The 72,089-nt window shown below is 49.1% G+C and overlaps 1 long non-coding RNA gene across 1 annotated transcript; it reads left to right on the top strand.

The window, feature by feature from the left end:
- The first annotated feature begins 41,126 nt into the window (after positions 1 to 41,126).
- Positions 41,127 to 52,963, top strand: LOC129148136 (uncharacterized). Its single transcript, XR_008555319.1, has 3 exons — positions 41,127 to 41,146; positions 45,975 to 46,029; positions 52,672 to 52,963. It is a non-coding gene; the product is annotated as an uncharacterized LOC129148136 (long non-coding RNA).
- Positions 52,964 to 72,089: the final 19,126 nt, after the last annotated feature.

Here is a 72,089-nt window from a genome sequence, read left to right as displayed (position 1 = left end):
GCAGGGGAGCAGTTAGGCGTTGATCAGGCTGGCAGGGGAGTGATTAGGGGGTGATCAGGCTGGCAGGCAGAAGCAGGTTAGGGGCAATCAGGCAGGCAGGAAGGCGAGCAGTTGGGAGCCAGCAGTCCTGGATTGTGAGGGGGATGTCCGACTGCCCGTTTAGGCCTGATCCCATCAGGATCGGGCCTAAACGGGCAGTAAGACATCCCTCTAGGGGTCCCATATTGGAGAGGGTGCTGGCTGGGCTGAGGGACACCGCCCCCCCCCCCGCCCTCGTGCACGAATTTTGTGCACCGGGCCTCTCGTGAGAATTATAAGAAGGAGGAAGAGGAGCCCTATTTTTATTGGTGCTTATTACATGCCAGGCCCTGTTTAGATGCTTTAGATGCCATGTCTCTTGTGAATTTCAGAGAAAGCCATGAAGAGAACACTGAGGCTCAGAGAAGTCAAGAAACTTGGCCAAGGTCGCACTTTCCTCTTTCCATCCTTGACAAGTGGTCGGGCACTTTTCCCCAAGCACCTCCGACAAAAGGCTGTTGGATCAAGATGCCCCAGTTGGACAGGTCTTTGCTAAACATCCATCCCCAAGGGCCTGGGAGCTGGAGCCGGTGGGCAGAGATGCCCCAGTTCAATCCAGTTGAACGTCCATCCTGCCTTTGCAAGAACTTCAGGCTCAAGGGCAAAACACTGGCAAACTCCTGAAGCTGGGGCAAGGACAAAGAGAACTAATTAAGATTGAAAGCAAGGCAGGGGCCCCGAGCGCTGCCTCCTCTGACTTCAGAGACACCCGATAGCCCTACATCCCACTTCTGTCTTTGCAGACGTCCCCAATGGCACCTTCAAGGGCCCTGTGTGCATCCAGGACTTTGTCATCCAAGTTACAGAGGGAGCTTATTCGATATGAATGAGCATATGCACATAAATCCACATCATTTTCATGGGTATCGGGAAGGTACATTATTGTGGTAAACTGCTGGGCTGAGAAGATAGACTGTGGGCTCATCCAATCACCAAATGGCTCATTCATTCACCAAATGGCTCATTCACTCATCCTGAAGACACTTTCCAATTCCTTCCTTCTTTCATTCATTCTCAATAACAAGTCCCAATCCCCTGTCCCATTGGACTTTTTACAAACAAGTATGTATTTTTTTAAAGATAATGCTTTATTTCAGCAGTCTTCCTTGCTGGCTCTGTGGCTCCATTCTGACCAATGAGATTTAAATAGACATCTGCTAAAAGGGGTTCTGGGAAAGCATTTCCTGTTGTGATATAAAGGAGATGGGTGTGACTAGTTGAGGCCTTTTTGTCCCTTCATTCTCCTGAAAAATGGACGTAATGCCTGGAGGCACAGCAGCCATCTTGTGACCATGAGGCATTCACAGGAAGAGAATCAAGCTAAGAATACCACAGAGAGATACTGGAGCTGCAAAACTAATTCCAACACCCATCTCCCTCTGGACGCCTTCTTATGTAAGGAGAATAAACCATTGTTTGTCATGTAAAAGTTGAGTTTTCTCTTAATTAGAGCCAAGTATACTCCTAACTTAATGAGAAAGATCGGTACACCTTTTCCCATCTAGTGAGGTTGGATGAGAAAGAAAGTAAAGGAAGTAACAGCAGAAGCAGGTGCTGTGCACCTACAGTTCAATGGTGGCAGGTCCAGAGAAATGGGGGCAAGGACATTTCTTCCCAAATGCTGTTCCTAAGGTTCTCCTCACTTCCTTCTCCAACGACCCCGACTCTACCAGAGCTCCCGGAAGCTGAAGCCACACACTGTCCCTCCTCTCCTGCAGGTACAATTCCAGAATGCAGAGCACGTGCAATGGGAGAACTCCTCTATTAGTCTCCTAATAAGGAATTCTTTTTAGGTTGGCTCACACTTTTGATACATAAGCCCACTTAGCATCACTTCTCTTGCTACTGGGCCCAGTCATATTTTTCCCTTCTTTCTAACAAAATGCAAAAGCAGTTTCCCCCATCTAAACTGGCCATTTTCCCCCACCTATGCTGGCAAGTGAAGACAAGACTCCTTTCTGTCTGAACCCCTGGTCAGTCCCTCAGTACCAAGATGCAATGACCCTCCTTAAAATCACAGGAAAAATGATCACAGCAGCAGATTTGTCCCCACTAATGAGGAAGTAAAATGGTAATGACTATGTCTATTTCTAATAATAGTCACACAAACATTTATTGGGCACTGACTGTGTGGCCCCATTCACCAGAGCCCTCACACTCCTGATCTAAGCCCCTGACAGGCAGGGACTATGCTTCTCTTTGTACTGTGTACCCAGTGCCTGGCACACTCCAGGTACTCAATAATATAACCCAGTGAGCAAATCCGCATCACAAGCGAATGAAGTAAGTATGACGATCCATCCCATTTTACAGATGAGAAAACTGAGGCTTCACGAGGAAAAGGGACTTGCCTAATATCACCCAGCTGGCAAGTGGCAGGGTTGAGATTTAAACTCAGGCACTTCCAGGACCCAGAGCCATGTTTTAGTCTCTTTGGCTGCACGTGGACACTTTCAATGACATTTACGTAGGAAAAAGTCCAGGGACCATGACGTGAGTGAAGGGCTTATTTTCACTCTGCCGAAACGCAAAGGCTCATTGCCAACTCTTGGCTACTTTCCAGAAGAAGGCTGTCCCGAGCTGCACAGGGAGGGAACATACCTCTAGGAAACTGGGGTGCTGAAAAGCTCACTTTTTTCTGAGCATGCGTCGAAGGCAATTACTCAGATTATCAAACAGCCCTTCACAAGGGAGTCTAGGCAGCCTTCCTTTGAATAGAAGTTTCTATCCCTTTGGCTTATAAATCCATTCACTGATGCATTCATTCAACAAACACTGATCAAGCCCCTACTATGGGCCAGGGACTGACTGTCATCGCACCGAGGCCATAACTGTCGGTGAGATGGACAAATATCCTGCCTTTGTGGGCTTCATATCCTAAAGGGGGAAAGACTGATAAGGTGGTCGGCTGTGAAATGCCCCCTCCAAAGACACCCAAGTCTTCATCCCTAGAACCTGCAACATGGCCTTATTTGGGGAGAGGGGGCGGATCTCTGCAGATGTGATTAACACTAGAATGGGAAGATTTTCCTGGGTTTTCTAGGTAGGTTCTAAAGGCATCCTATATAATAAAAGGCTAATATGCAAATCAACCCAACTGTGGAATGACTGGTTGCTATGACACGTGCTGACCACCAGGGGGAAGACGCTCAATGCAGGAGCTGCCCCCTGGTGGTCAGTGCGCTCCCACAGCGGGAGTGCCGCTCAGCCAGAAGCCGGGCTCATGGCTGGGGAGCGCAGTGGCAGTGGCAGGAGCCTCTCCCGCCTTTGTGGCAACACTAAGGATGTCCGACTGCCGGCTTAGTGTCATCCCCAAGGGCTCCCGGACTGCGAGAGGAATTTCGTGCACTGGGCCTCTTGTCAATTATAAGAGAGAGGCTGAGGAGGCCCTGCTGACTCCTTGATTTGGACCCAATGATACCGATTCCCAATTTCTGGCTCCGGAACTGTGACAGAATAAATAGCTGCTGTTTTAAGCCACCAAGTTTGTGGTCATTTGTCCCAGCAGCCCTAGGACACTGATACAGGTCATTTTTAACATCTGCTAGATTAACAGAATGGTGGTAGGTGCTATGTAACTAGGATTCAATGCACACCCATCTTTTTTTGTTGTTAATCCTCACCCGCGGGTATTTTTTCCATTGATTTTGAGAGAGAGTGGAAAGGAAAGGGGAGAAAAATATCTATGTGAGAGAGACGCATCAATTGGTTGCTTCCTGCACTGGCCCCCATCAGGGACGGGAATCCGGCTTGCAATGGAGACACGTGCCTTTGACCAGAATGGAACCCACGACCCTTCAGTCCCAGGGCTGACACTCTAACCACAGAGCAAACCATCCAGGGCCACACACCCATCTTCCCAGAAGAATCCCCGCATCCAGCGTGGCCCGCCTCTAATGGGAAGTCCACCACAGCTCCTCAGCCCTCAGGAAAAGCTCGACTTCCTGGCTCCCACTTTCCTTCACTCCTCGTAAGCACAATGTCAAGGCCACAGGGCCTTCTGCCTGCATCCTGTTTAAGTAAGACGAGGGACTTCCCTCGCCAATTAGAGGCTTCCCCTTCTGCCCCCGCTTTCCCCACACCTGCCGCGGGAAGCACGTGTGGACCATTGGCCTCCGATGTGTCACCTCATTGTTCCCGACTTGGCAGCCGCTCTGCAGAAATGACCCCATTCGGAATGTTTGGGGGAGACTGAGCAAAAGATCTACACAGCCTCTCCTGGGGGAACATCAGGGCTATCATAGCTACCTTCCCAGGCAGCGATTTCGTGCCGATGTCTTACACCCTCACCGCACCCCATCTTCAGGGAGCTGAGACAGGGGCTCCCGGGTCCCGGCTCCTGACCCGACAACTCAGAGCCTGCATTTCACCAGGTAATGTGTACCCCGGAGAGAGGAAGGGCTTCCTCAAAGCTCCCCAAGAGACAAGGCCAGAGACTGGGGGATGGTGGGTGCTCATGGCGACTGGTAGTTCTGATTTGCCTGGCTGTGTGGGGCTCAGGGCAACACTGCCGAGGCCAGGGATGTCTCGGTTTTGCCCGCTGTCAATGTCTTAGGTCCCTGATGGTCTTTGCAGACTCCCCAGGACCCTCTTTCCACTTTTCCAGTACCTTCCCCTTATTTGGAGATCAAGGCAGGTCTGTCCATAACACTCAGGGTCTCTGGTGAGAATGCGCCTTACAGGAAAGGAACCCAGGCCCCCACCACTGTCCCCAGGGACAGGCATATAACCTAGGTGCTAGCCAATCAGTCTCCCAGCCCTGGTCCCGGCCACAGAGACTGGCTCTGAGGTGGCCTAATGATGTGACCGTCTACGCACGTCCTGGCTGGGAGAGCTGGGCAAGCAGCAGGCACCCTTCCCTGTGGGCTCGGGCTTCCTGGGGCATTCACACCACCTTCCCCAGGCCTCATGCTTTTAACCCTCAGAACAACCCTACAAGTGTGTGCCAATACTCTCCCCATATCAGAGAGGAAGCCACTGAGACAGAGGCTGAGGAAGCTGCCATAATCACCCAGCCCCGTGGTTGGCAAGCTGCGGCTCGCAAGCCACATGTGGCTCTTTGGCCCCTTGAGTGTGGCTCTTCCACAAAGTACCACGGCCTGGGCGGGTCTATTTTGAAGAAGTGGTGTTAGAAGAAGTTTAAAAAATTTGGCTCTCAAAAGAAATTTCAATCGTTGTACTGTTGATATTTGGCTCTGTTGACTAATGAGTTTGCTGACCACTGACCCAGCTCATAAGGGGTGGGCCTGGTATCCACGCCCGTGCTCTGAACCACTGCACCATCTTTGCAAATGGTGGACGCGCTGCCAAATCATTTGCTACGTGCATTGGGGAGATCAGGGAGGGGAGAATGAGAGCGGATGGGATACAACCTTGTCGCAACCCCAAACATGCCAATCCCCACCACCCCACCCCCAGCTGGGGCTCCGATTCTTCTGGCTCCCTCTTCAGTGCCAGCCAAGTCCCTCTGGGCGCCTAACTAGAAAGCCAGTAAGACTCTGCGAGAGAAAATGACTGCTTCCTAAAAACACCTGGTGGATTTCCCCAACATATCTTGTCGGCATTCAGAATGCCCGTGACAGCTTCTCCTGAAATATTTTCCAGGTGAGCTCTGCGGCCGCCCGGCCGCCCGGCGGGCCCCTGATTATCCTGTTCCCACACAGCGGGGACCGCCTGTTGACAGGGCTTTCACTCTTCCGAGGCCCGGCACTGACCTCTCCCCGCCTTCTGAGATCAAATGCAGGAGAAGGTGCTTGCAGAGGGCAAGTCCAACGGTGTTAAAAGCCGATTTCTCCCTCTCTTAGCAATGCAAGTTGGAAGGTGACGACCGAAGGGGGAAGCATTAAGGGCAATGTTCCTCCAGGTGACATTTCCACGTGGTGGGCCCGGAGCAGAGGGCGTTCCAACAGCAGGAAAAAGGCAGCAGGGGCTGCCTGCCCAGGCTCCAGGCCTGATGTGTGGGAGCACTGAATATGCTGCTAGGTCGGGCTTCAGACTGGAGCTTTGGAAAGAAAGGGTCGAGAATGTCGTTGCTGAAATGTTCCTCCCAGCACGGTGGGAAGGATCCGCCAGACCCGAGCAGAGACTCCCCGGGAAGCAGAGTGAGCCCAGCTGCCGGAACAGGGAAAATGCTGAAGGGCTTGGCAAGGAGAATCTTTGACTCTGCCCTGTGTCTGTCTACTGTACGTCGGTAAAGCAGGGTTTTCGCCCAGGGGAAAAGAGGACTTGGGAATCCTCATTTGAATGCCATTTTGGACTTATCTGTTATCAAAACTGTTGGTCATTCCTATTTCTATTCTCTTCTTCTTACTCTCATAGCACCTGGGTTTCATTTTGAGGGCCACCTCTGAGTGACTGGTGGTGACTATGTTAGGAGGAGTCTGGGCTGTGCATGGACTCAGTGAGGAGGAGTACTGGGATCGATTAGTGATGTCTGCCATGGGCAATGGTGAGTTAAGAACGCGTGGTATCTATTTGATAACCAGGACTTCAGTTAATCGGATGTGTTTCTTCTTTCAACCAATTTGTCTACCTTCTTTCTCATCTTCCTTAGACGTTAGAGTTCGAAACATATCCCTCTGTTCTTGATCCTTGTATGAGTTTCTCCCAACTGGCTTCTGACATCATTTTTATTTCTTCTGACAAATTATAAACATCTCGACCATGCTGTTTCTCTCATTTGAAAAGACTCTTAGCAGACGGCACCGTGCTAGGCACACAGCACTCACGTGATGGATCCATGGAGCCTATAAGGTGGGGCCTGGGGTCCCACCTGTCCACACAGAAGTCTGATTCTCCATGTTCTCACATCTTCCAGGAAGACTCCTACTCGAAGCTTTTCCTTTAACTATTCAGTCCCCTTTGCTCTTGCTCAGCCCACAGTGGCAATGCAATGGAGAGTCTATGCCCCCAGAGTCCCGTGGGCTTGGCTGGGGGCCACGTAACTGCCCTGCAGAGGCGCTTTTTCAGGGCCACATGACTACCCACCAGGAGCTGAAATGACACATTGTTTCCAAATTCTAACCCCAACTTGTGCCTGCTTCCTTCCTGGCCCCTCGTCACCTACAAGCTCAGCTCACTGTGCAAGCCCTCCCCCGCCCTCCAATGCCCTTTTCCACTAAAATGTGACTTGCAGAGGACCTCTGTCCAATGGAGGCATTGCTACAAGTATTGGCGAAAATAATGCCAAGACTTCCCAGACCTCTGGGCCTTCAGACCTAATTAACTTAAATACCCATGTTTCTAACTCAAGGACCCTACCTGTGAAATCGCAGACCCTCAGAGTCACCCCTACCCACTGTCTTCCCCAGTTACTGCTCAGTTTGCCCAGGCGGAGGCCTCATTTGCCAAGGTAACCCATGATCTTCTCTGTCCATGCCCTTTGTCCCTGGGGCCCTAAAGCAGGACTCACCGAAATCTCCATGACAAGAACTGCTTCGGATTTTGCCTCCATCCTCCCACAGTGGACTAGACAGGGAATACTCCCAGGCCAGAACTGGAGCGCAGGGGCCCTCCGGGTTACAGAGTTGTTACTTTACATCTACCCAAGCTGGTCTTCCTCTTTCCCCTCCCATCCCACATCCTGTCCATCTCTCCATTCTGACTTGGTCACATTCCCTGGGCGCTGGACCCCTCGGGTCTTCATGCCATCCTTTCAGCTTGTGGCTGGATTCTAGACCTAAAGATTTCATCCAGAATTTAGCAAGAGATCCCCACCGATGCCGATGGGATAGTGGGAGCCATTGTGCTTCCTTGTAAGAAGCAGGGGCTCGGCACCTTCAGCTGGGGAGTCGGAGGTCGTCTTCAGTTTCTTCCCACAGTTCCTCCTACTGTGCTGGGTACACCAAAGGCAGTGATACCTCAGCCCCAACTCAGCGAAGAAGCGCATGGAAGCATAAGAACATGAAACAGGAGATAAGAATGGGGCGTAGAGGGGAGGAATGGGAAAGAAATGTTTAAGAACATAGAAAACTCCATGTATCTGCCGCTTCAATTCCAGGCTTTAAATGTAAAGAACTGTGTGTTCCTGTATATTTTTTACAGATCTGGGGCCTACAACGTCGTAAACCAGCCCAGCAGACACCTAATTTCATGGCTACATCCCAACTTGGTTTTATTATACTAAATGCAGATAGGGGATGCCCTCAACAATGAAACTCCCAGGTAATCCCCAAAGTTTTCATTAAATTGCCTTGGCTTGGTCCTGCCTCCAAAACATATACTCTCTCTCTGACATGATCAGAAACTGCTACTGCAAACTGGCATTTCAGTGTGTTCTTTTCCCAGAGCAGGAAGGAGGGACCGATGTAAGAATTGATTACACCCCATCCCCACCTACCCCAGATCACACAGGGGAATCCTTGGCCTCGTGGTGTCTGCCTGGGCCATTTCTGCAGGTGGTGTGATTCATTACAAAGCCTGGTTGGGGCATAAACTGTACGCTCCTAAGAGTAGGTGTGTTAGTTACTCCTAAGCATAGGTGTAACAAACGAACACAAGTCTTGGTGGCTTGAGTCTACAAGTTGTCTAGCTGTGCTCAGGGCCAGGCACAGCTGCCTCACTCACCCATCAGTGGTCAGGGGGCAGGCTGGCTGGGTGATGGCTGACCTACAATGACCTGAGCTGGGACAGCTAAAACCCCTCTAACAGGTTAGCCTGGGGGTGTTGTCATGGAGGAGGCTAGCAGAAAAAATCACTTTTTCAAGACAGCCTTTGCATGGAGTTTATGACTATCCCACTGGCTTAAACAAGTCCCAGTGTGGAAGGACACACCAAGGGCTGTGGACACAGGAAGGTGTGCAAATCAAAGCCACTCCATAACTATATGCTAGCCAAACACAGAAGACAAAAGGGACAAGTCCAAAGTTATCTCATCGCCCTCTTGGTCAGGGGCAGCAAAACTTTTATTAAAGAACAAGATAGTAAACTTTCATGTAGGGCATACGGCTCTCACGACGACTCAACTCTGCCACTGGACCAGGAAAGCGGCCATGAACCAACCATACATACGTGAATGGGTGGGGCCGTGTGCCAATAAAACTTCATTTGCAAAATCAAGGCACTGGCCCAGGATCTTCGTCATCATTCGTGCAACTGACATTGGCCAAGGTCCTACTATGTGCCAAGCACAGTGGGTATACAGATAAGATGACCTGGCCCAGGGAGCTGTCAGCCTAACACGGAGACTGCCCATCGTCTGAGCGTGATGAGCATTTGTTGGGTGAACATTACTGGGAGGACAAGTAATAAGGCAATGCGGTGGGAGGAAGTGTTGCTGGGCTGCGGTGGGAAAACAGGAGGAGCACAGGGGATGGGCAGAAACCACGGCTTCCTCAAAGGGGTCAAGGTGGGAGCCTTTCTAGGAATTCTCCAGAGGCATCTGGGTAGAAGCGGGGCTTCCAGGCTGAGGGCACAGAGAGAGCAGAGGCAGGATGGTGACGCGAGTTGGCAGGTGTGGGGGTGAGGCTCAACCACAGGGCATTTCACTTTGGTTGTCTTTTAGCTTTATTAAAATTTTTATACTTTTTTCTTCTTCTCTTTTTTGGCCACTTTCATTTTACTTGGGGGGCTTGGTCTAGATACTCTTAAGCCTGAATCATTTCAAGGTCCAAATTTCCCCCAATTCTTATAAGACACCCAATACTTGCAGTATTATGACACTGTCTTTCTCATCCGACAAAATTCAAGGAAGCTGCGTGGTGTGCGGACAAGGAACCAGGTTAGGAACTGGCAGGACCGGGTCCGGTTCCGGGGGACCCTGCTTCTAGCTGCTCACTGTGCCGCCTTGACCAAGTCCCCTCCCCTCCCTATTCCGTTTCCCCAACTGTAAATGAGGAAATAAGCCTGCCTCAGCGGGTTGCTGTGAGGACTCAAAGAAATGTCCACAATGTGCTTTAAACACGTGGCTGCTTCCTTTAAGCTGAAAAATGCTAGCCATCCACCCTCCTCCTTCCTCTTCATTATTATTATTGATCAACAGTCATCTCCATTGACTTCTCTGTCTATACATCCCCCCCCCCCTTTCCCAAACCCTCCAGCCATTCGAGGTGAACCAAGAACTGGCTCCAGGAAGGCGCCCCCTTGTCCCCCGCCTTTTGCTGTGGGTGGTTGAGTCTCTCTTGCGTGCACAACAGGCGAAGAGGCCAAGAGAGAAACAACAGCCTTGAGCAGGCCGGAGACAGGCGGCCGCGGAGGCTGCTGAGTTTCTCGCCAACAAACAAAAGTTGCCTTTCATCCGATCCACTGCTCCGAAGAGGACTCACTTCCTCCCGCCCCGCGTTTATGAAAGCCGACAGCACAGGCGAGAAAACAGCCAGCTCCCTCTGCGCGTGATAAAACCATTACAATCAATTTGGGCAGCTCGCAGGCGCGCAGACAGACTCTGCGCCGACTGGATTCTGTTACCGGCGCGGGCGGGGGCGGCTGGGGAGGGGGTTGGGGCAGGTGGGGGCGGGAGGGGGCCTTCTGGGAGGCTGAGCACTTGGCCTTCCTCGGATGGGCCCCATTATGGCTGCAGGCTGGCGCCACTGCTGCGGGGGCTCGCTACCCAATGAAAGTGTCGTCCAACTGCTCTGGGGGCGGCAGGGGAGATGGGGGGGGGTGACCAGTGTTCGCTTAACTCCTGCGGTCTCGCAGACTAATTGCTCACGGTGGAAACACGCCTCAGAGTGCTTCGGCCCCGTCAATAATAGGGTATTAGATGCCTTCCACTCGGCGGGGCATTGATCGGCTTCCTCCCAGGCCTCCTCCTGGCTCCGCTCCCTGCCATTCCCCCACCGCGGCTGCTCCTGCATCTTCTTCTGATGACTCTTCTTCCTTTTTTTTTTTTTTTAAGTGTTTTCTAAGCGTGTGTTTAGCAAGAGTGGTGCCTAAGTGCTAATTGTTACACCACAGATTGATTGGCGACGAGATGGCTTGCCAAGTTCCTCCAGTCTCCTGAGGGGGCGGGGGAGCAGGGAGGGAGGAAGGATGGGAGGGGCCAGGCGGGGGGGGGGGGGGCGCCGGGGGGAGAGCGGGGGGAGGGAAAGGTGGGGGAGGACAGGGGAATCCTTGGTGCTTTTGACTTTCCTCTCAAGCTGTGTCTTTTCTGGGTTGGAAACTGCCTGTGGCTGGGGAGGAAAAGGGGCAACCTCTATAGGTATTTTATGACTATTTTCTGCCTTGAAAAATGGCAGCAATGTAGCCACAAGCGCTGACTCTGGACCAGGCTGATGGAGGGGCTGGGAGGACCAGTTGGAGGGCCATCCTGTAGTGCTGGGCTGGGAGGGCATTACTGGTTCATGAAACCCTCTCAGATCTACCACCTGGGGTCTAGGTTAGGGGTCCCTAGTATGTGCTCTGGAGCAGCGGTTGTCAACCGGTGGTCCGCGAGGTCCGCTGCTCTGGAGGACCCTGAACGTACCCCACTTCTCTTTATCAGAGTATCCTCTTTAATTGCCTGGTTCTATTTTTCCTCTCTAGAATAATACCTTTATTGTCCATTTGATACATGATGCATTAAAAATGTAAGAGAATGAGAACTGTTTCTACAAAGGGAAAGAATCACTGAGAAGGAAATATAAGACCCAAAACATAAAGCTTTGGAGCATGATTGTCCTTTATTAATATGCAATCACCTGGTTCTTTCATTAGCCCACGTGCCCTGGATGGTGGGAACCGTCGCTGGGCCAACCATGCCTGGGTCAGCAGCACTTCACACACAGCCTGCCAGGCCCTGCGGCTCCCAGCACTGCTCCTCCACCCAGACCCGTGGCCTTGGCTGTGTTTGCAGAACCAGGTTAGCCGAGAACCTCAAGATTCCCAACACACAGACAGTGGGCAGGACCCCTTTGTCGTCCAAAATGCCTCCAAAAGACAACCCTGAGTGCTTCCTTTTAAGGAGTAGAACCTTAGTCTTGGCAACTAATGCCCCCCAACATTCCCGCCTGACAGGTGAGCCTGCACATTCCTAGTGTGTGACTACTTCAAACGACACAGTAGGTGTCTCCTTCCCCAATTGTTCCCCAGTTTTGGAAACAGCGTTTCTAAACTCCATTTTCCAGGAGAAAGGGGAGGGGGGACAGACACACAAGTGGCGAGGTGCTCTTTGAAGTTAGACAGCACGATTCCACCTCTCACTGGTTTGGTGCCATTGGGCAGACAGGTAACCAACCACTCAGTGCCCAGTCTCCTTACCTGTAAAACAGCGATACTGACCAGGCCTCACCCATAGCGGGTTTTAAGAGCAAAATGCAAGGCCACCTGTTAAGTATAAATACTCTGAATGCAGTGGTTGTTCTAATCACTGCTCTGCCACCTTCTTTCTTTGTTCTGGGATATTCTGTGCCATCTATTCTTGCTATTCAACCTGTGCTCCATGGAGCAGCAGCCTGGACTCACCTGGGAGCTTCTTAGAAACACAGACCCTGGGGCCCTGCCCCACCCCACTAAGTCAGATCTGCATCTGCACAGGGTCCCCAGGAGGTGCAGGTGGGCCCTGAAATTTGAAAAGAGCTGGCTTATACCCCTCCTCTTGTCACTTGAGCACAAGAGATGCACAGCTCATGCCTGCACTTCTTGGTGAGGACAGCATGACATTTATCAGCTGCCCAGCATGGGGTGACCTCACTTCCTCGGCAGGGGACATGGCATGAGTCTTGTTGGAGTTTTACTCTTGGGCCAGTAAGAGTGCTATGATTTAATACTAAAAACAGGCCCAAAAGAGATCTTCACGCACCTCTATTCATGAAATAAGCATTGCTCCTATTACTGCTGCTAATAAGATAGGTGTAACCCTGCCAGTCCATTCCAGTCTCCACCTGGTGTTTGGTTTCTGCATGAGCTTGTTTGGGGACCTAGGTTCAAGTGCACGGGGTGTGTGATTCCCACAGTCTGAGTAAATAAACAATTGTGACTGGACAAATGAGTAATACTTTCTAGCTGCCTGTGCTGGGGCAAACCACTACACCTGTGTGTGCCTCAGTGCCTCACCTGAAATGGGGGAGAGGGGTATGGTGTCGATGTCAGGGAGTATGCAGTGTGCTGAGCTAAGGCAAGATCATGCATGGGAATGCAACCGGGACATAGCAGCCTCTCCACACAAGTCCCTTCTCTGGTTTTATCCTTCCTGCAGCTTCTGTGATGGGCCACACTGGAAGTACCGTATTTTCTGGCATATAAGAGGACTGGGCGTATAGGTTTTCCTGGGTTAAAAAGTCGTCTTATACGCCGGAAAATACGGTATTTGCCTCATTTTATAGACAAGGAAATGATGCTCAGAGAGGTTTGAGAGTTTCTCTCTCATGCATACACACATTCTTCTTAATGAGGGAAGCCAGGATAAAAGCCCACATTTTCTGCTTCCACATCATCCCCAAAAAGTACAGTAGTGAGACTCCAACCCGGTTCCCACCTAGAGCTGTGAAATTTTACAAATCTATCACAGCGATGTCAGCACCAGAGAGAATCCTGCAAGTCACTTTAGGACCTATAAACAAATTGTGGAAAAATCATCTCTGCCTGCCGAGGACTGTTGTTCACCTTATCCTTCAACCCTAGCTTGAGGCTTCTTACCAGGTTGGCTTAGGTCTCTGGTTTTCAAACTATTTCTTTAGTTTTACTGCTATTTGGTCATAGAATCTCCTATGGAGCCATGAATAATGGTAATGGTGATGATCATAGTGGTAGTGGTGGTGATGGTGATGATGATGGTGGTGGTGGTGACGGTGATGGTGATGACAGTAATAGTGATGATGATGACGACGATGATAGTGATGGTGATGATGGTGATGATGGTGATTATAATGGTGATGGTGATGATGGTGATGGTGATGGTGATGGTGATGATAATGGTGATGGTGATGGTGATATGATGGTGATGATGAAGATGGTAATGGTGATGATAATGCTAATGATGGTATGATGACGATAGCTAATATTTTTGAGTTAGGCACTCTACCTAACATTCTAGATGCTTTTTTTCCATTTGACTCTGAGTAAACTAATGACCCAGGTATTATTTCCACTTCCCATTTACAGGCGGGGAAACAGTCTCCAAGGAGGAAAGTCCCTTCCACAGGGTCATGTGATTAGCACCCAGCCAGGCCTGGACATGAAGTCAGATCTGTTTAACATATAAGTTGAAATGTTGACCTCTGATCATGTCCAGGGGAAGCCTCCGAAGAACCTCAGGGAATCCTCAGGCTCCGAGGGACTCGGTTTAAAAAGCACTAGACTCAGGTTCTTCTAGATCAAAAAATCTGTAATTTTAGGTATTAAACGTTTGAGCCCCCAAACCCCCTCTGCTGCTCATGATAAAATCTGAAAGAGGAAATGCATAATTGACCAAAGAAGAGACAAGACCACAAGCCCTATTTATATTTTTTCTCTGATGTCCCTTTGGCCACCACATATCAGGTAAGTAGCCTCCCACTGTAGTAGGCAGGGCACATTTTGGTGATAAATCCTGGGTTTCTATCTGAGCTCCACTGTTCTAATTGCTGTGTTTTTGGGCCAAGGTGTCTCTGAAACTCAGCTTCCTCATCTCTAAAATGGGAATAGTAATAGCACCAACCCCACAGTGTTAGATAAGATCATCCACTTAATTGCTAGCACACTGCCTGGTTTATGGTAAGAATTCCACAAAATCTATATGAGTGAGGGACCACCTCTTTATTCTGTGGTTGACTGGATAGAAGACAGATATTTCTGAAGTTTTCTTTGATAACTAGAGTTATCAAATAGAATTTTATGCCAAGGCATGATTTAGGCCAATACTATTTGTTATGCAACAACTCTGAATAAATGAATGGGTGGGTGGATGGATGCATGGATGGATGATGGCTAGATGGTGGATAACTAGTGATGGATGGATGGAGAGATGGAGGGATGGATGGGTAGGTGGGTGGATGGATGACTAAATGGCTCAGCAGAGGGATTCACACTAACAAGCTAAGCTGTCTGTATGAGCACGATTGGTGTATTGTATGGCAGTGGAGACAGGCCTGGCTAGAGAGTAGTAAATGGCAGGAAAGAGACTAAGTAATGGCCACCCGGCTCTGTGGTAGGTGACTACCTCACACTATCTCATTTAACACTCCCCAGTGCCCAGGGAGGAAGAACTCATCTCCACTTTGCAGAGGAGGAAAGTGAAGTTTGGAGAATTTCAGTAACCTGCCCAAGGTAACACAGCTACTAAGTGATAGGTCAGGTCCTTGACATCACACCACCATGCTCTTTGCATGGAGATTTTCCACCAGTTAGAGAATCTTCCAGAAATGTAAAAGAAAGTTATTTAAAAAAAAAAAAACGCAACTAAAAGAGGAAAAGGAAGAAGAAAGGCTTACGGACATGGAAAGGCTAACATTTATTGGGCACCCACTGTATACCAAACCCTGACGTGGCGTGTGCTTTCTGGTTGACTCTCCACGATGAGCCCATGGGGTTGGGATGGCTAACTCTGCATCCTAACGAAGAAACGGGGGCTCCGAGAGGTGTAAGAACTCTCTGGGAGGCACGTTCTAATTTGCCCAGGGACGGTGCCGGGGTTATGATAGAATTTTTCAAGATAAATGAAAAGGAGGAGGAAGAGAGAGGGAGTGAAGGACTGATCATCTGCACACACCCAAATAAGGGAGCTGAAAAGAAAAACCGGGACGGGAAGAAGGAAAAAGATGAGGGAGGGTGAAGAAGGAAAACAAGGGCACAGGAGGACAAAGGACCCTGCTCTTGATCGGCTCTGTCCAGAGAAACCGCAGCACAAATTGCAGTGGATGGTTTCCCTGCTCAGAGTGCCTGTTAGCTCGCGCCTCCCTCCCAGGGCCAGGAGGAGACTGCTGGCGTCGGCTGCTGGTGTCTAAGGGCACCCGCAGGAAAATCCCAAGGAACCCTCGGCGTCTGGGGTCATCCTATTAAAGGAGGCAGTGAGACTGCAAATGGAGGCGACAGGGGGAAGGAGAGAGAAGGGGGTGGCGAAGGCGCCGCTGAGCCCCTTGCCCTTCTGCCTGAGCTAACCTGATATAACAAATAGTCCTGGAAAACCAAATAGTATTAACCCTTGGAGCCAGGTCAACCCCATCTGCATTTGCCTGGGAGGGTGGGGACTCTGCTTCCCAGAGGGCTTAACTCTTTCTTGGAGCCCCGGGATCATCTCACAGCCCGGTTCTCCTGTGGGTCCAGACTGACCGGATGAGATGCTCCTGGGAGGGGTGGGGCTTTGGCATCTGGGCATAATCAAGCAGACACGAAGTGCCCGCTACCCATCCAAAACTGGACAAGAGCTTCTACAGAGAAAAAGGATGTCTAGATTTTTAAAATCTCCCTTTATTCTTCCTCTTCAGACATTGCTATCTGGGAGTCCTATACCCAAAGTCCCTGCCCATCTCCAGCCTTAAACAGGCTGATAAAAATGAAGGTGATGAAGATAGTGGTGATGCCATGGGAGCCATTTATTGGTCTGTGACAGGACTATACTAAGGACTTTGGTGAATTATCTCATTTAACCAGCAAACCAGCCTTATGAAATAGCACCCTCCATCCATGCACAGCTATTTTTCAGCTGTCTCCCACATGCCAGGCACTGGGCTGAGCTAACAGCATGTTGGTGAGATACCCACTGGGGCATGGTAGCTAACCCAAGACTTAGTGACTTAGCCTAACAGCCACCTAGGAACTCACCCAATCCCGGGAGTGGCTTAGCTGAGTGGCTCTGGCTCAGGGCCTTTCATGAAATTTCAGTCAAAACGTCAGCTGGGGCCACAGTCATCAGAGAGTTGGACTGGGGCTGGAGGACTGGCCTCTGAGGTGGTCCACTCCCATGGTTGGAGAGGGGAACCTGGCTAGGGGCACGAGGCCTCAGTCCCTGGCAGGGGACCTCTCCATTGCCCTCATAATATGGCAGCTGACTCGCCCCCAGAGCCAGTCATCCGACAGAAGGCAAGGTGGAAGCCACAGTCTCAGCAGCCACCATGTCATTTCCACAATATCCTGTTGGTGATCCAGGTCACCCGTTTTGTATGAGGGCGAACCACACAGGGTATGGAGACAAACCTGGGATCATGGCAGAACATTTTGGCAGTAGGCCACTCCAGTTGGTGAAGACAAAGACAGGGAAACTATGCTTCTGATGCTTACTAAGTACTGGGCTGTTGTGCCATTTTAACATAGAGGAAAACAAAGCCACAGAGAGAATAAGCAACTGATTCAAGGTTCACACTTAGGAGTGTAAGAGCAGACGAGTGAAACTGCCACCACGTGATACCCCAGCAGGCTTCCCCCATCTTCCCCACCTCTGGGCAGCCAGGATCCCAGGGTGGACCAAGCCACGGAGATTTCAGCTTGGCAGGAACCAGCACCCCAGGCTTGGCCAACCTCCAGCAACCTCACCCCTCCTGTGCTCTCCGTGGATCACTTATTCCAAGAGCCCAGCTATAAATATCCACTTAGTGAAGTGTCTGGCTCCTCCGGCACCCTCTCCTCCCCACCACCCCGGCGGCCTGCACCCAGCTCAGGCGATGCCAGCGTGCAATCAGTCTGCAATCTGAGCCCACTTTGCACACCCAGCACCGACTGGCTGCCCAAGTCAGTGGGCTGGAGCTTGCTGGCATGCCCCCAAGACCGCTATTGTGAGTTAATGGCACAGCAACGGGCTGTTAAAAACACTAATTAACATTAAATAGGTGATGTTATGCCGATAACTTATAGGCTGCCCCATTCTTGATTTTCCTCTCTTCCTTCGGCACTATCGTGTAATGCCTTGGAGGACCCAAGGAGTCAGGAGTCCCGTGGACACAGACCAGAGCTTGCGGCCAGGGGACAAGCACACACAAATGGCCACTAGCTCCCCTCAACACAGAGAAGCCTAAGGCTGGGGTCTTGCAAGATCAGCAGGCCTGGGGCGAGCCCGGGCTGCTTCTGGGCCTCCTTGGCCAGTGAAGACTGAGTATTAAATGAGACAGTGCGAGGCAGTCACCTACAACTTGAAGATTCTGGAGATTCTGGGAGAGGAGGAAATGGCAAAAGATCGGAGTGGTCTCCTTCCTCTCTATGCAATTTGGGATGTTTGCTCTCCATACACAAGACATACATTTCTTTACCACACAGCACAGTTCAGAGTCATTTTTCTTTTTTATGTTCCCTCTGATCAATGACTAATCATAGTAAAGTTAATTGCTGGCTAATAATAATAACAATTAATTACTTATCAATATTGAGCATACATGATAGAGACCAGACCCTGAGCTAAGCCCTTACAGTCATTATCCCAGGAAATCTTCACAACCCATTGCTACCTTTGCAACCAGGAAACGTAGGCTCAGAGAGGGGATGCTATTTGCCCAAGGACACACAGCCCAAGGAGTCCAGAACAGAGTTCTGCACACAGGCAGCCAGCTTCCCAGTCCAAGGCCTAGAAGGTAGTGACTCAAGGACACTTTTGAAGTGGGGTGGCGAAGGACCCTGGGGCTCATTTTCATTCATGTCCCTCCCTCCTCTAGGGCTGAGTGAGGGACAACTCTGTCCCCTCTCCTCAGGGAAGATGAGCTCTTTTCTTTTCTGGCCTGTTCTTTCTCAGTCCCAGGTTCATGGCCGTGGAGGTGTGGCATCCACGGGCCAGAGCAGGAAGCTGGGGTGGCTTCTGGAGGAGACTGGCTTTCGGGGACGTCAGAACAAGTCCCGCTGGAGTTCAGGAGGAGAAAGCCGGATTTGCGGTTCCCTGAGCTCTGCCTGCAGCATCCATAGCCCATCCATCCACTCCAGGCCTGAGGAAAGCTCCCAGGCAGTGAGCTGGAATCAGATCAGAGGGCGGGATCTGGAGAAGGCACCGCTGTGCCCACACCCAGGCATTACCTGCTCACTCTCTGCCAGGCACTGGGTCACACAGGGTTCACTGCTGCCTCCCCACACAGTCCTGCAGGGAGGCTGTACTCTACCCATTTTATAGATGAGAAAGCTGAGCCTCAGAAAATTCACGCCTCTCTGGACCTGTGGTTTCCAATCGCCACTGAGGGCTTGGGGAAGGGAGAGGGAGGAGGTGGCAGCAGTGCTAGGCCACCAGATCCCCTAAGTGCCTTTCTGTCCAAGCGATGTCCATGAACTCTACTGGCCTTTATGGACAAGAGCTGGCATGGCTAATGTTTGAAAATGAGAAAGCTCACTTAACCAGACCACGAACCAGCATCTCCACCCCAGGGCAGGGAGCAGCCACTTTGACGAGCTTGAGTTCCCAATGCCCACCAATATGAAGTATTCATTGAGTGGCAAATGCCAAGGCTTTCATATGGACTGCTGCATCTGCTACTGGCCCAACAAGCCACCTCTACAGCCCCTGCTTGGCACAGGAAGCTGAACCTCAGAACAAGGAAGTTCTTTCTCAAGTTCATGGAGTTAGCAAGTAACAAAGTCAAGGCTGGTACCTAGAGAGTCTGTCCAAGACCACTTGGGATAGGCAGAATGATTCCCGCCCCCCCCCCCCCCCACCCCCACACACAAAATGCCTGTGTCCTCATCCTTGCAACCTGTCATCCTTGCAATATGTTAGGTGGCATAAGGAGCTGGCAAAGGGCCTGGCAGATGCGATTAAGTTAAGGACCTTGAGGTGAGGAGATTATCCTGGATTATCCTGATGTGATCACGAGAGGCCTTGACTGAGTCACAGGCGGTGTGATGAGAGAAGCGGCGTCGGAGACGTTTGAAGCTTCTATGCTGCCAGCTTTGAGGAGGGAGGAGAGGGCCACAGGCCCAGGGGTGCGGACAGCCTCTAGGAGCTGGGAATGGCGTGGATTCTCCCCTAGAGCCTCCAGGAGGAACACAGCCCGCCCAACACCACGATTTTCGTCCATGAAGCCCCGTTTTGGACTTCCATCCTGCAGAACGTAATGTAAAATAACAAATGCATGTGGTCTTAAGCCACCAGCACCTGGACACGATTACCCTGGTCTCCCTCTTGGATGCCTCTGCTTGCTTGTCGTTGTTGCAGGATAATCTTTAGCCTGGAGAACCAACGAAAGTCTTTTCTCCCCGCTACACTGAGACACTGGGAAGCATCCGCAACATCAGTCATCTCTATTGAAGGAGTGGGGTTAAGTGGCCTGAGCCGCTCTGGATGCAGGAACAGCTGGGCAACAAATGCCCATTTCAGCCTCGCCAGTGGGCATGGCCCCACCCCCAGCCTCGTCATCCAAGCAGCAGATGGAAGGGAGAATTCCATGGTGTCCCAGTCGGCTCCAGGGGTCACTACCTGGGGTCCTCACCCACTCCTCAGCCTCCCCGGGACGGCAGGCGCCTGGCCCTCCTGTCATCTGGAATCCCTCCTGGAGGGAGCTCGGCGTCAGGCCTTAATGGGGTGATGAGTCGGAGGCGTCAGAACCACTGAGTTCAGCTCCTTGAGGACGACTGCGCCTGGGTTGGCACCGGAGGCCAGAGGAGGCCACAGCTGGAGACGGGGAAATGGGCCTTTGGGGGCCTGGTGGAGCCTCCTGGGCCCCAAGGGGGCTGGGTGACCAGGCTGCCACTGGCCTCTTAAAGCCCATTACTTGCTGCCTTTGGCTTGGGAGCTGGGAGCAGAGCGTCTATCGGCGCAGATTGGGCCCAGCGGATCAATGGCTGGGTCTCCGGGCCCTTCCTCCCCCGCCCCTCCGCCGGCCCCTTCCTTAACTAGATGTGGGCGCCAGACCCACAACAGGTCCTCGGCAGCTGTACGGCAAGGGCCATGAAATATTCATCTCTTTTAATCTTCTTCGGGGACCTGCCCAGAGCTCTGATGGGGGTAGAGCAGTCTTCATAAACTTGTAAAGGCTGAGGGACAGGGAGGGGGGTGGGGGCAGCTCTTTCTCCGAAGACATCCATCAGCCAGCATTTCTATTGCACCCTCTGTGCATCGAAGATGCTGAACACATGTGCATCCACTCGGCCGTTTTCACAATGTTCGTTTACCTGGGCTATTAGTCATATCTCTTTCCTTAGTCTCACTTTAATCAATAGCTTCCAGGAAATCACAATGCCAGGTTTACTTTTTCTTTTTTTCCCTAAAAAATTCATTAGTGTATATATATTACTCATATAACTTATTACTATATATATTCATAAAACTAAAAAGTATATGTTTTTAAATCATCTAGATACATGTCCCACCCTTTGGAGACACCTGGGGCTTCCACCTGCTCACTTCTCAAGTGAAAGGAAGGCTCACTTCTGAAGCTGAGGCTCAGAGAGGTCAGTGACTTGACTAATGTCACACAGCAATATGGGACCAATCCTTGGTTCGATCCCAGGCATCTGAACAAGCACAAATGTAGCTTCTTTTAATCACTTTTTTTCCAGGATGTTTTGGGACAATTTGTTGACTAGAACCGTGGTCAGCAAACTGCGGCTCGCGAGCCACATGCGGCTCTTTGGCCCCTTGAGTGTGGCTCTTCCACAGAATACCACGGCCTGGGCGAGTCTATTTTGAAGAAGTGGCATTAGAAGAAGTTTAAGGTTAAAAAATTTGGCTCTCAAAAGAAATTTCAATCGTTGTACTGTTGATATTTGGCTCTGTTGACTAATGAGTTTGCCGACCACTGGACTAGAACTTTCACTTTCTGCTTTGCCTCTTTCGTAAATGCCTTCTACCTCATTATCCTCGAGATCTGGAAGAACAGGACTCAGTGATGGTTTCTTGACTAAATACACAAGAAGCTGAGAAACCTGAAGTTCCCTGAATTGTCTGTTTTCCCCTCCCTTCCCCTCATTGGACCCACCACCAGGTCCTGCCCGGGTGAGTCCCGAGCAGCACTCACTCTGCTTGCCCGGCCCCAGGCCCCATCTCTCCAGCCAAGAGGACCTCTCTCACCTGGGTGCCCACAGCAGCCTCCTTCCTTCACTGGTCCTGCTCCCTTAGCGAGATGTGGACACCAGACCCATAGCAGACCCAGCATCTGTCTGCATTCTCCCCACAGGGCAGGGCGCCTGTGCCTCCATCTGCTCATCCACATAATGGGGAGAGGAGTGGTGTCCTGAGGCTTGAGTGAGACACGCCATGGGGCACTGCGCCATTCCAGGCCTTGCTGTGCGGTCAGCAAACGTGTCCACGATGCCCATCAGCAGTGGGGAGAATCTGGTTCCAGGTGACCAGGTGGCCTTGCGCATGGTTGGGGTCTGCAGGCATCACCTAAGCCTCTCCACCCCAATAAAAGGTAGCCCGCGCTCTTCCCCCTGATGGCAGGGACAGGCTGGAGCTCCTGGAAGTGGAGGCTTTCCAACGCTAGAGCAGTCCCTTCCCCAAATGCTAAGAAAACAAGGCCTGGCCTGGCCTGGCCCACACGTGGCAGGTCTGCCCCTGAGGCTGGGCCCAGAGGTCAGCCTGACCCCCATGATTGCTCCCTGACACTTCCTCTCTGCCGCCCACCCCCACCCACTAACCCCTGGATCTCTGGAATAAGCAGGGCTCTGTTTGGCCAGGACCTTCAGGTGTCACCACCCAGCTGCTGAGCCCGCCAGCCCTTCAGGCAGGTGGGCCTGAGTGCCGGAAAGCGCCGGCACTTCCTCCAGCCCTGATGGGGTCAGGGATGGCGGCTAATTGGAGGATGCCGGGCTGATGCCTGTCTCCGGCTTCCTGCCGCCTTGCCTGGGGAGGTCACTGTGGGCCGTGGCCCTCCACCACCCACCCCCAGCCTCTGCAACACAGACAGAAGTCCATTCCCAACTGCAGGTATTTAACTGGCCAACTTGCAAATGCTCTATTGAGGCCTAGTTTCTCCATGTTCCCCCGAAACTCACATGCTCAACCCTTGAGAAAGGCCCCAAGAACTGCAATAACCACTGTAATAATAGGCCACAGTTTCTTAGTCCCCATTCTATACCAGTTACGATAAATCCTGTATTAGTCAGCGCAGGCCAGCTGCTGTAACAAGCAATCCCCAAACTCAGTGACTGGGCTGTGGAGGGGTTCTTTTGTCTGGGGTGGTCAGGTTAGGAGCTGCTGGAGACTGCAGACAGGGACAGCGGGAAAGGAGGGGCAGGAGTACCAGGAAGGATTGCTGGGCTCGCTGACGGCTCTCTGGAGGTGATGGGCTGGAAGCGAAAGTGAGAAAGTCAGCGTGGTAGAGGGCTGCTGTATCGGTCAGGGCCCTCCAGAAACACAGGACCAATAGGAGATCTGTTTAAAGGAACTGGCTCCCCTGATCACGGCAGCTGGCAAAGCTGAAACCCGCAGGCAGTCTTGAGTTAAAATTTCTTCTTCTTCAGGGAAGTCTGTCTTTCCTCCTAAGAACTTCCAACTGATTAGACGAGGCCTCTCACATGACAGAGGGGAGTGTCCTTTACTAAAGGCAACGGACTGTAGACGTGAAACACATCCACAGAATATCCTCAGCAACCTGACTGGCAGGTGACAGTCGCTGGATGCTGTAGCGGGCCATGCGGACAGATCACCCGCCCTTCCAGTGTTCTCTGTGCGGCTGGCTGGACCAGGCTCTCCCCAGGCATGTAGGAGGGAGGGCAGGAGGGCACGCACTGCCTTGGTGTAAGCCAAGGGCTTCAGCCACCTCTCAGAATCACAGCTGACGGCGGTGGGAGGTGAGGAAATAGAAGCAAGAGACAGGAAGCCCCCGTGGATTCCTGTGGCGTCAGGCATTGCCGGAGGTGGCACTGCAGAGGGTAGATGCTAGAAAGATGGGCAGTAGTCAGAAATCGAGATTATGGGAGTTGCACTTTCAGGTCAGAGCAAGATTGGGGTGTGAGCATGAGTGGGAGTGGTGGGGGCAGGATGGGGGCTGAGCAGTGGGTGCTGCGCACTGTCCACGTGGATCCTGAGGGCATCGAGGATTGGCAAGGAAGGACACTGAAGTGTGCACGCATGAACCAGGACCTTCCTGGCATGAGGGGAGGGACTCGAAGGGTAGGTGGCAACCAGGACCATGAAGTTTGAGGGAGACCCATGGCGTGAGCTTCAATGGGGGAAGATTTCAGGACAAGGCAGGGACAATGGTCATCCAGCCCATACCCCTTCTCCCCCTAGGCCCAGCAGTAAGCAGGGAGGGGAGAGAAAGCCCCATCCTTTGACAAGGGCAGGGGACGCAAGATTCAAAGAAAGAACCAGACTTCAGCGACAGCCAGGGGGCACAAGTAGGTTAAAGCTAAAAAGAGTATTTACTGAGGGAGAATCAGGATCAGGCAGCAGGAGGCCTCAGGAATTGGGAAGGTGTGATACTGGGTCTTACCAGGGCAAGGACAGAGCCTGGGCATCCAGACAAAGATGGGCCTGGGATCTCATTGATAAAGACGGAGCATGATGTCTGAAACTCTGTAGTCGCTCAATAAATGGCTGTCTAATGGCTACGTCCCTCACTGTCCACGCAGGCAATACGTGGTGGCCTAGTGTGGGTGCCGGGCCAGCCTTCCCTGCCACTTAACTGGCTGGATAACACTGAACCACTGAACGAGGGACCCCACCTCTCTGAGTCTTCCTGTCTGGGATTTGAGGCTCATCAACACCTACCTTCCCAGGATGGCTGGAGGTCACACCCCCCTGGCTCCTAGCAGGTGCATCAGACTGTCTTCTCTACCACCAGGGACCCCTGACTGCTGCGCAGTCACAGCAAGCACTCTGTGCCGCCTGACTTACTGTGTGACCCCAGAAAGCCACGTTTCCTCTCTGGGCCTCAGTTTCTCTGCTCTGTGAAATGGGAAGATGGCCAAACCACTGCCGTCTTGCATGACAACAGACAGAAAGCACATTATACAGAGCTGGGAGGTCTAGTACGTGGCCACTAGAATCTGTGAGTAGCTACTGAGTGCCTGGACTGTGCAGTCCAGACTGAGACAGGCTGTCTGTGTCAAAGACACACTGAACGTGGAGCAAACAAAGTAAAATATCTTAATGCTTTTACATCGATTACATGTTAAAACAATACTATTTTGTATACATAAAATATTTATTAAAGATCGTTTCATCTTTTTTGTTTTCTTACTTTGTTTTTAAATGTGGCTGCTAGAAAATTATTTTATTTCATTTATTTATCTTTTAAAGCATAGTTTGTTAATTTTTAGAGAGAGAGGGAGGGAGAAAAACATCGATGTGAGAGCATAACATCAGCTGCCTCCCACACGCCCCCTACTGGGGATGGAGCCCACAACCTGGGCATGTGCTCTGACTGGGAATGGAACCAGCGATCTTTTGGTGCACAGGACCAAGCCCCACCAACTGAGCCACAGCAGCCAGGATGCTGCTAGAAAATTAATTGCCCACATGGCTCCCATTATATTTCTAAGCCATACTGCTGTTCCAGAGCAGAGACTGGCAAACTGTGACCGGTGGGCCCAAATCTGACACGCTGCCCATTTTCATATGATTCGTGAGGACTTTCATACGTTAAATGGTTCAGAAACAAAGTGGAAAAAAAAATATTTCATGACCTGGGGAATGGTGTGAAATTTAAAATGTGGTGTTTACGAATAAAGTTGTATTGGAATACAGCCTAGCCCATTCAGTGGCATATTGTCTAGGGCTGCATTCTCATTGCAACAGCGGGGAGAGAAGCTGGGACCATGTGTCCATCAAGACAGAGCTGTTCTCTGGGCCTGGAGAGTGAAGGTGTGCTGACTTCTGCTCACAGCATTAGTTTTCCACCTTGTCCTGTGTATCCAGTCCAGCTGTGGAATCTGTAAATGCAGGTTACTTGGCCCTAGTCCCCAATTCAGTGGGTGTAGGACCTGGACCAGGAATCTGCATTTTGATTTTTTTGGTTAACCCTCATCCAAGGGTTTTTTCCCTCATTGCTTTTCAGAGAGAGAGAGAGAGAGAGAGAGAGAGAGAGAGAGAGAGAGAGAGAGGAAGGAAGGGGGAGAGAAACATCAGTGTGAGAGAGACACATCTATTGGTTTCCTCCTGAATGCGCCACCACAGGGGGTGGGGAGCAAACCTGAAACCCAGGTACATGCTCTTGACTGGGAATCGAACCTAAAACCCTTCAGTGCATAGGCCATGCTCTAACCACTGAGTCACACCAGCCAGGGCAGGATATGCCTTTTAATCAGAGCAGCTGCTAACATTGGCAGGCCCTCACTCCCTCTGCCAGGCAAGGCGCTAAGCCCTTTCTGTGCATCGTTTCATTGAACGCTGGTGGGTCAGACACTGGAACTGTCCCCATCGCACAGGGAGGACCTGAGGCTCCGAGGGGTGACAGGCTCGACCAGCACCAGCCCGGGAGGTGCTCCAGATCCCTTTGTTGTCCAGGAGAGGAATGTGCCCACCCGTCCTGCCGATGACGCCGGGGCCTTTGTGCTGGGCCGGAATGTCTTCCTGCCTTTCTCTGCTTGTGTTTACCCCGGATGCTGTGGGCTGAGCTGAGCGGCATCCCAGGGGGCTGCCTTGCAAAGGCTGTGTTTGGCGTCCCAGGGGTGGGGAGGAGGGGGCTGAGCTGGCTCCAGGCGGAGCTGTGATTTAATAAGCAGACACTTAGGGCCCTGATGCAGGGCCCAGCCCGTGCAGGACGGCCCTCTCTGCTAATTGTCCACTGGCTGCTGCGTCGGCGGCCGCCGTCCTGCCGGCGTCTCCTGGCTCATTAGGGAAGGGAAGGGGGGGCTCTGGGAAGAGCCCCCTCTAGCTCCAGTGGCTTCCGAGATTTTTATCACACTGGACAGCACGGTTCCATTCGCTCATCTAAAGGAGGATCAAAACAAGGTCAGTCCTGTCCTGAGGGTCACCCCCAGGCTTGGCTTGGAAAGGACACAGGCTCTGGGTTCAAATCCATCTCTGGCTGTGAGATCATGAGCAAGAAACTCAGATCCTCTGGGCTCCGGGTCCCTGCCTGAAAAATGGTGATGGCACGGCATCTTCCTCTCAGAGGCACCGTGGTCTCTGGAGCTGGGCAGCCTGGGTTCAACCCCAGCACCACCTCTGATGAGCTGTGTGACTTGAGCAAGTGACCGAACCTCTCTGTGCCTCCGTTTCCTCATCTCTAATAGGGCTGCTGCGAGGTTTAAGTGGGTTCCCAGAGGGACCAGGACCCGGGCCATGCGCATTTGCTCCTATTATTGTCTCCAAATGTTTTAAGATGAAAATAAGGCAGAACGGAAAAGTGCAACAATAAAGGTGATTTTTACTTATGGCCATTTCTTCAGGGAGTGGTTAGAAGATGCAGCAGAGACTGGCTGGCTGTTCCTCCAATCCCCTTGCTCCTCCTCCCAGCACCCAACCAGACTGCATTTCCCAGACTCTCTTAAGCTTGGGGGTGGGGGGGTGTGTGGATGTGATTGAATCTGGAAGCTAAGCTGTGTGGTTTGCTGCCTCTGAGCCTGGCTGTCCTTACAAATACCTCTCTCACAGGGTCCTCACACACTTCCCCGGGGTCCTATTTCCCTTCTGCATGGAGAGGATGCTCAGACATAAAAGGAGGCAGAGGCCAAGGTGGAAGGCCCCTGGGCCTGAATGACTGCATGGAGCCATTCCTTGCTGTCACCTTGCCCGGAAATCAGCAAGAAACAGATTTGTTTTGGGTTAAGACACAGACATTTTGGAGTTGCTGTTGCTGCTTTAGCAACTAGCCTACCCTGACTGATAGAGAGGACAAGAATGTCCCAGGCTGGGAGGGGAGACAGATGGCTAGTTTCTGTGGACAGCTGTTGTCACGTTCTAGGGAGAACATCGGGCCACAGAGCAGAAATGGCAAATGCTCCAGATTCAGTTAACTTGTCTCCTGTGTGACCTTGGTTGAGTGTTGTAAGCTCTCTGAGCTGCCACTTTTTTCCCTTGAAGAGAGAGGCATAAGAGCTTCATGGGGAGCAGTTACAAGGATTCCCAGACGTGCATCTGTGAAGGTGTCTAGAACATGGGTGCACGATCGGGCTTTGAAGCTGCCGTTCCATCCTGTCCCCATGGGAGCAGCTTCTGCCCTCAGAGTGGCTCATGTCCCCACCCCCAACTGTCTTCTGCATCCAAGATGTCCCCCTGGGTTGTGGGGTAGGTCATCCTGCCCCCAGTGACAGGCTGGGTGATGAGGTGTGGGAAGGACCATCTCAGGTGAGCCTCAGAGACTGCCCCCAGCATCCATTCTCCTAGGGACTCCGTGACCTGGCAGGCCTCAAGGGTACCAGATGGGAGGCTGCAGAGACTGGTGCTCAGCGAAGGTGTGGTTCCCTCTTTCTGGAATGCTTTTCCTGCTCCTCTTCAACAGCTGGATCTTTGCCACCCTTCAGGCATCGGCCCCTGGACCTGCTCGCTGAAGTAGGTCTGCTGGTCCGCTCCTCTCACAGACTTGATTCTTCTCTCTCATAAGAACCCTTATTACAACCGATAATGTTGTGTTTATTTGTGTGATAACCTTATTGTTCCCAGAAGATAAGTGCCTGGGGGGCGGGAACAACATTTGTATAAAGGATTTTATCTGCAGGATTCACTATTTTAGTGGCAGTTCCCAGAGCAGTGAGCAACAGTTGGTTGAATACTTGAATAAAGGCCAAGCTTGACACCTGTCAGCTGAATGACCTTGAGTAACAACGTTATTTAATCAGGATGAGTTTAATCATGTATAAAATATACAAAAATACCTTATTATAGTGAAAAATAAAGGGCTTTTTTTTGCCTGGCTGGTGTGGCTCAGTGGTTGAGTGTCGACCCATGCACCAAGAAGTGGTTCGATTCCCAGTCAGTGCATATGCCGGGGTTGCAGTCTTGATCCCCCGTAGGGTGTGTGCAGGAGGCAGGAGGCAGCTGGTCGATGTTTCTCTCTCACTGATGTTTCTATTTCTTTCTCCCTCTCCCTTCCTCTTTCTCTTAAAAAAAAAAAATTTTTTTTAAAGATATCAAAAATTAAAAAAAAGTGGTAAGCGCTTTTTAAAAAGTATCATTCAGTGCTGGGCACATAGTAAGGACTCAAGAAAGGTAGTTTCTGCTGTTGCTGTTGGAAGGGGTGCTGGTAGCTGTCTTGGGTTAGGTTTCCTCAAAGAAGACCCCGAACTAAGGATGGTTTTTCTAGAAGGTGACCCTGGGAAGCACCAGCAGAGAAGGGATGGCAAAGGGAATGGTACCAATTTCAGGGGCATGCAATGAAGGCCGGCTCTCCTGCCCTTGAGCATGGGCAGAATTTAGTGAGTCACTTCTAACAGAGAAAAGAAAGCGAGAGTGTCCGTGGGATCCTGTGTAACTTCTAAGAATAGTTCATAAAAGACACCAAAGCTTCCATACTGGTCTCTGTTCCTCTAGGATCATTCACCCAGTGGAATCCAGCAAACATGGCAGGAGACACCCAAGCTATCCTCTGGAGAAGCCCATGTGGTGAGCAACGGAGGCTTTCTGCCCCAGCCCTGGGGGTCAGCCTGGAGCTTCCAGCTCCAGCCACACCCTCAGATGACTATAGCCCTGAACAACATCTTGATGGCACCCTCCTCAGAGAACCTGAGCCAGATCCACTAAGCCATGTCTAAAATACTGCCCACAACAACAATGAAATGCTAGACATTGATTGCGTTAAGCCACTGAGTTTTGGGGTCATTTGTTATGCAGCAATGGATAACTGATACACTGCATGCGGAGCAGATCAGAATGGGGGCCGATGGGGAGCTCAATCCGATGGGGAGCTCTGGAGACTGCATACAGAATATGCTTCAGAGCTAAGCCTGTGGAGGGGTGAAGAAGCTGGGTGTTTCTTCTCCAACACCCACTATCATTGGTAGAGCTCCTGGGCATTAGATCCCAATATTTCTAGCACGCTTTTCCCTGAGGTCAAAGGAAAGCCCTCGGGTGGAGAGTGGAGGGTGCTTCGAGTTGGTGCCATAGGAATATAGAAGAGTGGGTTTTGAGGGGATGTTGGTAGAGTACTGACATTGTCTGTTATAGTGTTAGACACGAAACATTTTTTATAGGTTCCCAAATTCCCCAATTTCTTCTTTTTGTCATAAAGAGGAGGCATTAAAAGTTATTATGAAACAGGATTTGTTATTATGAAACAGGTAAGCAAGTGTTTGTTTGTTTACCTTTGGGGATGTTTCATAATAACAAATCCATAAATCTGAAGGATTCCTGGTTGGGGAAAGTGAAGGTTTGTTGTTTGTTTGTTTGCTTGCTTCTTTCATAGACTTACAGGGTAGGGGCATAAAAGCCAAATACAACAGAGCGTCTCATTCTGACATTGAATGTAACGCAGTACAATTAGGCAACGCAGGTCGCAGAAAATGGCCTCTTTCTATTACCTCGTAAAATATCTGATACTGAACTCTGTAAATTACATCAGTGCCTTTGAACAAACATCGACTTCTTTTTAATAAATAAAATGTTCAAAATTATTTCCTGGAAGTGCATTTTAGACATTAATAACTGGCTTCAAATGAAATTCCATTTCATAGCGATAAGCAAATGTAATTTCTGGAAACTAAAACAGTGTGTGAGGCTTACCTGCTCCAGCAGGGAAAGGAAATATTGAGCTAATATGGCCATCAAGATATATAACCTGCTACTTCTTGAATAAACCAAATTCCATCCCTAAACACAGAGAGCTCAGAAATTCAGACCCAAGGACATAAATATACGGTATTTCCTGGAATTAGTTTCATATGTTTTATACATTGCCGTTATCAATTGATCTGACACGACATCTTAGGCAGTTTTAAAATTACATATTGTGCATCAGAAAAATCTACATTTTCGTGGCATCTGGTACTCTGTGTTATCAAAAGCACGTAGTTATTTAAGTAAAAGAAAAAAATCAATATTTCCACATCATTAAAAGAAGAAGAATTGCAATAGTAGAAATCTTTGTTCTATTCCTTGCATCGGAGGTCAGCAAACTGCGCCCATGGACCCAGTCTGTCTCACCACTTTCATAGGGCCCACGAGCTAAGAATGCTTTCACATTTTTAAATTATTATTTTTTAATCCTCACCTGAGGATATTTTTCCCATTAATTTTCAGAAAGAGTGGAAGGGAGGGAGGGAGTTGGGGGGGGGGGAGAGAGAGAGAGAAACATCGATGTGAGAGAGACATATTGACTGGTTGTCTCCCAAATGCAACATGACTGGGGCTGGGGATCAAAACTGCAACCCAGGTACAGGCTGGCCCTTGTCCAGGAATCAGGAATTAAACCCATGACCCTTTGGTACTCAGGCCAACGCTCTAACCACTGAACCACTCCTGTCAGGGCTGGTTTTACATTTTAAATGGTTGGGGGGGAAAAAAAACAGAAGAAGAGCTTGTGATATGAAAATCGTATGAAATTCCAAGTTCAGTGTGGGTATAGTTTGACTGGAATTCAGTCATGCCTGTCATCTACCTGTTGTCTGTGGCTGCTTTTGCCGCACTAACACAGCTGACCTATGACCTGCAAAGTAGAAAATATTTACTACCTGGCCCTCTAACGGAAGACATGTGCTGATCCCTGCACTACACCCTCCCCTTCGCCACTCAAGGGAGTTAAAAAGGGAAGTTTCATTGAGAACTCAGAATACTGGGAAGGGTAGACATCAATGTTTGGCTTTATGCACCATCACTGCCCAGGGTCTCCTGGAAGCCTGCGCCAGCCTAGCAAAGACAGGACGGGTCCTAGGGTGAATGGTATCCATGGAAAACCGCAACCAGAGTCACTGATGGTCAAACAAGCCCCGATAATGTGTCCCCCACCCACACCCAGAGTTGATTTGTCTGAGTGAGTGAACTACATAAATTGCCTTCACTATCTTCTTCATTTGAACCTCTGGAGACCCATACACGATCAAGCAGGAGGAAGGTCAGTGGCTGAGTAGGTAGGATGGGACAAGGAGCAACAGGCAAACGCTTCAGCCTTCGATGTCTATTACCATCTCTTTCTAAGGAGCTTTGTAGATCTAGTTTGATCCCCAATCACCTGAGGTCACTTTAAAAAAATGGTCCTATTATTTCAACTTTCTTTTTGAAAACCTTATGTTTAAAATGACAAAACCAACACAAATAGCTAACAATTACACATGTTCCTCAAGGCAGATTGCTAACATTCTGCTCACTGGTCTGTCTTCTAGGTGCATTTGTGGGCATGCGTGTGCTTCGTACTCTGGTGAGGACCTTCTACGCCAATCAGATTCCTGCAGCATCAGTGATGCTACCCAGGGAGCCCTTTAATTTAGTCAATCGGTCCCGGGTTTTGGGCATATCGGCTGTCTTTCAGCTTTTCTGTTTTGTTTTACCATTGTAAATAATGTGTGGATGAACATCTTTATAACTAAATAGTTAGACACATCCCTGAATATTTTCTTAAGATATATTTGAAAAACTATTATGGGGGTCCCCAAGTGGACTCATATTGTAAAGACATTTGATACACATTATAAAACTGCCCTTGGGAACGGTCTTTCCTCCAGCATCGTGTGATAGTGGCTGTCACACATGCACACACGCACGCACATTCATTTGATATTTTCTGAGAACCTGTTATGTGCCAAGCACTTTCTAGGTACTGGAAATATAAGCAAAGGAATGTGGCAAAAAAACACACAGAAAAAAATATCATTTGTATGCCTCTGAATATGTTTATCTAACTATCCATCATCCATCTATTCATCCATCCACCCTCCATTTATATTTATTGTATATGTAAAAAATGATAATTTAAATATTTTTACATCTATTCTCCATCCATTCAATTGTCAATCATCCACTATCCATCCATCCACCCTCCATCTATTCTCCATCCATTCATTTGTCAATCATCCACTATCCATCCATCCACCCTCCATCTATTCTCCAACCATTCATTTGTCAATCATCCACTATTCATCTATCCATCCCCCATCTATTCACCCTCCATTCATTTATCCAGTAACTCTAAGCAGTAACTCCTGCCCTCATGGAGTTTATATTCTAGTGGAGGAAAGAGATAATAAAAAATATGTAGTCTGTTGAATTGTAATAAGTGCTAAAGAGGAATGAAAAAGGATAGGGAAGGGACATCTGAAATGTGGGTGCATAAGTAAAATACCAATATTAGATAGGACCAACAGAGAAGGTCTCCCTGAGAAGGGACCTTTGAGCAAAGACCTGAAGGGGATGAGGACTCACTGTGGACATCTGACAGGAGGTCATTCCAGACAAAGGAAGAGCAAGGGCAAAGTCCTTGAGGCATGACTGTGCCCTGGAGGGTTTGAGGAGCAATAAAGTGGTCAGTGTGGCTGCAGCAGAGAGAGAGAGAGGAGGAGGAGATGAGCTCTGAGTTACAAGGTGCTGGGTCATAACAGAAACTTGGCTTTTACTGTGGGTGGTATGGGAAACACTGGGGCAGAAAAATGCCATAATTCTATGTTTTAATAGAATAAATCTTGCCTCTATGTTGAGAACTGAATTGGAGGGGAAGAGCTGGGGACAGAAAGGTTATTTAGGAGGCATTGCACTAATCTGGGGGGGAAGTGTGGTGACTTGCCCAGGTGATAGTAGTGGAAGGGATAAGTGGTATATTTTGATTACATATCAGTTAATTATATACACAGATGCATAGATAGGTGGATGGGTGTATAAATACGTGGGGGATAGATAGAGAATGGGTGGATGATAGACGGATGCATGGACGCATGGATAGATGTATGAATGCATGCATGGATGGATGCATGGATAGATGGGCAGATGGATGGATGGATGGATACATGAATGCATGGATGGGTGGATGCATGGATGGATAGATGGGTGAAAGGATAGGATAGGACAGGATATCTATAATATATAAGTGAACATATCACAGTAGAAGGGAAGACCAGTAAGATTCTTAGCTTAACCTAGAAGGGGTGGACACAGCACATTCTTTTTTTTTTCATTAAATTCAGCATTTCTTTGCAGCCATGCTGAATTTTAAAAGTACTAAAACAGCTTCTGAAAAACTGTAGTACAGGCTTTTCTGTCTTTTTCCAGTATAGAATTTGACTTAAAAGTAAAAAAAAAAGAAAAAGAAAAAAGTTTTGCTTGTGTACAATGCTTTCTTTAATCTTTATGGTTATTCCAAGAGTGGTATTATTTATCTATTTATATTTATTGTATATGTAAAAAATGATAATTTAAATATTTTTACATCAAACTGTGATGTTCTCTACTCTGGATGTTCTGGGTCTTAGAGTCATGGCAAGGGTATTCATGCAAATGTGCCCCTGAAACTTGTAGCTCCCTATTTCTCCTTTAGGCTCCTGGATTAAAATATTCATTTAAGTTCTGTGTGTTTCTAAAATAAATATTTCTAAAATTAAAATAAATTCAGCATGCCTCAGTGACTTATTCCCCACCTTCATCAATACTGTAGGTAGATATTATTGTACCCAATTTACAGAGGAGGAAACTGAGATTCAGAGAAGTTGTCACTCCCTTGAGGTCAAATAGCTAGCAACCTAAGAACTGGCTGGGAAGCATGTCCTCCAACACCCAAGAAGATATGGGGAAGAGAAAGAAGAGAGAGAGAGAGAGAGAGAGAGAGAGAGAGAGAGAGAGAGAGAGAGAACACAACTAGCCAGTTTCTTTGTAAGTAAAAGGATCAGAAATGGAGGAAAGGGATTAATAAAGACAGTCACTTGGAAGGAGACAAGGATCTTTCCGTATTAGATGACTGGATATGACACAGTGGAGACTGCATCCGCGCACGTCATGCCCTTTCTCCAAGGCTGCGGTTATTTATCTGCTTGAGCTCTTGTTTTTTCCCTTGCTTTAAAGTGAAGTGCGCAAACATTCTTACTTCAAAGGGAAAAAATCCTCATAAATGTCATTTTACTGCCGGCCTAGAAGAATAGCATCAACAGACCCTGAAAATATGGCCGGGGGTGGGAGGCGGGGGAGTAGGGACTCCAGGCACATCTGTGATGAAGAGGGAGAGCGGTCACTGGCCACTTCCTCTAGAAGGGAGGGCAGCCCGGAATGAACCCGCTGAGCACAGGCCCGTAGCAGCAAAGAGCATGGCACTGCTGAAGTTCAAATCCCAACGGAGCCTCTTTTCAGCCTGACAAGTTTCTCAACAAGCCCTGTTTTTTTTTCACCTGTACGATGGGCATGATTTAACAGTAACCACTGCAGGGTGTCCTTGTCCGGGGATTTTAAAAATTAACAAATGGAAAGGGCCTAGCACACAAATTCTTAGCAGAAAGCAGCTATTGTTTTTGGGCATCTTTTATATGAATGGAGCTCTGTCTTATTGTCCTGCCACTGCCTGTGATAAAAAGTGTGGGGGAGGTGTCTTCTCATATATGTGGACGTTCCAGATGTAAATTATCAGGTGAGATGCAGGTTCCCAAGTAGGAAATGGGAACCTGGAAGGAAGGCTGTAGAAAGTGGGCTGACACTATTGACTAGCGACGCAAGATTATTCCTACTTCCTTCTTGGCTACTTCCCACCAGAGAGGCTAGGAAGTCAAGATACACACATTGTCAGCCTCCCTTGCAGCTATGGGGTTCAGACACATAAATGAAAGTCTGCTGGGAGAATTTTGGAAACTTTGTAGTTCAATAAAAAGGGCCAGTTGGAACTAGCAAAGCCTTTTCTGGTGTCCCCTTTCCTTCTCCCCTTCTGAGAATGCAGAAAGTGACCAGCTTGTGGCCATGAGGGAAAGCCCAAGAGAGTTGTAACCATTTCCTAGGCTTATTGACCCAACAGACTTCTGTTATTTGCATGATCCAAGCCACTGGAGTCAGGTTTTCTACTGTTTGCATTCCCAGCTAATATAAACTCAAGAGAGAGAAGTCCTTCCTCCCCTTAAGCCCAGCTCCCTCAAATCTCAACTTCAAGTAGCCTAGATGTATCTGAGGATCCTTCCAGCTTGTGGGGAAATACTGGTCTCTGCTTTGCCAATTGCCAAAAAATAGGCAGGAGACACCATAATGATGCTTCAAGCTGAGATGCACATAACAGACATGGGACAAATTATCTATCTGCTCTCCCTTTCCTCTTAGTTTATCTCCCTGCGTCATCCCAGAGCCTTCAGCGATGTGCTTTCAACAACCTGGCCTCTGACGTTCTATATGGAATTAATAGAGTTGTGAATCTATGTAGGCAAGATCCCTGAATGGAGAGTGGGGACAGGCCAAGGGAAACTGCTCTCTTGGAAGAAAGGAAACCATGGCTTCAAGACCTTCTCACTTCCTTGTCACCATGATGGAGCAGAGTTGATTTTATTCAGGGGCCTGACAAAACCCTAACTGCCTCAGCAGAATTTTCCACACAATGTCCTTCCTAAACTGGCCTGGCTAGAATAGGAAGTTCATAGACCTTTGGGCACCTCAAGCCCATTTACATTGTTTGTTCAAATTTCCCAAAAGCCAAAGCACATGTCTACTTCAGATGCATTTCTTTATGTTCTTCCTGTAGAGGAAATGGTTCTGCCATTGCTGTCCTTAACCATTCACTCATGCATGCATGGGTTGACTGATTGATTAATGGACTGATTCTGTTAACATTTATTGAGCACCTACTATAGGCCAGATTCACATGGAGTAGAATTTCAAGAATGACAAGCAACACATTCCTGCTTTGGTGAGGACACAATATTCTGTATTCCATCTGTTTCCTGCACTAAACCTTCTGAAAAACTTCCTCCCAACCTTTTCATTTCATAATGTATCACAATAAGAATCACAATTTTTATTGCTTTTGTTCCAAGAGTCTAGTTACAGTTGTTCAAACAGTTTGCTAAGTCACTCTGCAAATGCATTTTAAAAAATACCTTGGCACGTCTACAGTTTTCATTGGAGAAGTCTTCCTAACTTTATTATGTCTGTATGGAGAGCAGGAGTACGTACGGAATGGGATACATTACAAAGCCTTTATAGTAACTTTGGAAAGTGGGGGACCGATTGCCTCGCTTAGGACATATGACCACACCACCACCTGGTGGTAATGTTGCACCTGAAGCCGTGGCAGGAATGTGGCTGGGTGACCCCAAACTTAAATTTTGAATGAAACTCATGAATTGGAAAGAGATTTTTTTACCGATGAAGCTGAAAGGAGCCGAAGAGCCCATACAGAGACACATCTCAGGGATGTGACATGATGCAGTCGATCCTGCCGATCAGGATCTCCACCTGCCATGTTCATGATGGGTGGTAACTGTCCACAGCCATGAAGTGCTGCTCACATGGCTGACTTGGATGACTACTGCCTCTATCTCACAGCTGAGAAAAATGAGGCTCGAAGAGGTTATGGTGCTGCCCAGGGTGTATAGTTAGCAATATAGGAAAACCAGGATCCAAAACCACATTGTTGGATGTTTAAACACCCACTGTCCACAATTAGGAAGGGCGTCATTGTAGTTCTGGGTGCCACGTAAACCTGGAAGTCAGCGGCCTGGGTCAATGTTATGTCAGAACACAATGGTATTAAGGCAAGTAAATAAGATGAAGAAATAAGTGACGTGCTACCATCACAGTGACCACATAGACTCCATGTTGGTTGATAGGACAAGGCGGCCTGTCTTAGGGCAGCTCAGATTTCCCAGAAGCAGAAACTGAGACAAACAGGGAGGCAAGCGGAGGCGAGAGTGGGGAAGGGGATGAAGGGAACCTATTGATCAAAATCCCACCCATCACCATGACACGCTGAAGGCTTCTGCCCAGTTCCTGGGTAGGGTGGGGCTGCTGGGAGAGGCCAGGTCTGGGGCAAGGACAACAGCAGCTGTCATCTGTGGATCAGACTGCATCAGTCCCGACTTAAGCAGCCTGGAGCCCGACCCTGTACAAGTGCCTTCAGCAATGCGAGCCCTGAGCTCCTCTGCACAGTGGGCTCTCCCCGCCAGTCCCACTCAGCATCTCCCCGTCCACACCACCCCGCGATGAGACAGGCAGTATTCATTCCCACTGGAAGATGAAAACAGAGGCAACAGAAGGTTAAGTCACCCGTGCAAAGCCACGCTCAGGCCAAGGGCGAATTTCACCGGTTCTACATCTACCTTTATTTTCACCTACTCTACCCGCTCCCTTGGGAGGGAGGGCATTTGGGTCTGAAAGTGAACCCAGAAAAGAGGAGAGAGTCCACGGCTGAGATACAAGCTGGACCTGAGCCTGTGCTGGACCTAGATGTCTGGGCGCTCGTGACTAGCAGCCGGCTCTGGCTGTCTGGGCCCCCGGGAGTGAGATCTTCCACGTCCCAGAGACTGGAGTTCACCAGGTCGGAGTAATTGGACATGATGAATGGGGCGCTCGGCATGAAAGCCCTACGCGAAAGCTCCAACCCGACTCAGTAATTTCATACCCTCCCAGTCCATTTAGGAGAGCCGGGTTTTATCTCCTCTCTGCAGAGCTGCGGAATCAGGATCTTCAGCTCAGGAAGAGCTTTTAAACCCTGACTCGCAGACTCTGCTTTCCCGGGGCCAGAACCAGACACCACGGATGGGTCTGGCCCCTATAGGTGAGGATGGAAAAAAAAAAAAAAAAAGCAAGATAATCATAGAAAGAGGGACCATTGGTTGGGTCAAGCATTATTCAAGCCTTATTCCATGAATTCCGTGAATTCACTCCCTCAATTCTCAAATCCAATATGTGATGATTATCTCCATCTAACAGACAAGGAAACTGAGGCACAGAGAGGCTAGGTCAGTGGCCGGCAAACTCATTAGTCAACAGAGCCAAATATCAACAGTACAACGATTGAAATTTCTTTTGAGAGCCAAATTTTTAAACTTTAAACTTCTTCTAACGTGACTTCTTCAAAATAGACTCGCCCAGGCCGTGGTATTTTGTGGAAGAGCCACACTCAGGGGCCAAAGAGCCGCATGTGGCTCGCGAGCCGCAGTTTGCCGACCACGGGGCTAGGTGGTTTAGGGCACACAATGCGGAAGCAGAGCAGCCAGGACTTGAACTCTGGCAGTGTGCCTTCAGGTTTTGGGATAGGCTCCGAATCTCCCCTGCAGCCACCAGTCAAGTCAACCTGCTCTTAACCTGGTTGGTTACTTGAGCGTAAAATGCTTCCTTCCCACGCAATGACACCTGCCACTACCAGAGTTGTCACCACTCCGATGACTCATGTCACCTCACCCCTGTCCCCACCCCTAAGACGTGCACAAACAGCTCCCTAGGTCCTCACCCCGCCAAGTTCCTTTCCTTTTACCCAAGTGCATCACGCTCTTTCCACCCCTCCCCGTCTTTGCCCGTGCTGTGCCCTCTGCCCGCAATGCCCATAACCACGTCCTGCTCGCCCTTCGAGAACCCAGTTGACCATGCCCACCAACAAACAGCAGACGCACAGATGAAGCAAAACACTAAATCCAAGTTCACTAACTGACACCATCCTGAGAGGTCCACACCCATTATAACAAATGTCCCACTCTGGTGGGGATAGTGAGGGAGGCTGTGCGTGTGCGGGGACAGCAGGTATATAGGAAGTCTCTGTACTTCTTGCTCAATTTTGCTGTGAATCTAAAACTGCTCTAAAAAATACAATGGACTGATTTTAAAAACTGAAAAAAAAACAAATCATGCCTGTGAACATGTTGTGAGGGCTTCTCCCAGGACCTGGGAAGGAGCCTGGGCAGGTGCGGGAGCCTGGAGCTTAAGTGTCATTAGCTGCCTCTTTTGAGAGCAGGTGTAATGAACCACACAGGTCTGGGAACCCACATGACCGGTGTTTAGTAAACAGGTACCTTCAGTACAGACAGAGGCAAATGTACGGGCATCTCAGGTAGCCCTCCCGGTAGTATGTTTGCAGGGGGCATGGAGAAGCCAGCGTTTGTTGAATCTATTAAACCAGTGGTTCTCAACCTTCCTAATGCCGCGACCCTTTAATATAGTTCCTCATGTTGTGGTGACCCCCAACCATAGAATTATTTTCGTTGCTACTTCATCACTGTAATCAGAAAACACAGATATTTACATTACGACTCATAACAGTAGCAAAATTACAGTTATGAAGTAGCAACAGAAATAATTTTATGGTTGGGGGTCACCACAACAAGAGGAACTGTATTAAAGGGTCGCGGCATTAAAAAGGTTGAGAACCACTGTATTAAACGGAGGATGGTAGAGAGTTTCTACTGTCATTACTAACATTTGTTGAGCGTCTACTATGTATCACAGTGCCAAATAACATTTTTTTTATTTTTAAATATACTTTTTATTGATTTAAGAGAAGAAGGGAGAAGGAGAGAGAGAAACATCAATGCTGAGAGATAATCATTGATTGGCTGCCTCCTGCAAGCTCCACACTGGGGATCGATCCAGTAACCTGGGCATGAACCCTGACTGGGAGTCAAACCGTGACCTCCTGGTTCATAGGTCGACACTCAACCACTGAGCCACGCCGGCCGGGTGTAACAGTTTTTAAACCTTCACAGCAACACTGTTATTATGATCACTTTAGAGATGAAGAAACTGAGGCTTAGAGGAGAAACGAGGTACCAGAAGCCTTCCTTACAGATAGCTGGTGACGCTGGGATTCAAAGGACGGCGCACCTGGCTCCATGGAGTCCCGCGGCCTTGATCCAGGGTTCTGGGCGATATACAGTTCAGCCTCAATCATGCCTGCGTGGAGTTCTTCCCTGAGGGGGTGTGCATAAGAATCCACACGAGATCACAGAGAGCCCTTTCAATTGTGAGGTGTTACATGCAATGGTCAGATCTGATCAGAGAACGGAAACCACTACAGGTATTTCGAGCAGAGGGAGTTTAATAGAGGGAATTGACTCCCCAGCTGATGGAGGGCTAGGAAGCCAACAGGAAATGGTGGAGCCGCCCAGAAGCTGGCAGGAGCAAGCAGCTGCTACTCCCACCGCTGGAGGGACAACAAGAGAAGGTAGTTTCGCCAGAGCCAGAAGCTGAGCATCCAGCAGGTGCTAGAGCCCTGGGAAGGGCTGGGATGACAGAGGAAGGAGCTGTCTTCAGGGAGGTGGGGCCAGAGAGAGAAGGCACAGCTGCAGATGCCCCCAGAAGCAGAGAGAGGAGCAGCAACACGCTGGCTTCTCCCCGTCTCCTACTCTTCAAACGGCCAACCCTTTCTGGGAAGCTAAGAAACAAGCCGCCCGGCACAGAAGAGAAAGGACGAGGAGTGGATGCAAGGCAAGCTTGCCATTAACCACACCACACACATGCAAGGCACTGTTCTTACAGGAGGCAAATGCAGGCACCTGGTGGACAGGCAGAGGGGCCTGGAAACAAGATTCTGAAATCTCCCTCAGGCTGCCTTCTCCCATGTGGCCGGAACAGGTGAGAATAGAGTGATAGGACTCAGCCAGGAGGTCCTCCATCTCCGGATACCATCCTGACTGTACTGCAGAGATGTGGGTGCATGAGGGAAAGGGAGGTGGAGAGCGTATGCAAGCTCTTCTGCCCAAAACCGAGCTACAAAGGGATAGGCCTCCAAGGGCAGGGATAACTTCCATCCTAAGAGAGAGAGGAGCCTCGGACTGATGGGAGTGATCTGTCCCCTCCGAAGGGGCCTCTGGCCGGGAGGCGTGAAGAGCTCAGCCCGGAGTCCAGAAATGACACTGGCCTTCTGGCTGCCTTCCTCCATCAGAAACCGACAGCCCTCCTGTGGCAGTGAGCTGGCCAGTGGGGGCTCTGGCCGCCTCCTGCTGTGGGGTGTCTATGGGAGGGAGCAAGCGGCCCTAGCCAGAACCTCCGATTCCCACTTCTCTCTTCACCGACGCCATATTCTGGGCCTCTGAGAACTCCCGCTCCACTAAGGGTGGCTCCTGAGTCCCCGACTGCACCCCCCCCCTCCATTGGCTTGCAAGCCCCCAGCACTGCATGCTGTGGCTGCATAGGCCCCGTTCAGCTCCCTGGGGCACATGCCTTCTCTCTCTGGGGCTGGAACACCCCACAGCTCCTCTTGCCAGGTTAGCACTGGCTCAGCTCTCAGTAAATGTCACTTCCTCCAGGAAGTCCTCTCTGACCAACCTCCCAAAGTGATCTGTCTCAGAGAACATTGACAGCATCCAGTCTTGTTCCCCATGGTTTCCTCTACTGCTTCACGGCTCCAGGACAACCTTCCATCAGTTACCAAGCCCTATGGATTCCGCCTCTACATCTCTCTCAAATCTGCTTCCCTACTTCCACCATCCAAGTCCAGGCCAGCATCATCTTCCTCCCGGATTCCTGCACCAGATGGCTTCCTAGACTTTCCCCCCCAAATCTCTCCCCAGGCCTTTCCCCTACAGAGCAACCCGGGGATCTTTCTAAAATGTCCATCTAAAAGTAAATCTTTTTAAAAATATTTTTTTATTGATTTCAGAGAGGAAGGGAGAGATAGAAACATCAGTGATGAGAGAGAATCACTGATCAGCTGCCTCTTGCTCACCCCACACTGGGGATCAAGCCCTCAACCTGGACATGTGCCCTGACTGGGAATCGAACCATGATCTCCTGGTTCATAGGTCGATGCTCAACCACTGAGCCACTCTGGCCAGGCGAAAAGTAAATCTTAAGTCCTCTTTGTGTCTCTATTGGCTTCGGGATAGCATGCAAATGCCTCAGTATTCCAATAAAAACCCTGCTGGACCTGGTTTCTGCTCACTCTGCAAACCTGCAGAGGCTGAAGGCGCAGGAGACTGGAGTGAAGGAAACTGGCATGCGCCATGTGGCTGCATCGTGCTGAGTACTATGCTACGTGCTTCATGCTTCCCCGATCCTGCCACGTCCCCTACCAAAGCCTTGTTTATCTATCAATTCTAACCCTTGAGCTTTAAACATTTTTGGTTGTTATTTGACCGATATTTCAGAAAACAGAACGTCAACATATGTGTTCCGTGGACGATTCAAACAAATTTCTTTTTTAATTGATGACAATTGTTGTTTTCTAATCAGCAGACTCTAGGCCATGTGTCCTAGACCAGCATCTCCACTAAAGGATGCCTAAGGTGCCACGTTCCCCAGTCAAATGTGAAGTCAGAATTCTTCAGGGGTCTCCAGGCTGCGCTGTCAGAGCTTTTCTCCCCGAGTACACTTCCGGGTGCCCTGGTCAGCCTCCTCCCCCAGCCACGTCCCAGCACAGAATCCAGCCAGGGGCCTTGGACAGGCAGAAATATTTATGCCACGTCCAGAAAACCAAACCTACCCTACGAGAAAGAGCTGCTGCCTCTTGAAAGGAACTGGGGTGGGATCTCGGGAGATTAAAGAGTGACAGTGACCAAGCTGCGAAGGGGGAAAGGGTGAGAAGCCCTGGAGATGAAAGCAGCCGGGCCATCCGTTATTTTGATTTGTGCTTCTTTGTATTATTATTATTATTTCAAAGGGAATTAAGGGAATGAATTAAGACTTCATTAGACCCCCAACAACTTCAGGAATATTAATCCATCTTCCATTTGCATTAAAGCTTAGGGATCTCGGCAGGGCTGGGGCGATGGAAAGTGAAAGTGATCAGTATGTTTCTGTCTCCCTTCCTGGTGCCCCTGCCTCCGGCCTGTGGCCACTTTCCCTTTCATGCCTTTGTTTGACATACAGGAAAGAATCATGAGGTGTCGAGTATCATTAACTTCCAAACACCTACGAAATCAGTAGGAAAGTGCAAACATTGGGGACCCCAACCGGCTCCGCAAATGATCTGTCCTAAAGTCCTCCCCTTGGGAGATGAAAGGAAAGAACTCCACGGGCTGACAGTCTCGGGGAGAGAGGACAGAAGGAGCAGGAGGGAGACACGCAGAATAAATGAAAATATGATTGACTTCTTCCCTCGGCCCCGCTCACACATGGTTCTGAGCATTTAATAAACAGGTTGACACTCTGGGTTCCCCTCATTAGGGGAACGTGGAGACGTGGATTATCATAAATCAGAAGGCCAGGTTATCAAAGCTTGTGATCTTTAACTGTGTCAGGGCGCCCTCCTGTCTGCTCCAATGAAGGCAGCAACCTGCAAGCTGCAAAGAATTAGCCACTGCGCCGTGATTTAATACACACACCTCTGGCGCAGGCAGGAGGCTGGGCCGGGCAGGGAAAGGTTAACCAGGTGCCCAGCACAAGTACAGCTGTCTCAGGGGTGCATGGTACCTGGGCGATAAGGGTGAGGGCTGACCCTAGCATGGACCAAGAAACAGACCTATGGGTTTGGTGAGATGGGAGCGATGAAGGAAAACTGCTGTGGAATGTTAGGATTTCCGAGCTGGAAGGGGCATCGGAAACCCTCTAATCCTGTGGTTTCCCAGCCTAGCTTCACATCAAAGCCTAATGGAAAACTGTTTGGAAATATCTAATAAAGGCACATCTATCCTAGGACTCAAACACTGCATCCAGGAGAGATGTGTGCATGTGCCTTTGAAAAAGACAGGCAAGCAAATGTTCACCGCAGCTTTACTCACAATGGCCTCATACAGATGCATCCCAAATATCCTTCAATGGGAGAATGGGTGAAACACATGGTGGTACGTCCATACAATGGAATACTACTCAGCAGGGAAAATAAATGAGCTTCTGATGGCTGCAACAGCGTGAGGGAATCACAGAGATCCAATGGTGAGTGAGAGAAGCCAGGCACAGGGGAGTGACTCCACTTATCTGAAGTTCAAAAACAGGCATCGCTAACCTATGGCATTAAAAGTCAGAACAGAAGCAGGATAGGAGGACACTATTTGAGGCATAAAGGGACTTTCTGGGGAGGTGGAAATGTTCTATACAACCTGGATGACGGCTATAGAAGCGAACAGAGTTACAAAAATTCACCAACTGATATGTTTAATAGTTTCATATTTTACAATGTGTAAATTACATCCCAATAAAGTAATGCAAAAACAATAAATCAATAAATGCAGACTTTAGGGCCTTTGTACATGCTGTTCCCTCTGCCTGGATTCTCCCTCCTCCCAGTATTTATGAGGTTGGCTCATCCTATCAGGTCTTAGCGTAACTGTCACCTCTTCAGAGAGCTCAGCCATGCACTGTTGCATCTTCCTGTTTCTTTGTGTTGATTTTTTTGTCTTCATGCTCAGAAATTATCCAGTGGATAGATTATTTTTCTCCGCCTCCTTCTGCAACCCCATCACCACTAGACTAAGCTCTCAAGGAGAATGGAATTATCTGCTGTGTGACTCCTTGTGCTGTGTCTCTCTGTCCCTTTCCACCCCTCTGTGCCCCGCTCTCTGCCTGAGAGCTGCCTCGTTGGAGAGCATCAGTGTGCACCCTCACCTTCTGGCTCCTGGCTGACTTTGGCCAACGGGAAACCCTAGTGGGAGATGGAAAGGAAAGGGGGATGGGAGATTAGGGTGCCAGCTCTACTCTGTGAGGTCACAACAAACTGGCTGTTCCCACCTGGGGATAATGCCCCTCCAGGGATATTTACCAATGTCCGGGGCCATGTATGGTTGTCACAACTAGGGGGTAGGGATGCTACTGGCACCTGGGGAGTGGAGGCCAGAGATGCTGTTAAACATCCTACAATGCACAGGACAGCCCCTCCACAAAGAATGACCTAGCCCTCCATGTCACTAGTAAGGTTGGAAAACTTGTTTCAGGTGAAGATCCCAGCTCTTCTAAGGAGGGCCTCTCTCCACAGCTTTCTTCCTCCAAATTCAGGTGAATACTTCCCCCTCCTCCAGGTCTAGAGGTTGTAACAGCCCCAATGTTGTTAGCTGCCAACACTGCACTACCCTTACGCTCCCCCACCAATCCCCCGGGCTTAGCCCCTGAATGACATTCCTTAAGTTATCCTAATCGGAGTGGGCTATTCGTTTCCTGATGGAACCCTGATGAATATGCCACTTCATCTCCAGGGACTAATTGCCCAGTAAATATCAATAAGTATCAGGTAAATTAATTTAGTAATTAATGAGTGAGGCTCTCTCCAGTTGATTTGGATCTGGAAGTCAAAGATAAATCTTGGAACTTTAAAAAGTAATTCCCCCAGTGATTCCAGAACAATAATACCCTCATGTATTATTGGGGAAAATGAATGCCCATTCATGGGAAACTACTTTTGAGGGTGGTACCATTGTGAGGAGTAGCCTGGGGTCCAGGAAGTACCCATCTTGACATTGATGGTTCATACCATTATCCTTGGTTACTTGACTTTAATTATTTTTTCCTTGACATTGCCAATGCCCTTCAGCGTGACTCAGATCCCGAGGTCCACTTCCTGGATATTGAAGAGGACCATTTCGTGGGTGAGTTTAATTCGTTTACACATGGCGCTGACTGCTCAGGGTGGAGGGGAAGCTCCACAGAGAGACCACGGCCTGAGGACAGAGGGTTCTGGGCCCAGTCCTCCAACATCCAAGCGCCTTGCCTGCCAGATTCAGCATCCTTGTCTGGAAATTGGAGGTGAGCTCACTCCCACGTAGGTTTGTTCAAACGCCTCCATGAGATGATGCATACGAAGTGTGCGGCCAAGTGCTGGGCACTGAGTGAGATTCAGAGAAGGTTTGGCTAAGTAGGCTTAGGTATGGCTCAGGTTCTCCAGGCCAGTTCCTGCATTCCTTCCAGAAACCCCTAGTTCCCCATGAGACCGAGCCATGCCAGCACAAATCCCGAAGAGTAAGAGATTCCATCCGAATCCCCCCTAGATTCTCGGCTAAAATGTGGGCTGTAGGGAAGTCTGTCCCAAACCTCCAAGATCTAGGCTGTAGGTTTAAATTGCTTAAATAGATTTAAACCTGCCAGTGGAAAAGTCCACATTCCTTTGTGAGCTTAAGAGAACAAGGCTTGCTCCAGGTTTTCTCAGAAGAGCGGAATTAGGAGCTCATGTTTCGTCTTCTCTCTTCACACCCAGATTACAGTCTTTAACACTAGGGAACTTACAGATTTTCCACTCAGGAAGAGGGAACTGGCTGAGAAGAAACACACACACACACACACACACGACCACCTCTGTCCCTCTGTAAATTGGGGGCACTTTGGGGACCTGAACATTGATTAGTCTGCAAAAAAACAAAAATGTGTGCTTCTAGTGTGGCTTATAATTTAGACTTAAGGAAGGTCCAAAGGGCTGGTGAGGGGAAGGGAATGCTCTCTTGAATAGAGATTTAAATGCAAGGGCTCCAGTACTTCCTAATTCTGAGACCCGGGCTTCTCATCTGTGAAATGGGGCTATCTCAGCACCAAGCATGCGGCCCCTGTTATGGGGACCGCAATTGAAGTAACTCTTTACACCACCAAGTTTGTCCGCTATCTTTTTTAGTTCACATTCTGTTGTTATGCACTGTCCCCAAGGAAAATTGGTTTCATTTTTTTTTTTCCGATTAGTCAATATTGTTTATTGTAGAAAATTTGAACAGTATATAAAATAGTAAAGAGAATGCCCTGCCGGGTGGTTCAGATGGTTAGTGTCATCCCATACACCAAAAGTTGCAGGTTTGATCACTGGTCAGGGTACATAGGGAGGCAACCGATCAATGTTCCTCTCTCATATCCATGTTTCTCTCTTGCACTAGCGCGCGCTCTCCCTCTCTCCTCTCTCTCTCTCTCTCTCTCTCTCTCTCTCTCCCCCCTCCACTCCTGGAAAGCCCAGCCTTCTAAGACATCTTTGGGGGAAAGCCTTTTCATGCATCTCTTTAATGCATTTTATGCAGTTTTAAAAAACCCAGCCCAATGTTGGAATCAGCTACGAAACTGTGAATTTTCATCCAGCTATGGCACTCCGGGTTGTACAGCTTAGACATGGGATTTAACCTCTCTGGGCCCCATCACCTTAATCTACAAGATGGTGTATTCAATCCTTAGGGCTGCTGCAACGAACTGCCACAAACTGGGATGGCCTTGAACAACAGAAATCTATCCTCTCCCAGTTCTGGGGGACATAAGTCCTAACTCAAGGGTGTCCATGCCTCTCTCCCAGCTCCTGGGGCTGCTGGCGCCCCTTGGTGTTCCTGGCTGTAGACATGTGACCCATGATGCAAATCTCTGCCCAAGTCTTCTCGTGGTCTTCACCTCCATATGTGTACCTTCTCTTCTTATAAGGATTAGGGCACACCCAGATAATTCAAGATGTCTCCTCTCAAGACCCCTAACTTCATTACATCAGCAAAGATTCTTCTTCTAGATAAGCTCACATGTACAGGTTCCAGGTGGACACACCTTTTGGGGGGCCACCGTTCAACCCATGACACACGGGAGTCAGAAAAGTTGCCTTCTTGTGTTACTGTGATAAGTTGAATGGGATGATGTATATGCAGTTCTTGGCACTTGATAAATGATCAATAAAGGCTGTGTATTAATAATCTTATCTCTTTCTTTCTGGAGGGATAAAGGAAGATATAAATATGTAGACATAAATGATTAATTTTGAGGTCCATATGGGTGCCAAAAATGTGGTTTTCTTGAATTCTCTGTGAGCTCACTCTGGTGCCTGAAAGAGGAGAGTTTTGATATATTTATGCTCTGATTTCCCCCCTCTCTTCCCTGTAGTTCCTCTCTTCTCTCTTGCCTTTCCTTTCACCTGTCATAGCTCAGCAAGGTTGGCCACTTTACTTGGAAATAAAAACAAAGCTTCAGAATGTGTAGATTCAGTAGAATCAATGAGGTGAATGACATTTTATTTAGAATGAGAAAGTTACCATTCATTTCAATAGGCAGCTTTTCATGCTTTTGTGACATTGAGGTTAAATGGAAATTCTTTACAGCTTCATTATTTTAAAGCATAGAGTTGTTCTGAGTGTTTTTTTTAAAAAAACCTGATCAATGAACATCAAGACTTAGGAAAGCGCTGAAGGAGAAGCAACTGTTCGCTTCACAGGAAGAGTCGTCCTTGACCGAAAGATGCTCCTGGTGCATTTCTGGCGACTTGATCTACAGAAGGTGGGAAATAACAGAGCAAGAGAAACAGCGGGGCAACAGTCCATAGCGAGAGTTCTAGTCTCGGCTGTGTTACACTCTAGCTGGGTGACACCTGCTGAGAAAGTCCCCTCTTTGTGCCTCCATTTTCCCTCTGGAAAATGGGGGAGGTCTGGAAGAGATGACCGCTAAGGCGCTTTCCAGCTCTGATCTTCTAGAGCTCATCCACCAAATGCTAACACCTCTCCCTTCATCCTTTCCAGAGTGACCAGGGGCCAGGGAAGCATTTGAGTTGAATTCAGCCAATATTCTGCAGTTGAAACTCATAATGACGCTTGTTGACTTGGAGTCTTGCAGTGTTTTGGATCTAAGAATAGGGTGTTCTGAAGTGAACAGAAAGCTAAATGAAAGCAATACATTCAGACAGGCCCCAAAGCTGTGTCTCCACCTGTCCAGGGGCAGGATCTGAGGGGAAGGCCAACCGTGAAATGGCAAGAAGAGCCTTTGTGGATAGAAGGAGTTTGGCTTTCCTCACGAACAAGGAGAGTAGCTTAGACAAGGACCACATTTTCGAATTTCTGGTCCTTCCCACCACGTCTTATACAGAACTGATGCTTGGTAAGAACTCATGGACTAATTGACGGTCAACTACTCAGGAGAAACGAGTGACAGGTTTATCTTCTAGAGACACTGGCCACTGGGAGGAATCTTCATGAACTCAGTGCTGAGGGTAAATAAGGACAGGATCCAACAAGCAGCTGCCCAAGTGCTCCATGGTCTGGGAGGGGAGCTACTGGCTTCTAGTGGATAGAGGTCAGGGATGCTGCTGAACATCCTACAATGCACAGGACAGCCCCCACCCAGTTGTCCAGTCCAGAATGTCAGTGGCACCGAGGCTGGGAACCACACTACAGAATGAAGCTTTACAAGGATAGTACTTTGGGGCTGGTTTTGTGTATATTGCTGCATCCCAGCACCTAGAACCGCACCTGGCACACAGGAGCCACTCAATAAATAGTTGTGTATGTGTGTGTGTGGGGGGGGGGGGGCGAGTCAATAATCCCTAGAAATGGTCTTTAGAGGGCAGACTTTCAGATTCATCAACATCTCCAGGAATGTGAAATTTCTCTTCAAATCAGCCACAAAACAACTACGCCGGCGCTAGCCAGATGCTGAGAAAGCCAGGGCCTGTTTAGAGAGGAATCGGTTTCACCGGAAAGAAAGAAAGATGTCCGCACAAGTGCCCCGCCCGGAACTCGCACATTGTGTTCTAAGTTTAACACATCTTGTGCTCTCTCTGCTGAAACCCTTGGCTCCAGCCCATAATATCCCTGAATCCAGGAAACCATTATGACTGATCAGGGTCAGAGGTTGCTCCTATTGTAACCCACTTCCTCCATCAGAGTTTTAAATTTGGAAAACGTTCTTATTGCTATTGTGTGGGATGTCAGCTCTCAGATAACCTCAGAATTATTTTTATTTGTCTACCATGACCCCTCACTACCAAAATAAAAGCAAAAATAAAAATCGCAGAGCAGGAGGCAGATAAGAGCCAGCTGATATTTTCAGCTTTTAACTAAATAAAAGGAAGGAGGGGTTGTTGGATTCCCAGAGGACCCCCCCCCCCAAAAAAAAATGAAATTCCCATTTCTTTTTATAAGACAGAGTAGGAAAAAGGTCAAAACCCAAAATGAGGAGTAAATTTAGATGATAGTAAGTGCATAAAACTTTAAGGATGTTGTTCTGATAGCCTTGGAAATTTCTAGAACATTCTGCCCACCTTCTATATCAACAGAAGTGTGTCCTGTATTAGAACTCTAGGGTAGCAGAGAAATCTCTAGATTTGACCAGGAAGAGAAGAGGAGGTAAGGGGCAGGTGATGAGGAATGCCAAATCTTGAAATTACATACAGTAACTCTACGGCAAGAGGAAGGTTGGTTTGGCCAGCAGTGCAGGACAACTGAGCACACTGCCGTCGTTGCAGAGGACACATGTTGGAGGAAGGAGTAGATGGAAGGTCTTTGATGCACTTAAAAGGTCAAAAAAAGTTACCCCAGTCAATTGTGCAAATTTTCGTGGAGTGCCTGCTAAGGTCTGGTGCCAAAAGCTGGCAGGTCAAAGACAGGAGGGACCAGAGTGTGACACCAAATGCGTGGACTCTGGCACGGGTTTGAATCCTCACACTGCCACTTACTTGCTACATGAGCCAGAGCAGCTCACTTCATCCCACAAAGACTCCGTTTCCCCATCTGTCAGACCAGGATGATGCCTCCCACACAGGACAATTGGGGGCATTCAGTGATGTAGCACAGACAAGGCTATTGTTGGCTGGGACTATCGTGATTATCATGCCAAATTATTGACTTTGTTTTGCAACACCCTACCTGGACTGTCATAGCTTACGGGTTCTTTCCCAAGGCAGAAGCAGAAAGCAATGGCCATAATACGTCAAAGGGTTTTAAATCACTTCTCCTGCATGTGGCCCTGAATGACTTGCAAAGCGCTCTCCTTCAGGAATGAGTCCAAAGCCAGGAGAAGGGTGAATAGCAGTATTCACTGAGCCTGCAGTTGACCGTGGGTGTCTCTATAGATGGAGCGTAAGTTCCGCCCTTGACCTAACTAGTGCCCAACAGGCTAATTCACTCATTCTCACACCTGCCTGTGCCCTGTGGGCAGTTTGAGTATGTGACTTCCGATCCAATAGTGTTGTGTGCTTTTCCAGCATCTTTTAAAATGCTGGAAAAAAAACCTTGCTTGATGTTCCGTGGTTTCATAGAGCCCTAGTAGCCTCTACATTCCCAAGGGGAGTCCAGGGACCACAGCTGGAAGGCACAGCTAAAGGCAATTTCTATGTGCACAACTGGCCCCTAAAAGGGATAAGTGGCACTCTGTCTTCTGGAAAATTAAAGGGAATCTTGAGTTTTTAATAACAGAATTCAAGGATCCATCCTTCCCCGGGTCTCTGTAAGAAAGTGTTTTTAAACTGTAAAGCTAATCCTTATGCAAATAATGGCAAGAGGATTAATTCTTCCCTGACAGAATCAGGTGGGTTGTTGTTGTTTTTTTGGTTTTTTTTTTTATATTTTTTATTGATTTTTTACAGAGAGGAAGGGAGAGGGATGGAGAGTTAGAAACATCAAGGAGAGAGAAACATTGATCAGCTGCCTCCTGCACACTCCCTACCTGGGATGTGCCCGCAACCAAGGTACATGCCCTTGACCGGAATCGAACCTGGGACCCTTGAGTCTGCAGGCCGACGCTCTATCCACTGAGCCAAACCAGTTAGGGCGGGTTGTTGTTGTTTTTAATCCCCCCTAAAATGTATCAACCCTTTGTATCAGACTACTCCTAAATGATGGCAAGGTAAGGCTTTCAACTCTAATGGCTTTTGTGTTCAATTTTTTATTTTTGCTCAAATCACATCTTGCTTGGCAAAGACTTTATTTTTTATTTTCTTGCTTCACAGGTCCTTAATGAAAGCAAAAGCCAACCTTCCATTGGGTCTTGTATGAATTAGGGACCATGTAAACAGTACTTAACAGTTCTAATTGAAGGTCAGTAAATCCCCCAGAGATTAAATGAATCCTGCAGGGAGCCGTGTAAATCTCCCTCCCTTTTATGGCAGACCGGCCGAGCCCCCAGCCTGCCCGAGCAAGGCTTAATAAACATGGTATGCATCTAATCAAAACCATTTTGCACCCAAAGGGGTTAGGGGTGTAAATCACAATTACTCTTGGCACTAAACCTTGGCCCAAAGAGGCCCAGTGTTGCCAAATGCCAATGGGAGTTGACTTCTCGGACTTGGCTGTCGGGCAGGGGTTTCCAGGTCAGAGTGAGAATCCAGATGGGGGTGTAAAATATGAAAAGGACGGCAATTTCAAACAACCCCCCTGCTCTCTCTGATCACTATGCTCCTTGCCAGGGATGGCCGGATACAAAACAACACAGTCCTCATCTGGATCCTCAGAGGCAGGTGCAAAGGCAGCCTTCTTGACATTTCGAGTTTAATTCGGTTCTCCACTCTGCATTACTTTCAGTGTCAACATGTAGGTCTGCCCTTGGAGTGCCATGCAGTCATCTATCATGTCCAAATATGTGCCATTTTAGAAGACGATGGTGCCAAGTCCCAAGAGTTGGATTGAAGGAAACCCAAAGAAGCAAGATTAAACCCGGGAATGTCAAGAGGGTGCCTTGGACCTGCCTCTGAATGTCAAGATCAGGACAATGCTCTTCTGCAACCCAGCTGAGTTGCAGTTGTCAATGAATGGATGAAAGAATGATTACATAGGCCAAAAAGTTATCTGCGATCCTGGGGACTGGGGCAGTGAGAGCGAGACATTTTTTAAGATATCCTGCAAAATGCAGAGTGAGCACCCTCCTAGATGGGTTGTATCAATTAAATCTGACCCTTGGATCATGTATCTCGGGTCAACATTATTCTCTTTATGTCAGAGGTGAGGAAACTGAGGCTCAGAGAAAGGAAGACATGTCTTCGAGTCACCCCGCCAGTTCAGTGACAAATCCCAGGTCTACTTCTGACTCCAAAGAAATATCCTCTGTCCTTTTGATGTGGTGGTTCTTGTGTGTGTGTGTGTGTGTGTGTGTGTGTGTGTGTGTGTTGTGTGTGTGTGTGTGTGTGTGTGTTTAGTTAATCCTCACCAAGGATATATTTCCATTGATTTTACAGAGAGTGGAAGGGAGGGAGGGGGAGAGAGAAACATCGATATGAGAGAGATGCATCAAATGGTTGCCTCCTGCATGTGCCCTAACCAGGGCCAGGGATCAAGCCTGCAACCAAAGTATGTGCCCTTGACCGGAATCAAACCTGGAACTCTTCAATCCACGGGCCAACGCTCTATCCACTGAGCCAAACTGGCTAGGGCGACATGGAGCTTCTTAGAGGGACAAGAAAGATACTCTGACCATCTCCAGAAAGATTCATATGGAGGGAAGTGATGCCCAACCCGCTAAGGAATAGTTCTTCAAAGGCAGGGAGTAAAACAGGGGCGGGTGGGGGGGCAGGGAGCTCTGGAATATGACAGAGTAGACCTCTTCCCTTGTAGAGCGTGGCAAGAGGGATGAACACGGTGATGAGCCCATGCATGAATGGTTGTTGTCCGTTTAAGGTATCTGTCTGGGGTGGCGGTCTCTGAGACAGAGATGTGCACATTAGGGATTGCTCGCAGAACCCCTACAAGGGAGCATGGGAAGCGTGTGGGCAGAGGGGGACATGGACTGGGATGAAGCTCTATCAATGGTCTCAGTCCATCCATAGGGAGCTGGGCGCTGGGAGCCGGGATGGTCCATCAGAGCTGGTTTAAATCAATGCAAAGGGGCTGAGTCTTTCTAAACCCCAACCATCAGCTGTCTGGTGCAGGCTTCTCCTGGGGAGCAGGCAAGCAGCTCCCTTCAGCCAGGGCAGGTTCCGCAGAGGGACCCGGCTGGAAGCCAGCAACACCCATCTCTGGAGCTGGAGAACTAGGTCTCTTGGTTCAGAGTGGGGGGGGATCTGGGTGGCACACACCACCACCCACTATAATCTCCATTCATTCGTTCCACAGATGCCTTCCCTGACTTGCCCTGCCGCCCTCCTTTCCCTCCTCCTTCCTCCTCCATCTCCAGACTCTCCACCCCCACTGCGTGCCTGGAGCCAGAGCTCCAAGAATTGGCTAGTGCCTTAATTGCTTCTCTCTCCTCTGTGACATGGATTGGAGGTGACATTTCCTGGGCATGGAGCTGCATCCCTGTGGCTGCATATTCCCCCTGTCACAGGAGATCATCGAAGCTGTCACCAGTGGAAAGCTAGAAGCCATCGGAGGAGCAGGAGGTGCAGAGATCCGGGGAGCATTCAAAGGGTTGGTGAGACACATTTTCCCAGAGTGGGTTCCAGAGGCGCTCCCTGCCCCGCTGGTCTCTGCCTTGGGAGCTGACAGGCACTGACATTTCAGGGGTTACCCGACTGCATTGCACCAACCAGGTATCTCACCCAAAGCAAGGGGAAAGGGCTGGGTCCTGGTCGCAAGCCAACCCTCGAGGGAGGACTGGGTGACACACACAAGAGAGAGGAAATTGAGCAGAGAGGATTCCAAATGCCCTCTGGTGGCAAACAGACCTGGGTTGGAGCCCTGGTTCTGACCATTAGAGATGCCTCAGTTTCCCCAGCCATAAAAATGGGGATAATTATCACCACTCAAAGGGAAGTTGTGGGCATTAAATATGAAAGTCCACTGGCTCAGGCAAGCCGAAATATAGGTATTTTTTTTATGCTTCTCTCTGATCCTTGTTTACTTGTGGCCAACCCATCAGCAAATGTTGGCAGCTTTATTCCCCAAACGACCAATGCCCCATCTTCACTGCTACTAGGCCACGATCAGCTGCTGCCTGGACAACACCAGCAGGCTCCTCACCAGTGCCTCAGCTTCTACTCTTCCCACTCCACACAGCACCAAGGTTGTCACTGCACAACCTCAGTCAGATCACATCCTCCCCCCACACAGCACCTCTCCGGAGGCTCTCGTGGCGCTTGGAGAGGAAACAGCCTCCACGCTCTGGCCCGGACCCTCTCCAACTTGTCCCCTGCTCACTAAGCTTCACCCCCACTGTCCTTCTCCCTTGAACATGTCACCTCAGAGCCTTACACCTCTGTTCCCTGCGCCTAGAATGCCCTTCCCCTGATCTCACTTGGCCGATGTCCTGGCAACTTCAGGTCTTTGCTCAGAAGTCAACTTCTCAAGGTCATCAGTGACTGCACAGTCTCCAGTATCACACTTGGTTATTGGTGTGTCTCTCTGTCTCTTTCTGTCTGTCTGTCTCATACATGAACATACGCTACTTAGTTTCATCATCTCACACCTTGCCAGCACTTCCTGGTCCATTTAGTTGCTCATCTGAACTCCACGTCAACCTGCAGCCTTCCCGTCTCATTCACCAGGGTATCCCCAGTGCCCAGCACAGCGCGTGGGACTTGGTAAGTATTTGTTGTGTAAATGAAGGGTGCATGTGCTCAGCACCTGGTGAATGAAATGTAACCATTTTGTGACAGTGACTATCAGGAAGGGGCGGCTCTCAAGGCTGGTGCCAGATCTTAAGGCACATCTAGAGGATGGTGTCACTGCCCCCCCTTCACACTAATGAAGATGAAACCTGCAGCTGGACGCGTCTCGTTCCACCCTCAACAGCTTCCAGAGCTGTGCTTTAAATGATTATTCAGGCCGACAGAGGCCAAACAGGTGCTGTGCCATGTCCCAATCCATCTCAATTTCAGTTTGTCACCCAAGATTCATGTGCTCGCAGAGCTCGGAGGGCCCGAGAGAGGGCCCAGACAGGCCTCTCATTTTTCAGATGGGAATATTGACACCCGGGGAGGTTAATCACATCACCAGCTCTCCCGCACAGGAGCCCTGTCCCAAGTCCGCCATCCTTGGCGGGGCTCTGGCTCCTGTGTGCATGCTCTAGTGTGACTGGCTTTCTGCATGTCTTCGTTGTGAGAGCTTAAATGTCAGTCCCGCTGGGAAGGAGCCTTTGACCCTCCCATAGATTTCCCACAGAGCCTGCTCAATTAGTGTCTCCCTCACACTCTGAGGAATTGCTCATCTAATTATTCCCCTCCCCTCCTGTAGATGCAAGTCCATGGTGGCTGGAAGATGTCTGTCCCATGCATTGTTGTATCCTCAGCGCCCACTCGGTGCCCGGCACACCATGAACGCTCCAGATCCACGTGATGGGTGGAGAGAAACATACGCCTGCATGCCCATGGGAAATTTGCAAGTCTCAAAGCATTTTCTCATGGGTGCAAGACAAGTCTTCAACTGCTTCCAAGCCTTGCCTTCTCCCAGGCCACGCCTCCTTACCACTTCTGGCATCAGCTGGATTTTATTACTAATAATAAAAACAGCCTCTGATTGATGGCGCACCATGGAGCCCGGGCTGACGAGTGGGTTAAGCTTCGCATGTGAAAATCAGGTCTGCCCCCTGAACCCACAGCTCTACGAGGAAGGAACAATAAAGTATCGGCATTTGTGGACCAAGCCTCTTGAGTTTTCTCCTGCCAGTGGGTCCTGTCTAGCCCCGAATGGACGAGCACAAGTTTTCCCTGCACTACTGCCCACCTCCTGCCCAGTCTACTGTCCTGGGCGTGCCAAAGACAGGCCCTGGGACCCATGGGCATTCCTGTAAGCAAGAGAATCACAGCCTGGGGCTGGAGAGCAACCTTGAAGATGGGCTAGATTAGAGGTCATTTCTGGCTTGCGGGATTGCTTTGTTTGGCCCGTGCCGTGCTTTTAAGAACTCTGAGTCAGTTGTAGACATTCAAAATTCAGATTTTACATAAAAACTTTGATTCTGCTCTTCTCTTAGAAAATAAGAGGTTCTGGCCATGTTGGGCCAGCATTCCTGTCTGGCAACAATTTGCAGGAGCTGAGTGACAGCTGAGCCCTTCAGAGGGCCAAGGGCCTCCTGGCTTATCCAGTTACCATTCTCCCTCGGACACCAGCACGCCAGGCCCACTCCACTCACTCGCATGCGCTGATCTGGAAGAGCTTACCGCCCATGAATCGGCCCACTTCACAGACAAAGACCCTGAGATCTGGAGAGAAAAACGGAGTTATCCAAGATCACCCAGGAGTGCAGGGCAAACCTAAGCCCAGAACCCAGTCTCCTGGCCCGCAATCCTGGCTCCTTCTCCCACTTTGCATGAGCAGCATTGATCCTGGTGAAGCCACTGTATTCCTTTTCTGGGACTGTGGCTTCAAACAAGAAGAATTTATTTGCTCAGTTCTGGAGGCCCGAAGTCCAGCAGCAAGGTGTTGGCAGGGCCATAGCTCCTCCGAAGGCTCTGTATTCATTTTCTGGCTCTTGGATGGCCTCTTCCAGCCTCTGCTGCTCCTGGCATTCCTTGGCTTGCGGCTTCCCTCTGATCTCTGCCTGTCTTCTCACGGCCTTCTTCTCTGTCTCTGTGTGTCCTCCTCTTCTCTCTGTCTAATCTCTCCCTGAGATTCACAAGTTGGGGAGGTGGAGACAGTCAGGACATGGACATATATTTTCAGAGGCCGCTCTTCAATCCACTACAGTCACTAGGCCCCACCGCAGAACACCTGATGCAATTAACTGGGGTGGGAGGGGGTGCCTGGGCTTTGTGAATTTTATTTTCTTTCATTTTATTTATTATCATTTATTTAATTTGCTTTGTGAATTTTTAAAGTCGCTGGGAGATTCCGATCTACAGTCTTGGTTGAGGACCTCTGTTCCTGATATATGTGAGGCCAAGCGTGTGGTGAATACCAACAGTGTTAATTATCATTACTATTATTATTACACTAGAGGCCAGGTGCATGAAATCCTGCATGGGTAGGGTCTCTAGGTATGGCTGGCGATCAGGGCTGATCAGGGTCGATCGGGGCCTTCCCGCTGCTGGCTGGGGCCTTCCTTTGTTCCGTGCCACCCCCTGGTGGTCAGCACACATCATAGTGAGTGATCCAACTACCCGTCTCACAGTCAAACTCCCAAGGGGACACTTTGCATATTAGCCTTTTATATATATAGAAGATTGTTATTATCGCTGGAGAGAATGGCTTGTCTAATGCTGAGCCTACTGTGATGATGTTGGTAACTATTACTATGATGCATATTCCTTATTCACAAAGAGAACATTCCAGTAAGCGACATCTTGCCAATTACCTTGAGCCTAGTTAAAACAGTGGGTCTCAACCTGGGGCACATATTCTCCTCCACCCCACCCTGCAAAATATCTGGCAATGTCTGGAGACCTTTTTTTATTGTTGTTAATCAATGTTTCGATTGATTTTAGAAAGAGAGAAGGGAGAGAGAGGGAAACATGGTTTGGCCTCCTCCTACAGGCCCCCCCTACTGGGGATGGAACCCACAACCTGGGCATGTGCTCCAACTGGGATTGAACCCGCAACCTTTTAGTGCACAGGACAATGTTCAACCACTGAGCCATACTGACCAGGGATGGAAACAGTTTTGACTATCACACTTGGCAAGGGGGGATGCAGTGCTACTGACATCAGAGGGTACAGACCAGAGGATGCTGCTGAACATCCCTCAATGCACAGGACAGTCTCCACCACAAAGGATTTCTGGTCCCAAACAGGAGTGGTGCCAAGGTAACAAACTCTGCTTTAGAAGTTGGGACGGAGAAAGACGCCTGAAGTGGAGAGCCACTTCAGAAACTGCAGCAGCCTCTGCAGTCAGTCCTGCCCTGTACTGCGGGCCTGCCAGCTGCGGGTGGAGAGCAGTGCCCGGGGCCTGGCCTTGGGCTGCACGCTCAGCACCTCACTCAAACCTCACCCTGGATCCTGAGCCTCGCACACCAGGCATGCACTTGAGATTGCCTTTCAACTAGGAGGAGCTGCTCAAACGTCCTGGCGTCCACCAGTGCTGGAAGTGTTTATAAGAGACTTCCTCGGGAAAGGAAGGTCATCCAGGGAAAACCAGAAACAGATTCCGTTTCTCTCTCTGGCTCACTTCCGCCAGGCACCTCAAAGAAGCACATTGTGCTTATGTCATGGAAGAGAAACTTTTAAGAGAAGAGAAGGGGGAAGATGTATGCCATTGCAAGCAGGCCTGCCCTGAGGGTCAACCCAGGTTGAGGTCTGGAGGAGGAAGAGGCAGAATTAAAGGGAGAAGGAAGGAAAGAGCAGAGGGAGAGAGGGAAGGAAGGAGGGAATGGTGGTTAGACAGATGAGTGGAAGAATGGGTGATTGGGAAGGTGGATGGACAAATACATAGGTAGGTTGGTGAGTAGGTAGATGTATGGGTGGGTTGGTTGATAGGCAGATAAATGAATGGATGACTGCAAGGATGACTGCAAGGATGGATGGATGGATGGATGGATGGATGGATGGATGGATGGATGGATGGATGGATGGAAGGAAGGAAGGAGGCACAGGCGAATAGGAGAATGGAGCTATAAGAGGATGGATGGGCGGATGAGTGTGTGGGTGTGTAAATGATGGGTGGATCCATGGATGGATTGACTGATTCATCTCAAAGACAATGTATGTTTATGTAAGATTGCAACTTGGTGGTTCCTTAGCACAATATGGCGGCTAGCATATGCTTTCTCTGACTCACTCAGCACTCTTGAATGGTGGCTCTCAATCAATGCTACACATTAGAACAAACTGGGGAACTTACATAATCCTGCAGCTCAGGTGCCACCCCCCATACCAACTGTGTCACAATCTCTGGGGATGACACCCCACATCAGTGTGTGTTTCTAAAATCCTCATATGATTCAAATGGCAGCCAAGCTTGAGGGCCAATGTACATTCAAAAGACAGGGAAAGAGGCTAGTGTTGTGCTAGAACAAAATACTTGCAGTTGCTTATTTTTTCTCTTAAACCAGGTTCCCTTCACCCACTCAAGTACCTGCCTGACCTTGCTGAGCATCTGAACTGGTAGCCAGACTTTGCTTGGGTTGATATCCCCCCGCCACCCTATCTTGAGGCTGTGTGACTTTAGTCAAGTGGCTTAGCTGCTCTGTGCCTCTGTTTCTCCATCTGCAAAATGGTGCCTGTGAAAATAAAGGCAAACACCCTACAGAGTTTTGCAAGGAGCCAGGGAGGTAAGGTCTAGCATATTGTGAGCACTTGACCACGATCACTATTGTGAATACAACCTGAACAGATTACCTCCCAATTCACAGGCATGGATAATCATCTTAGAGGGCATGTATTAGTCACGTCCTTTATGCCAGGCGTTGTGCTAGGAGCTTTCCATTGTATATGTGTTAACTAATTTAATCCTGGGATGCCTCAACGAGTTAGATACTCTGGTCATCCCCATTTCCCATATGGGGAAGCCAAGGCACAGAAAGGTGTGGGTCACTTGTTCATCAGACACACAACCAGTCCTGGTGAAGCCAGGGCCTGGGCTCAGGAAGTCTGGCTATTGTTTCTAATGATGGTGCTCCACCCTGCCAGGCACCATCCCAGCTTCACACTCGGCACTCTGAAGGCCCGCCCCTTATTTTTCCAGGAAGGACCGAGGCCCAGAGGGGATGAATGACTTCCCTAGTCCCACAGTGGGTTATCAAGGAAGCTGGCCATTGGTCTTTGACATGCATCCAGGCTCCTTGGGCCTTTAAGAACTTTTCTGATTTCCAGAGCTTTCATTAAAATTCAAATGCTTCTAAGAGGTGGTCCCTGGTGGGAAGTCATCTATTCCCTCATTCACTTCTGCAATGATTATTCATGAAACACCTACTGTTAGGAGCTGTGCTAGGTGCTGAGGATGCTTTGCGAGTGGCACAGACCACATGCTTGGCCCTAAAGGAAGTAGCTGGTGGTGGAGAGGGCTTGGCAGGCTGTGCAAGGCTGAGGTCTGGGCTGCAGGGAGGGGGCGGGGGGGGGGGGGGGAGGAAGGGAGGAGAAGGTGGAAAGCCAGCAGCAGACAGACAGCCCTTTAAAGCACCTGCCTTCCACTCCTGACCAGCTTCCCCGTTCCAAATTTCACCAGTGCCCACCCGAATCTGATGCGGGGCACCCTGGCTTCGCTCAAGGATAGCAGCTCACACCTTGGCCGCCTGGGAACCCACTTGCAGAGGGAAGGAAGGAGCTCTCCGGCATGTGAAATGCATGAAATTTCCTTGATGAAACTGTCAAAACAGCAGAAAAGAAAATATCAGCGGAAATACCACCCTTAGCTGTACCACCAAACATAACTGCTCATTCCGGGCACTCCCTGCCAACCTTCGCAGCAGGTTGTGATCAACGGGCTGGGGAAGAGTCGGACATACCGGGGCCGGGTTTTGATTTGTGATGTATTTGCTGTATTGATTTAGCAGCATTCCTTCTCTCTTCCCGTGCCTCTGGTTTCTCGTTTACAGAACAGAGCCAATACTTTCTCTCTGCCTTGCAGGACTATTTGACAGAGCATGCGAAATAAATACATACATGTCCATTGCCTGGTGCACAGGAGGCACGCTATGCAATATTCCAGTCATTCCCACGTTTAGATGTTGAAAGCATAGCCAGCCTGGGTCCAGGCCCTAGGTCCTCCACTCACTAACTGGGACATTGGACTAGACACGTAACGTCCCTGTACCCCAAATTCCACATCTGTATTCTGGGGAAGAGAATGCCTGTCTCAAGATCATTGTGGAAACTGAATGAAGAGAACCCGATACTCAGTAAACACCCTAACAGTAGTAATTGCTATTATAATAGTTATTGTTACTCATTATTTCATGTAATATTTACATCTCGACATTTACTCCAAGAGCCATATGTAATTCAAATCACCACAAACAGGGGCAGAGCCAGGTTTAAGGGGCCTGTAGCTCATTCAACTGGGGGACCTCTAAGAGGAAGGCAACAAACATATCAGGCTTTTGCAAATGTTGTAAGAATCTATGACCCTGGGAACACTTTTTCAGGTCCCCACCTTTCAGGGCCAGAAACGGGGCTCTTAACAAAGGTCTTGTGGGAAGTTGGCTCTGATCTGACCTGGATTTTTGGGGGGTGCAGAGAGCAGTGCAGGGCTCAGGAAGCAAAGAGCCCCCACTACAGTCCTTTCCTTTCAAGCTCAGCCAGCCGGTTATTAACCAGCCGATAAGAGTGTCTTACATCCACGCCACTGGGTTTTCACCCGTGTCAGGCAAGTGGTACCCACCCTGCCGCCGCCCGCCTCCTCCTCCTTCTCTTTCTCCTCCTCCTCCTCCTCCTCCTCTTCCTCTTCGCCTCCCCGCCACCCCCCTCTCCCACTCCCAGAGACTTGGCTGGCTCCGAAGGTTCCAGACAGAGGAGCTAAACACGTTAGCCCACAGACTAGCGAGACACAAAAGGCGGCAGGAATCAAATAAAAGGAAAACGCAGCAGCCACAGGTCAGTGCTGTATAAATATTTATGCTGGAGGAAAAGTTGGTGCCTGAGTAATGACCCTGTGGCTGGTATTAATAGAGATAATGGGTGTCTCTAGAACCTGCCGCCAGAGAGAGAGAGGGCTGGGATGGGGAGGGGGCGAGGGCGAGCGCTGGGAGTTATAAATCTTCATGCCAAGCCGAAGCCCCCGCTGACCTTTATACCTCTCTCTCCTGTCCCCTCCAGCGACCCCCCTTTCCCGTCTGCATCTTCAAACCCATTTCCTCTCCTCTTGGCCATCACGTCTCCACACAGGCACTCACGCCTGCATGAGCCATCTTGGGGCTCACGCCTGTCACTGCAGAGGGAGGCTTGGCACTGTGCTGGACAAAGGTTCAGGGGCAGTGAGTTGGCTGAGCCGTGAATGGAGCCCAGCCTCTATGGCTGATTACAGGCCCCAAAGATAATGATTTTATCTTCGGATTCACCTTCTCCAATCCCACCAGCCTCCACTCTGCTGCAGCTAAGGGGGGCTTTCCAAGTGCAAATCTGACTGGACCTCCCTCTCTTCTGATGAAACTCTCTATAGCTCCCACGGCCTTGAGATCAAATGCAAACTCCTTACCGGGACACGCAGGAGCTTTCCTGACGTGGCTCTGGCTTGCCTCCCCTTTCAGCTCCGTCTCTCACACTGCCGGCCGGGGATGGCCCCTCACCAACCATACTCCATCACTTACAGGTCCCAAGAAGCCATACCCTTTTCACAGCAGTCTGCACGTTCTGTTCTTTCCACCTGGCGCACCTTCTCTGCCCATCGGCTACGTCATCTGCACCCTTGTACACACTTCTCCCAGGTCACACCCCTCCTCCAGGAGGCCTTCCCTGCAGGAGGTGCCCCTTATCTGCTCCTGGAGCACCCTGTGCCTCTCACCGTCACACCACATACCCTCTGAGTGCCATGAGAGCAACACGATGATGCCGCTACATCCGCACACACAACAGCAGAAAGCCTGGCACGTCACAGGTGCTCAGAAAACGTCAATCAAGCGGGCCACAGGGACGGAGCCCACCGTCTCGCTGCTTAAAAAATGAAATGGGCTCAGACGTTCCCATCTGCAACCCAAGAAAGAAGAGTCCTACCTTCATGGACGGCAGGGAGCCCAGGGCTTGCGTCCTCCTTCATCTGCCCCGCAGAACTCCTATTCAGGGGCAAGTTTCCCGGCATCAAGTGGGAGACACCCCACTCTGGACCCTAAAAAAGGAGGGGCAGAGCACAGAAGAGAAAGGTTAGCTCCGCTCAAATGGCTGCACAGGCAGCATTCCAACCCAAAGACGCTGACACTGGGGCTGACATCACGATGGAGTAGAAGGTGACGTTCAGCCACAGCTTCATGGAAGCCAGCAAGATCATCCAAGGCGAGGAGCCACAGAGGCCTGAACCGACTGCACCCTCCGCCCCATCCCGAAGCAAACCCCTGCACCAGACTTGAATATTTCCCTGCCCAAAACCACACGGAACCAGACGCTGAGCCCTGGGCTACACAACCCTGACAGCTGAGGGTCGGTGCCATGCAGCAAAGAAGGCGCCAAGAACCACCCAACACAGAAGGCGCCTGACCCTCGGCACGGGCTGTCTCCTTCCATCTGCAAGATGGCCCGAGAGCAGAGGAGGCATCGCCCCATTTTCCAGATGAGGTGACTGAGGCTGGAAGGGCCTCGATGGCAGGCGCTGAGCTCAAGCTCATACAGCCTCCTGCCCGCCACTTAGAACCCGCAGTCCTCTTTGGGGGTTGAGGACTGTCGCCTAACTGTAAGAAGGGGCAGTGCATTTCCCTTATTCCGCCTCCCTGGTCCCACCCACCCTCAAATCAGATACCAAGCTGATGGACAACATGTGCTGCACCTTCTGCTATGGCCCATGCGACTGGGCAACTGTGAGCCTAAATGCTTCTCTGGAGACAGCAGCAAGGGCAGAGAGAGCTACTCCACACAAACGTTCATAGCAGCACTATTCCAACAGCCAAGGAGTGGAAATGACCAATGTGCATCGGCAGATGAGTGGCTGAAGAACCAATGTCCATCAGCAGATGGCAGATGAAATATTATTCAACCTTAAAAAGGAATGGAATCCTGACATGTGAGACAACATAGATGAACCTTGCAAACATTATGCATGGAATAGAACAAAAAGGCGGCGGGAAGGAGAATTCTCTCTCCCTCTCTCCCCTCCCTCCCTCTCTGTTTCTCTTTCCCTTTCCTTTCCCCTACCCCTCCTCCTCTCTCTCCCCTCCCCCTCCCGCTCCCTGTCTTTCTGCCTGCTTAGGCTGGGACATTCTTCTGCTCTCAGACTAGACCACGTGCCCTGGGCTCTCCTGGGCCCCAGGCCTCCAGACTGTGCACTGCTGGCCTCTGGGTCTCCGGCTTGCCGACCACAGACTGTGGGACTTCTCAGCCTCCATGATTACATGAGCCAATTTCTTACACTACTAGTAAATTGCACAGGGCTAGGGGAATGAGGAGCTGGTGTTTAATGAGGACAGAGTTCTGGTTTGGGTGATGAAAAAGTTCTAGAGATGGATGATGGTGATGGTTGCACAACAATGTGAACAAACTTAATGCCACTGATGGTACCTTAATATGGTTAAAATTATAACTTTCATGTTATGCATATGTTCATACATTGTTTTTAAAAGGCAAGGAGAGAGCAGGGAAAGAAGTAAAGCAGAACAGAATACAAGAAACAGAGGCCAGTGCGAAATGGAGTTAGGAAGAAAGAAAGCCAGTGGGGAAGGTATGTGGGGAGGCAGGAAGGCAGGACAACCTCAAGTCACCAACTCCTCCACTCTCCCTGTTTTGAGACAGCTCTGAGTAAATCCCGACATGTGAACTCATCTCTAGAAGGATGCAGAGCACAGCCGGTACCCCTCCTCCATACACCTGAGAATACCGGCCTCGCCAAAGCATCCAAGAACACCAGCTCAATTCCTGCTCCAAATGCCACCAGTCAATTATGGCTCAAAAAAAGGAAAAGATAATCAGGGTAATTTGGTGGTTTCAAATGTGCTTTCCCCTGGAAACAGCCTTAAAAGGGACAAAACCACAGCCAATTTTTCCAGAATGAAATTTAGCCACCACTTGTCCTTAATGTAGATTTATTTTCAGTGTTAATAAAACCCAAAGCATCCAAGAACACATTATTAATGTATCACAGTTTCAACCCTTGGGATGTAAGGTTTTGTCCTGCCCACCCATCCCCCCTCCCCCCGCCACCTGAGTGTGCAGTAGAAATCTGGGATAATGGCCCAATCATCAAGCATGAGGAACAGGATGACCTGCCCCGATTATGGATTCTCACAGAGTCCACTGAGAGTCACCACATCCCTCTGGACACCACTCATTGAGCCACCATCCCAACCCCATTGGGGCTTTGCTTCTTCTTGATGCTGTGCCTGATTCCAGGGACATGGTGTGTCACATGACCAGCAATTACATTCAACTCCCACAATACTTCGTCTGCCGCAGTGTAACAGGCAGGGCCATTGTAGACCCACATCTTACAAGGACATCTGCACCATGTGACGTGGAGACCTTCTGCCTGGTGTCCACTGGAGCAGGGATGGGGAGCATCCTGCACCTGTAGAGTCCTCCATGCGCCATGGGATCATCTACCCCACTCCCTTTTGATACTAGGCCGCTTCTCTGTGACAGTAGTATTAGGCATGAGTTCATGTGACTTCTATCAGGACGAGGATGTCTGCCTTGGGCTCACCAGACTCCTCCACACTGTCTGAAGATAGTAGGTCAGATTTTGATGGACCAACGGGTTCAGAAGATAGGTCAGATTTTTTCAATGAAATATCATATATCTTCCTTGCCCCCGTGGCATGTGAGGATATACAAAGCAGAGCTCAGGAAGCCCAATATTTTGACTTTGAAAATCACTGTATCAAGTCCCTTCATAGCAGCTTAAAACAAAAGGTGGAGTAAGGATATTCAGGGTTAGAAATGAAAGCAGAATACCTTAGAAGTCAAAGAAATTTCTTAATCTTCCAATCTCCTCTCCCATCCATTCTTTTTCTGTTTTAATTCCTCCATTCCTTTATTCTCCATCTCTTCCTCCCCCTCCTCCTCTTCCTCCTCCTCCTTCCACCTCTCTCTTTCTCATACACACACACACACACACACACACACACACACACACACACACATGCTCTTGTACTGTGTCTGTGTCTGCCCCACATCAGCTTCATCGCCTTCTCTGTTTCCTCAGAAGATTGCTCCCAGTTGGCTTCTGTCTGTCCTGTCCCACCTCAGCCTCTTTCCCTTCCTCACATTTGGTGCCAGGTATTCAGATTCCTAAGAGATAATCTGGTTGTTTCAGTGTCGCCGGTGTTCGTGGGCAAATCTGCTGATTGGCTGCTGTTGATCAGGTGACCACCTCCCATCCAATCAGTATGACTAGGGAGAATGAAGGGAGTGGGGTCATGTGATACACAACATAGCCAGGATGGTTTCCCTTCGGAGGGGAGGTAAGCAGAATGGGCATGCCCCATACATACTCATGTATGACTGAGGACTATGTCCCAGAAAACGGAAGTGGCTTGGAGAAAAGGTCAAATGGCACCATGAAAATAGAACAAGTCTGGGGATGAAAGACCAAGGTTCCACTCCTGGCTTCCCCTTTCAACAAAACATGTATCCTCTATGAGTCTTCATTTCCCCACCTGTTAAATGGAGAAAAGAAAGCCTGCCCTGACCACCTCACTGGTATGTTTTGAATCAAATTAAATTATGAATAAGAACATGTTCTGTATCTGTATATAATAAATACCATCATCATCATCATTACCATCATCACCATCATCATCACTGTCCAAGTCACCTAGCTACTTATTAAAATTATTTCCAACTTGACTTGGCTCATTTGTGCATCACTCATGTTCAGGGTGCTAACTTGATTCTACTAGAAATTCTACCAAGAATCTACCAGGACACTGTGCCTGTCTTTACAAAGTGGCCCCAGGGGTACAGTGGCTACTCTTTAATTGTGAACTCCAAAAGACAAACTTTCCAAAAAGAGAGGGAAGAGAAAGAATATTTTTTGAGGTCCAAGTACATGGCAGCCCCTTATGACATGGGGTCTCACTCTGCATAGCTCTATGAGAGAGTTGCTATCATTCCTTATTTTATGAGCTCACACAGTTAATAAGTGAATATGTTAGGCAGTTTGACTGGATCCCACCAATTTCCCCTCCGACCAGCAGGCTTGCAGAAGGCATCTTCATTTCCCCTCCCCCAAACCCTGGATTTTGATTCCCCACCTCCAGCCTCTTGGCCCTTCCTGTGACCATCAATACTTAATGCTTTGTGCTGTCACATTCGTAGCTGTGAAGGATCCAATTGTGTGGTTGATCTATAATGTAAGGTTAATGCCTAATTAGCTCGTTTAACATTTCTTTCCTGGATAATTCATGATAGGTCATTAACAAAAGCCAGGGCAAATGGAGGGGCATGTTCATTGCCATAAATCAGAGGCCTAAAAACATCATAGAAACAGGAAAATGCATGTATTATTCAGGTCAAACAAAGAGCCAGATCTGCAGAAGGCTCCTCAATACTCTTCTGACCCTGAGGTCAAGGGACCAACTATAAGGCTGGAGGGATATTTGCTAATAGCAGAAATGAGCTGGCCAAGGTCTAGTAGGGTTGCACACCTCCTGGTCAACATATGGCCATACATCTCATTGTTAAAGTTATGACTCCCCAGATGGAAAAAGCTTCTTTGAATACCAAATAATGCATACCCACCACAACAATAAATAAATAGCATTTATAGAGCATCTATGATGTGCCAAGCTATATGTATGTATGTGCATGATTCTATGTGTGTGTGTTGCATGTATCAGTTAGCTCTTGCTGCATAACAAACTACCCCAAACTCAGTAGATTTTCATGAGTCTCTGTCATAGCTGATAGGAACTGCTAATCTGGGCCAAGTTCATCTGATCTCAGCTGGGTCCTCTCATTTATCTGTGTTCAGCTGGTTGATCTATAATGTAAGGTTAATATCTAATTAGCTCATTGATTGGCTAAGAGCTGCTACTGTAGTATGACCTCACTCACCTGTCTGGCTATTGACCAGATGTTAGTGTGACAGGGGTGACTGGGCCATGTGTCTTTCATAGTGAAGTCAGGGTTCCGAGAGGTAGATTAGAAGAAGCATGTAAGACCTCTTGAGATCTAGTCTCAGAGCTGGCAGGCATGCTGGCCTGTCTGCAGCATTTTATTGGCCCTAAGTCATAAGCCCAGCTTCAATGCAGGTGTGGGGCAATTACTCCACCTTTTGATGGAAGAAGCTACAAAGTCACTGTAAAGGCTACAGAAGGGGTTGAGAATTATAGTCATGTTTGCAATTATTTTACCATAACCCATATTTTCCCTTATAACAAACCATTTATCCATTCTTCCAACAAATATTTATTGAGTACCTGCTATGTGCGAGATATGTTCAAGGTGCTAAGGACACAGAAGTGAACAAGAGAAAGTCTCTACCCACATGGAGCTTCATTTCTATGCAGAATAAGCGACAAATAGTAAACAAGTAAATAAATACATATAGAAGATACTTTTAGATGGTGTTCAATGCTATAATGTACATATAACAGAGTGACTGCCTATTCAGGTGTCTAGAAGCAATTTTTGATGGTGTGTTCAGGGAGGGCCTCTCTGAGGAGGCGGCATACTCCAGCAGGAATCTCTAAGACCTTTGTTCCAGAAGCTTGTTCATAGCTGGAAAAGAAAGCCAAGGTGTACTGACCCCTGCTGATAAGCCCTATTCAAGATCAGAAAATCCCACTTCAAGAATTCAGTTGCCTTGTTTGTTGGCTAAACCCATGCAAGGAGCTACATTATTTAAAATATGACATTCACTTACGCTAATTATTTCTTGTGTCAAGGCTGGTCTAGGCAATGGGTATAGAGCAGTAAGCTCAGCAGGCTGGCAGGAGAAGATGGAGAGGAGCTAATGAAATGCGTGACATGTGAAGTGGTGATGAATACTATGTGGGGAGTGAAGGCAAGCACAGGGAGAAAGATGACTGGGGAGGGGTGAAGGTGATCACTCGATGAGACAATGAGACCTGGTTTGAGTAGAAACTTGACAATGAGGAAGAGAGCCCTGCAGCTATTTGAGGGAACAATAAGTATGTGCTCAGGAGGGAAACCATTGTGGCTGAAACCATGAGGCAGGGGTCGTGGCCAGAAATGAGGTCGAGAGGTCACAGGACCAGATCTTGGAGAGCACAGTAGGCCACTGCAAAAGTTCTGGCTTTTGTTCTGGGTGAAATGGGAGCCCCTGGAGCTTCTGGAAAGAGGAGGGACACGATGTGACTTATGTTTTCCAAGTGTCCCTCTGGTTGCTATCATAAGCACAGACACCTTCAGGGAAGCGACTGCATTTGCTCAGGTGAGAGATGACAGGGGCTCAAATTTGGAGGTAGCCGGTGAGAAGTGATCATCGAGCGAGCAAGAGAGATAATCACCAAATAACAGCACAGTGAATAATTTAGTGGAAATGACAGAACTACCACAGAGAGATTCAGGATTCTCCAGGAACATATAACAAGGAAACTGGTAGTCTGTGTCTTTTGAGGGACTGCATATTTTAGGCAGGAAAGCCTTCCTGGAAGAAGTGGCATATTTGCTGCAACTTGAAAGATGGGAGGGAGTTAGTTCAATGAAGATGAGGACAAGGGCATCTCAAGCAGCAGGAAGAGCATGAGCAAAGGTCCTGGGACAGGAAGGAGATGTGCAAGGGTGGCCATTTGGATGCTCCTAAGAGCCTGCTTTCCTTCTGTAAGGTGCTGCCCTCTTTGCTCGCCTCTGAAATTATTAATGATCCAGACACTTCATAGCAAGAGGCCCACCACACTGGCTCCACCTTGCTGTTACCACTGCTTTTTTCACTCCTCTGTAGGCAGTTAGGAGAACCCAGACCTTCCCACCAAGTAAATGAATAATGAGGGCAGATCAAACTGGCTAGATTGGAGCAAGATGGATGGTGATGGCGTGACTTGGACCTGTCCGGAGTCGAGTGCCCCTCATTGGGAGAGACCTGGGAAACGCTTCTTTCTCCCAAACCCTTGCCCCCGTAAATGACCATGCTGCTTTATTGAACTAAGCAGGTGTGGGGGAGATGGAAGGATGGCCCCTCTGAGGGGGAATCAAGATTAAGCACATAAGCTGGCCTTTTAAAAGCTTAGCAGGCCTTTCCAATTGGATCTCAAATGGACCACACTTGAGAAATTAAATAAACAGCATTTGTCAAGGGCTTTTGTGGGCTTCCAGCTGTATTTATTTATAGGTTGGTCTGTTATTTATGGGCGCTCGTGCTCCGTATAAAACCTTTGTCGGAGAGAAGTGGTAGGGAGGAGGCAGAGTGCTTTAATGCTTGCTGGGACACTTAAGTATTCGCTCCAAGGAGCTCGAACAATGGGCATTTGTCCCACAGAAGCTGGGTGCTAGAACACAGCAGGTAGGCCTTCCCGGAATTGCTGGACCACTGGGCATCCTCTGCCCCGAGTCAGGGGTCCCCTCGGAGACCTGTGAAGGCCAGTTTCCAGGGAAAAGTTGACAATCTGAGTGTGCTCATCTCTTTGGCTCACTGTGCTTTGACTCGCCCAATAGTTATGCCTTGAGAAGAGCAAGCACCTCCTTGCAGGAAGTAAGTGCTCAAGGGATGTTGTTGGATGATTAGTGACTGATGTATTCTGTCTCGATGACTATGAAACTGGGAAATTGGAGGGACCTGAAGATGGCACACAGAAGATCTTTGCAAAAAATTGGCAATACATATCCAGGGTCTTAAAATGTCCATGACATGGGCTTGGTGGTTTCCTTCTAAGAATTCCTCCAAAGAAAAACTCCAAGCGTTAAGAAGAGAAGAGCTATCCCTAACCGTTTGGCTCAATGGATAGAGTATCCGCTTGTGGACTGAAAGGTCCCAGGTTCAATTCCAGTCAAGGGCATGTACCTTGGTTGCGGGCACATCCCCAGTAGGAGGTGTGCAGGAAGCAGCTGATCGATGTCTCTCTCTCATCAATGTTTCTAACTCTCTATCCCTCTCTCTTCCTCTCTGTAAAAAAAATCAATAAAATATATTATAAAAAAAGAGAAAAAAAAGAATCCTAGCCCAGGGCTCATTTAAAAAAAAAAAAGAGAGAGAGAGAGAGAAGAGCTAAGAGGAGGGGAGAGGAGGAAAGGAAAAACATCATGCAAAAAAAAAAAGTTCTCCCTGGCTGGGTGGTTCAGTTGGTTGGAGCATCATCCTGTACACCAAAAGGTTGCAGGTTCAATTCCGGTCAGGGCACATACACCTAGATTGTGGGTTTGATCCCCAGTTGGGATCCATTCGGGAGGCAAACCAATCAATGTTTTTCTCTCACATTGATGTGTCTCTGTCTCTCTCTCTCTCTCTTAAAAAACAAACAAACATATCCTCGAGTGAGCATAAGAAAAAAAAAATGCTCACTGCTGTGTTTTCTGTAATAGTGAAGAATTAGGAATGGACTATCAACCCTAGAGGAATGATTAAGTCAACCTGGAAGCATCCCCACTTTGATGAGTTACTACAT

This window comes from Eptesicus fuscus, chromosome 23 (assembly GCF_027574615.1).
Source record: "Eptesicus fuscus isolate TK198812 chromosome 23, DD_ASM_mEF_20220401, whole genome shotgun sequence".
NCBI lineage: Eukaryota > Metazoa > Chordata > Mammalia > Chiroptera > Vespertilionidae > Eptesicus > Eptesicus fuscus.
The sequence above is the reverse complement of the archived record's forward strand: the minus strand, read 5'-3'. Positions and strand labels throughout refer to the sequence as shown.